At 41.3% G+C, this 71281-nt stretch overlaps 1 protein-coding gene and 1 long non-coding RNA gene across 6 annotated transcripts; one reads left to right on the plus strand and one right to left on the minus strand.

Moving 5' to 3' along the window:
* Positions 1-4037: 4037 nt before the first annotated feature.
* csnk1a1 (casein kinase 1, alpha 1) lies at positions 4038-38966 on the plus strand. Of its 4 annotated transcripts, none has more exons than XM_038700126.1 (11): positions 4038-4800; positions 5116-5222; positions 13863-13989; positions 14475-14573; positions 23642-23725; positions 28977-29116; positions 29396-29474; positions 30353-30427; positions 30514-30620; positions 33458-33606; positions 38191-38966. In XM_038700126.1, exons 1-11 carry the CDS (start codon positions 4678-4680, stop codon positions 38196-38198), a joined length of 1098 nt encoding a protein of 365 aa, XP_038556054.1. In that variant the 5' UTR covers positions 4038-4677; the 3' UTR covers positions 38199-38966. The 4 variants fall into 4 exon arrangements, with proteins under 4 accessions (XP_038556054.1, XP_038556056.1, XP_038556055.1 ...); XM_038700128.1 differs by having other exon boundaries at positions 33458-33570; XM_038700127.1 differs by lacking the exon at positions 38191-38966 and having other exon boundaries at positions 33458-33611.
* Positions 38967-55969: 17003 nt separating this feature from the next.
* LOC119889096 lies at positions 55970-66070 on the minus strand. 2 transcript variants are annotated; one of them, XR_005442000.1, is made up of 3 exons: positions 65831-66070; positions 64374-64477; positions 55970-58938 (listed from the first exon to the last, which is right to left on the minus strand). It is a non-coding gene; the product is annotated as an uncharacterized LOC119889096 (long non-coding RNA). The 2 variants fall into 2 exon arrangements; XR_005442001.1 differs by having other exon boundaries at positions 55970-62749.
* Positions 66071-71281: the final 5211 nt, after the last annotated feature.

A 71281-nucleotide genomic window follows, 5' to 3' on the forward strand; every position in this document is an offset into this window, starting at 1 on the left:
AAACAATATTAAGCTGGCTGCTAGGAATTTTGGATTTCCGTTTAATTCTAACCTCTGTTTTGATGATAAAGACAAAAATGTTGTTTGGTCATGTTTGCGCCAGCTCAGGATAATCTCTAAAATTAGAACATTTTTATCAATTGCTGATTCGAGTATCAGCCAGGGCTCCCTTAACCATCTCCAGCTGGTACAAAACGCAGATTGTGCTCCTTCTATGTTGAGAATTCAGCACTGTTCCTTTCTTTGGAATATCTACCTTGTGGATTTATTTGAGTATGCCTTCCTGGGTTTGTTTATGCTTTGTTTTGGACTGCCTGCCTCACTTTTATTGTAAGTTCAATATTTTTTGTTTTTAAAGGTTGCAAACTGAATCTGCTGTACCTGATGTTCTGCATCTGGGGCCGCTGTGGCTCAGGAGGTAGAGCGGGTTGGCTGGTTCAATCCCGGCTCCTCCAGGTGGCTGTTCCACCAGTGTGTGAATGTTAGTTTCTGAATGTTAGGCTCAGTGTGTGAATGTGTGTGAATGTTAGTTTCTGAATGTTAGGCTCAGTGTGTGAATGCAGATGTAGTGTAAAAAGAGCTTTGAGTGGTTGAGAAGACTAGAAAGGTGCTATACAAGTACGGAGCATTTACATCTGGGTCCAGATTTTCTATTTTCCTGTGTCAGTACTTGAGCTTAATGTAACACAATGAACTTGCCATAAAGTTCAAGACCTGTTTGCTGTTTTCCTGGCACAACTTTGGACTAACATGGGATCTCTACTTCCTCAGGAATCTTTTGCCTTTCTGGAATCAGGACCCAGAATTTGCAAAAACGATGACATGTTCCCGGTGGCAAGGTTTCAGTAACTCTCCAACCCGTCCTGTTCCTCCTGAGCCAGTCACCAGCCTCCTTTGCAGCCAAACCTTAGCTGTGTTGTTGTGTCTCTGCACTGCCCATCTCCTCGTCCACTGCCCAGCTACTTATCCTCACTGCTGTCCAGCTCCGCTGAGTCATCACTATCCAACTCCTCGTCCACTGCCCAGCTCTTCATCCTAGCTGATGCACAGCTCTTCATCCCGCCGTCCAGTGCTGCAGAGGTCTCGCTGCCCTAAATATTCCAGATCAGAACAACAGTGCTGGTGAATCACTGTCACCACTCATAATTTTGCCCATGTAACAATCCACTCTGAAGAGTTGGAAGCCCCTTAAAGCTGCAATGCAGAGTCTGGTTTCGATCCATACAGCCACGTCTCTGTGAAGCATAAAACAGAAGATGAATAAAAGTCTCTATTTTCCCCCACCAGTAGCTGAAGTTCATCCAGTTTGATGCACAGTGAGCTCACGTTGGAGAGAAACAGAGGCAGCCATCCCTGGCGCCATCTTGTTTAAGAGATGGTAATCTTTTAACCAGTAAGACTACTCCTGCTATCTCGAAATCACCTTGAGAAGATAAGTTCCTTTTGTCACTATTTGTCCGTCTTATTCTTAGTACTCATTGGCTGGTTAAACATAATCCCCACATTGATTAGATTCCTCCAAGATTATTAGTTGGAGTCCTGCCTGTCATTTTTTCTTTAGTTATGTGTGTATTTGGTGACCTGCGTGGCAAGCTGCTGCTTACAATTGCCCTTGCAGGGTTAAACAAAGTTGTACTGAATATAATGTACGATACAATTACTGAATCACTGTAGTTTGGTTTTTTTCATTCCTATTACATTTAGTATGTGTTGTGAGAAGTGGATCAGCAGTAGGTGGTGCCCGTGGACTGGCTAGTACCTTCCTGTTAAACAACTGCAGGAAGCAGCACATGGTGAGAACTGTGCAGTGTACTGTGTGTACAACTGTAGTATTGTGCAACTATAGTGCACATACTTACACTAAAGTACATCTGGAAAAGCAGGTGGACAATAAATAGCATATGGCTGATATAAGTCCTTAAACTAATCAGCTGTTATCAATACTGTAAGTGCACCTCTAAGATCAACATTATATTACCCATTGTATTTTAGGTAATGAGAATGAAAATCAAGTATGATTTTAGTGGAAATAAATCTGTGGTGAAGACCAGTGATGTCTTTTTAATGGTGTAAACACAGATGCCTCATGAAACAAAATGTAGTTAATGCTAATTTGTACCCTTGCTTTTGGAAAACTAACAAGAAAAGCAATTGTAGACTGTTTCAGCAGGAATTAGTGTCTGTTCATTAAGTTAATTAATGTTAATTTTGCTGAAACAACTAAATTTCTAACATTTGTTTAGAAAATCAATACCAAAACAAAGGACATTTCTTTTTACACTTTTGGTTACAATCTCACAAAATGTTATACTATAGATTCTAGCTGTGTGCTTTTGTGAAAAAAATTTTGTTTCTAACTGTTTTTTGGTTTATTAGTTTGTAAAGCAGTGCCATATTGTCAGTCTGACTGTGGCTTTATGCTTTAAAGCCTCCTCACTCATTCATGTGCAGGGCTGTAGCAACCAAGGAGGACTACTCTGTCCTTTATCTGTGAATTTGGGAGGTTTAGGAAACTGGGAGGAAGTTACATTCTACAAAAAACATCTAATAGTCTATTTGGAGTGAATGTGTTATATGTTGTGTGTATAATATCTACTACTTTTAGGCCTATACAAAAATAATTAAAAGTTGTATTTCACTCCCAGCAGTGTGGAGAAGGCCTTGAAACAGCATTGTTTAGACTTTTTAATATTCTCAAATGTATGTTCTCTTTCTAAAATCCTGCCGGTTTTTGCCCTGCACCCTCTTTGGCATGGTGTTTGGTGTCTGATAAACCTTCAAACTTCTGGATCTATTGCTCAAACTGGACTTTCTCAATTGTGTTAGATTTTTCACCTGTACCTGAAGCAACATGCCCAAACCATTGTAGTCCCCACCCTTAAGCTGGTCCCACCCATGCTGCATTCATGAAACATCTGTAAAATGGAAAGAACAGGAAAATCCTCCTCTATTATTTCAAAATGGTTACTGTCACCCTTAGTCAGCTTATAAATTCGATTTTGTTGAAAACACGCGCAACCAAACACAAAACAGCGTAGGCCTATACCTCAGATTAAATCAGCTGAATTAAGCACATCAGTGTCAACATTGGATTTTGTTTAGACTGCCAGAAATGGTGGCCTTGCAGCCATTTTGCCACAGATTTGCTGAAACCTCGGTAGTTTATATGGATACAGTATTATCCCACTTTTCCCTGCCTTAAGGACTACCCAGTTTGCAGTGGTGGGATCCCAAAATGAATATCAGATGTCTTATCTGGCTAAAGACGCATGTGTCCAAATGTAAATGAAAGAGTTTAAATTGTGATTTTCATATAAGATACATGAAATGTCTAAATTGGCCATTATATTATTATGTTATGATTATATGTTTGGGGTTTTATTTAAAGAGAAACGTAACCTATAATAACGTTTGAGAGAGAGAGAGAGAGAGAGAGAGAGAGAGAGAGAGAGAGGTTGATTGTTCTTATGTAGTTTGTATGATGCTTTTGCAATATTGTTGTTACACATTCATGCCAATAAAGCTATTTTGAATTGAATTGAGAGAGAGAGAAAGGAAAACCAATAAAAGACAAAGAAACACTAACTAAACAGCTCCTGAAAATTGTTAAAATGGGCTGCTTCTGAAACACGACAGCCTATTCTAACGTCAGTAGTAAATACCACCTGTGGTTACATTCAAGTGCTCTGGGGTCGAACTTGACAAAAACGCGGACCGTGTAAGAATGCTTCATTTATATTTGACATAATAAACCTGACACAAAAGATGCAGTTGTGCACAAAAGTACAAGAACAAATATAAGCATGGTTTAGCATCAATGTACATCCTTTTAACCAAACATAGCATAATAAATCACTTTTTAACTTTGCAGTTGTTGACTGGTTACATTGTGGACATTATAGGGAATACCTATATATACCTACCTAAAGTCTGTATCACTTTGTTGCGGTGTTCATATATGTCATGAGCCCTATTTTTTCTGATAGTACCTGAAGGGGTCATGAGATATCTAACCTTAGCTAATCGCATCCAACGGAAACCAGCTGAGAGAAAGGGTAGAGAAGACAAGATGGCGGAGTGAGTGGGTTGCGCTTTGTACAGACGGTTGCGACCCTTGAAGTTTGCTGAAAACGCGCTTAAAGGACTCAAAACATTGAAAAAGCAACACCACCATCGGACGTGTAACTAAAAAGGCAGTTTCTGCCCCTCAGCACGGAGGAGGTCCGGACATTTTTTCCGTGGCGGTCCTTGCGACAGCGTTAGCTTGATGCTAACGTTAGCCATCGTCAGATTTCACTAACTTAGCTGCTACTTCGAGGTGGCTGGGTGGTTGAAGGCCGTAAGCCTTTTCGGATTTAGTTTTGGATGTATATACTGGCACGGTATTCCGTGAGGAGGTTTCATTTTAACAAAGATCCATTGTAGCCGGTAGCATATGAGTAAAGCGAATAACGCCAGGAGAAACCTATTTTCCAGCTGGCTTGTTACGTTAACGTTAACGTTAGTCGTCTATAATATTGTTTGGAGTAACGTTAACAGCTAACGTTAGTACATATTTATCCTCAGCAACACCAACTGGACATACAGGACTCTGTGTGGTCTGCTGACAACCGGGCTAGACTGCCACATAGAATTTCCTAAAGTGAATCGGGTGGAGATTGTCATTTGGTGGATATTATGGCGAGCAGCAGTGGCTCCAAAGCCGAATTCATAGTCGGTGGAAAATACAAGCTTGTCAGAAAAATTGGATCGGGATCTTTCGGTGACATATATCTGGCAATCAACATCACAAATGGAGAGGTATGTTAATTTAACGTTACTGCATCAACGTCTAACGTTAACTTACATTCGTCTATGTTGTTTTAGGAAAGTTGGTTTGTCCTACAAGAACACCGGTGGCTGAGTCAAACGTATTTGAGGCAGATTGCAACATCGTTAGCAAGTATATAACTAAGAAGCTGTTAAATTGATTTCACTAAAGCGGCTAACTGTTACACAATAACGTTACATTAATGGGTATTAAGCCTTTGTGAAGATATTAAACGTAGCTGTAAATGGCGAAGTGACAACAGTGATGTTAATATTAATTCTATCTTTCGTGTGTGCCGTTTTCAGGAGGTAGCTGTAAAATTGGAATCACAGAAAGCCAGACATCCACAGTTGTTATACGAAAGCAAGCTGTACAAAATCCTACAAGGTGGTGTTGGGATTCCACACATCAGGTAAGGGGTCACGTTATTCTTTTTACATCGTGCTGGCGTTACCGACAATAAAGTGACTTTTTTATTAGGCTTCATTGTCAGTATTAGTGTGGTAAAGTTTTCTTGTGGAAAACAGACATCTTATGTTAAAGTGGCAGCAACCTTGCTTGGCATTAGGCCTGCTAATCTGCCTAACGTTACTTTGCCTATTCCACTAACATAGCTTTTCCGCGAACCCTTCATATCCCGTCGTGTTTCCCCCAAACTCTAACCCAATCCTGCGTTGCTGTGTATCAGTTTTGTTTAGACCCCAAACGTTCCCTTTTAACGCGATTAACAGCTCTTGGTGGTGAGGAAAAGCAACTGTGGTTGGAAATGGCCGCTCCTCTTTTGTTTTGTTAGCTCCCAACATGTCCTCCTCTACCCTGTTAGAAAATGGCGGCGGAGCACAGAAGCGAAAACAACAATCCAAGCCCCACGGTAGAAGCGCGTTTACACCGCGTGATTTCAGCCCTTACGTGGCCTTGTCGTACTCTGTATAGGGGAACACTATGTTGTGTGTTCAAGTAACTGTTGGGTGGAACATTAGCCCAACAGAGCTAATGGTGACGTTTGAGAGACACAAGCGGTACCTCACTTCACTGTATACTACAGCTAACGTTAGAAAATACACTGTGTACTAACATTGATAATGTGCCGTTTTACCTGTATTTTAGTAACGTGACTATGAATTGTGTGAAAGGGATTACTCACTGCAGTGCAGTAGCTGACGCATTTGGACCCTGTGGCATTGCTTTATTTGTTTATTTATTGGATAAAATGAGAAGGTGTGTGTGCGGGCCGCCATTGGGAAAGTCAGTAATACTTCTCACCACTAGATGTAACAAAGTGGAAGTACAATAAATATATTGAGGCTTTATGGTTATGCACACGCTATACCGGAGAAATGGGCTACTACCATAAGTAATGAAGTAATTTACAACCAATGCGAGTTCATTTAGCAAAAAACAAATATGTTCATTTGTTAAGTCAGTTACAGACCAAAGTGGCGTAGAAATATTATGTATTTAAGTACTGTGTTTTGGTCCACCAGTCACACAGAAAAATCACTCATTCTTTAGTACTGTGGTTTTTTAATGTGTTTCATTCTCTTTTCTGCCACAAAACGTGACATTCATTAGTGTTAAATATTTTATGTTAAGGTGAAACAGAAGGCTAGAATTCCAACAGTAGAGCAGATTTTACTCTGCACTAGTCAGTATTATCAAAATTAAGTTTGTATGTGATTAATTTCCTCAGACTTATTTGACATTATGTAGACTCAAATTTATGTTTTTAATACAATTTTAGGGAAAGTCAGTGGTATGATACATGGGTCCGCCACACAGAAGACAGAACCGCAAGTCGATTCAGTTTCAGAACCGTTGCACCCATATTCACCTTATTTGCACTAAATGGCCCAATAAACAAACCGTGATTTACGGTGGTTTAGAATGTTTTAAAATTGACTAACAGAAGGGGAAAAAAGAGTGAAAAGTAGGCGTACACATTTTAAATGTTTCGTGATGAAGTGTCAGTCGTGTTTATGATTGTTAAGAATTTACTAAAGACAACATGTATGATCTTTCTAAATAAAGGCCTTTTAACCAATTGACTCATAGGCACCATGCGACTTGGTGAAGTTGGAGCAGTTTTGCAAATGAGAATATGGGGTGGGGTGAATTGATGTGACTTGAAGGAGGGGTAAATCTTCGATAGCCACCTTTTTATTAAGCTTAGCCTTCTTTTTTTAGGACAAAGAAGCTGCCTGTGTAGATGTAAAAATACCAGCATTTGGCTGGTGTAGATTTTCCTTCCCTGTTCTATATCTGGCTAACATGTGCGGCCATATTCAGTACACTACAGCTGGCATATAGCTGAGTAGAGACAATGACTGTGGAGCCACTAAGCATGATGACTTAGTTGAACTCTGAACACACACCTTTACAAACTACACCTGCTGTGTAAGGTTACCCCTGTCATGGATATTATCACATGGTGTGGACTGTGCATTTTGTGTGGGCATCATGGCCACTGTAGGATGCAGAGCAAGCAATGTAGAAGACTTTTTGTAGGCACCAGGAAGTGAGTTGTAAAACTAGCGTCAGTATGACTGATGGGGAGGCAGTGTTAATAATAGTAACTCATGGTTGTAGCCTGCTTGAAATTTGGTGAGCACATTGACCCACACAACATTTTGGATCTGACCTGTATTTAAACATTGCCATGTCTTGTGTACTACTGTTTTTTATTATGCTGGATAGAAAATGGTGACCGTTTATTCCTGACCCTTGAACCAAATTTTCTCATTGAACAATGAATACCTACTGATTGAGAAAGCTAGCAATGTTTGTGGTGGTTTCAGTCCCCTTTTTCTGCAGGTTTTGAAGCAAAGCTTTTCTACCTTCACTGTAATGCAGTCAGGGACTGTTCATTGAATCGTTGTACTGGGAATACTGGCTTCATGTTGTCACAAAGGCTTGTTGGAGCCTGTCCAACCTGCTGGTCCTGCTGCCCCTCCTCCACTCATACCTATAACCTGGATTACATTTTTATACCATCACCACTTTTCATAGTTTGTCTCTCCCCATTCTTGCTCTGTTTTTTCATACTGGCTCAACCCTTCTGGTGCAGTTTAAGGAAATGGGCAAAATGGTGAATTAGAATTTTATTAAGTTGAAAGAACGCTGGTCCTTTTCATGGTGTAGTACACCTTTTTCAGTGTTGGCTAATGGACGATTTATACTCCTGCGTAGGGTCTGTGTGCATAGCTACGCACGTAGCCGTGCATTTATACTTGTGCGTCGGTGTGTCCGTCATTCTGCAATTATACCCTCAAACGCTAGTAGGCAGTAGCGCTGCAGCGTCCACTGTGTTGACTTTTGCCGGCCGAGCAGGCTAACTTCCGGTTTAGCCCTCCGCTAACGCGAATGAGGGTAAAATTGTATACGTGTGGCTGGTGTAGCCTGTTCAAATGTTATCGACCGAATGGATCACATTTTGATAGTGAAACGAGTCATTTCGCTCGGGTTGTGACAGTCAAATATCGCAAATATTACTATCCTCGTTTAGCAGCTAGTAAAAGTTACTTCAAACATGGGGCACTTCCGGTCAGCTCAGAGGCAGTGCGAGACTACCCAACTGACCAATCACAGTGCTTATGGTCCGCGTTGCCTCGACGTGTAGTTACATTTTTGAGGAGGTGCACGTCAGGCTACTGCGTAGGTGACGGCGTAGGGTAGGGGGCTGCGCAGCGGCTACAAATTACACTTAAGTTTACGACTATGACTGAGCTTTCCTTTCACCAGACTTAAGTATTTTAGATTAAAAATATTTACCATGAGTAAGGAAATGCGTTGCCAAGCATATGTCCAGCTAATAAAAGCTTTTTTCTAATCTGAGAAACTGGACTGTCATCTCTAACCCTTTTCCTAATAATAAATCTTTACCTGTTGTGAAAACTATAATTATACTGCACATTGACCAACTGGCCAGTCACTGGTAATAGTTGGTCTCACTCTGAGTAAAAAAAATCTACCGGGAAATCTTTATTTTCGTCTTATTTTTGGTTCGACATACAAACATACACTTCGTCCTGCTCTGTATTTACAGTTTGTTACCGTGTTTTCTGGTCACTCTTCTTTATTACTGTCGCTCTCACGTGCTAAACGGTCCTGCTGCCAGATCGCAATTGTGCCTTACAGACCCGTTGTGTTAAATAAACAAACACTTGTTGTTGGAACCAAACTGTAGTGAAATAGTTCTTTATTGGCTTGTTAAGCACTGTAACCTTGGTTTGAAAGTGCTATGCAAATAAAGTAGTTATTAATGGAGCTGCACACCACAGTACATGGTTGCAGGCATTTGTTGCTGCTGCTCTGAGCTATGTTTTGCTTTGAGGCTTGCTGATCTGCTTTTTAGTTTGCCAGCCTCTAGCTTCCTCTACCAGCAAACTAGCCTACTGCTCCAGGGGTGGGAGTGTGTGAGTGTTTGTGAGCACCCACGTAGCTCATTGTCAACACACATCGGAAATATGGCAGCATATTTGATATGGATATGAATCAATAGAAATGACCACTAGTATTAAATTTTCTAGTATTTTTACTGAGCTCTCATCTGTCCTACTTTCTTTATCAATGCGTTACTTATCCTACCAGAGGACAGCAGTAGGACAATTGACTGTAGCGGTTCATGTTAAATTAAAATGTCTCCCATGCACTACCAGCTCTCTTCTGCTTCATGTGCATGCTGGTTGTCCAGGTATAAACGGTGAAGAGAGTTGTAGGGCTTATATGCGTTGTACAGTGCAGAAACACTAATGAAGGCAATGGCAAAGGTTTTCCAAATGTCAGACTGTGATGATCAGACTTTCATATCATCATCTGGTTGCTGCTGTTTACATTAACCCCAGATGCAAATTCAAAAAGTGTACTGTGGAATCTTTGGGGTGTTTACGTGTATGTGTCTATATATAAATGTATCGTTTTATTTTATGTTACCATATTTTAATGTAGGCCTACACTGAAATGGGTACTTTGCAATTCTTATCCAATACACTTTTTCTTAAACTCGGCAAATATTTCCTCATGGGTCGGTAGCTGTCTGTCTGTTTTTTGTAAATTGAGCACAAACAAAGCTGCTGGGAGCGAGCAGAAGGTGGCGGTGGCGCGCTCGAAGCAGTGGAAGAGAGAATGTAAACAAACGGCGGTAACGTTACTTTCGAACATGCTGGACTTCTTACAGGACTTTAGCTGTGAAGATGACAGAAACAGCCACAGAGGGAAAGGTGTGAGGAATTGTGAGATATGTTATGACCAGGCGAGGGGAAGATCTGTGTTAACATTTGTGAGGGGTTTCAGTGCTGGATAAATCTACGAGATTAGAAAGGAATGAAAACCGATGAGGTTGCTTTGTTTCTGCTGGACAGGTGAGTAGGCTAAAGTTAGCTTTGCTGTTCCACATAAACGACAGGTTCATTATTAATGTCTTGTCTGTCTGTTTTGTGATGATCCCAGCTGGTTGGTTTTGTTAGCTTAGCTTAGTGTGCAGTAGAGGAGGAATAGACAGAGTGTGTGTGAACGCATGTCCCGGTGAATAGCGAGAAACGGGTCAGCACCTTGTTCAGCAGTAAATGTACAGTAGAAGTTACAGAGGCCGGTGAAGACAGACTGCAGCTTCTCAGGACTAAAGAGGAGCTCCTGTGTGTTGCCGCGAATGCCGCGTCGTCATAATTGTCTTTTTCAACAAATATGATTTAGGTCATTCGTTTTTTCAGAGTTTTTTCAAAGTGCTGATTTGTTCGTGATTCAAATGAATTAAAGCAGCCCTAGCTACTCGTATAATTCACTGATTTACCAATGCACTAAAAGGGTCATTATGGAGTTTTCAGCGGTTTTAAAATTTCAACCACATGTGCTCGTACGCGTACTCACTTGAACTCATGAGCGAGTATAATCCAAAACACAACCGCTTTCATACAGAAATCCGGCAATAAATGTAGAAACCCCAGCATGCAGGCTGTGGCTTTTCCCTAGACATGTTCCCGGCTCAGGCAGATCAGGAACAGTACCTTTCTTACAGCGCAGCGAGACACCGGCATACTGGCACAGTACTTCTGGGGAAAAAAGACAGTGTAAAAGCTGCTTTAGACAGACAGGGATACAGCTTCACACAACATGCTGGAAACTCAGGTAAACTCTGACTGCAACGTTATAGCAATATTATCAGCTGCAGGTTGAACTAATCCTTGCTCGTTACATGATCACGGTACATTTACTGCATTTAGCCAACGTGCTACATCAGCGTTAGCTCGCCTGTCTGCTTTTCAGTAACTAGTATCTAATAATAATAATAATAATAATCTGTATTAGAGTTGGGGTGATGTCTACAATGAAACATTGGGATGGACAATGTCATTGGGTGCCGGGGGGGCAGCAGTCGTTATGTGCATGTGTTTTCGCACAGACTTCACTCGGTAAAAAATTGGTAGACTATTAACTTACGTTACAAGTCGCAGTGGATATTTTACGCACGGACCAGGTAAAGCAACGGTGAACACAGGGTGCAGATGTTGGTTTCAGTTGTTTGATAGGCTGCCTCATTAATAAGACACTAAGTAAAACCACAATAGCCACAAGCAAACAGCAGCAGGTCTGAGCTAATGTAGCGTTAGTTCTTGGCTGCATCGCTATAGGCAAGTGAATAAATTGCTCCACATTTGCTTTTTACCGTTGCTTCCTTTCTTGCAGGCTAAATCAACACTTTGACATGATACCGGTGGTACACAGGAAAGTAACATGGGTCGCATTAGCTGGTGAAGTAATGTGGAAAGCGATACAACTTTGCACTCAATGACGTTAGCAACTGCTCGGCATTTCCGGCGAGCTAACGTGACTGTGTGTTTCTCAAGCCTTCACTGTATTTTTACTCATCTGACACATCAGCTGATCATCTGATCATCACATAAACCTTTATTGTTGTTTTGTATCCTTACATAGAGTTTGTTTTGTGCTGGGAGCAGGTTGTTTTATGGTGTTAGTGGACTGCATGTCATTAGCTGCAGTGTTGTCGCTGTAGTCTGAGAGAGGCTCGGGAGCGCGCACAGACCCGACATCCTCACATTTGTAGCAGAATAGTGTGGCGTGTGCTTTATTTCTGAGTGAGTTTCTGGAAGCGATTCTGAACCCCGGAACTTCCTGTAGTGCATTGCGGTTATAAATGAATGAAAATTGCTATCTCCCCCCTTAAGAACATCTCTGGAACGACCTGTCAACACTGAAATTCCGCGTCTTTTTAAAAAAAAAAATCATTTATGGGCGTTGTTTCTGTTTGCTGTCTGTGCTGGTCTTCACCGAGGAGAGTCGTTGTGCTAGCACAAACTCACCACTTCAACAAACTCTCAAACTCAACTACATCTGCAGATACGAGAGCTCATTGAATACTTGGTGGCTGTGTTGGCAGATATTCTGTTACGCCCTCAAGCTTTGTAAACAAGGAGCGGTTGCCCTTGTGAGTAGCCTCTTTCAGCCCCACTTATTACTGTATTCTGCAGAAGATCAAGTACTGTGTTGCCATACTTTCACTGTGAACTGTCCACATAAATAATTGCACATACATTTGAATGATACATCAAATGTATTGATAGACTGCAAATGTTTAATATTTTCGTGTTGAAATTTCATTCATCTACCACATGATTCACAAGCTCTGATGAAAAAATGTGCTTGGAAATCTGGAAAAAGTTAAAAGGGATTTCAAAAGGCCTACCTATATTATAATGAACAGATTGGGGAATAAGCACCGTCCTCCATAGATTCCATGGTTTCTAATCCCAGACAGGGGCAGCGGCGATTCTCTTGTTCACTAGTCGTTATCCCACCACTCTTTATTCTCTTTATTAGGATCTCCATTAGCATTGTTTTTCTGTCTGGGGTCCATTCAACTATATGTTAATTCTAAAGCACTGACTATTAGCTTTCATGTTCTCCAAACTGTGGCAGGTTACAGGAGCTCCTCTCACTCGGACACATCTCAAAATAAAAAGTCCTCCAGGTTAGGCTGCTGGACCGAGCTTTCTGTACGAATAAAATCTATAAACTACAGTATGCTATAACACGGCTCAGTGTTTCCTACAGTGTAACTGTAGTGGTGGGATAGATATTAATATATATTTTTAGTTAGTGTGTGTATCCAGACCTCAGTGTGTCAGACTGAACAAGAATCGTTTTTACTGAATGAGATGCTTTTGCCACCTGTTAAACAGCTGATTGTAGGCATAGCCATCTTCAGAATGTATCAAAATGTTGAAGCTGCTTATAGTGTTGTCAAAAATATCGATCTTTTGATACATATCAAATCTGAATATTTCAAACTGTTTTAATGATTCTCCACAGCATTTGTCCTGGAAATGCGCTTCTCTTCCTCCCCTGACAGTGAGCTGAATGACACACCACTACAGTGCCCCTCCTTCTGTCACTCACAACGCTTTCTTCTCGTCTCATGCCGTCTGGTTAAATCGCTTTTTTTTTCTTCCCATGCCATTTCCGAAGTCCTGCCCTACAGTGCTGTGATTGGCTAGTAGGGCTGCAGCTAAAGATGATTTTAGTAATCGAGGCTTCTATAGACTTTTTAATCGATACATTACTAAAGTAATAAACAAGATGGCTCAGTAAACTCTTGTTATTGAGAATTCAGAGCTGTCAGACCTGAGGAATCTCAGACAGTTTCAATTGATAGGAAATACTTTGACCTATTGACCTGGTGATTCCTATTGATCTAAAATTGAACATGTTGAATATGCTAAGACGGGCACAGTCCAGGTTGTTGTTTTTTTTGTTTAGTTTTTTCTAAAGGAAATGAAAGTCCTTGATAGAACTTACTGACAGTTTTATGATTGTTGAATTTTGTGATAACATTCACGCAAATAATAGGGACAGGATAAAGAAGTAAAGCAAAGGCTAGTTTAAGTAATTTGTTTGACTCCTGATTAATTAGAGATGGGTTTGGAGGATAGAACAAGGAGTTCAGACCAGACTTTAGTCTCAAGGTCTTTCCCAATGTGACGATGTGCTATGTTTGACTGACCACAGGTCCACCCTCATAATATCACTATTGTGTCCCCAGGTGGTATGGCCAAGAGAAGGACTACAATGTCCTAGTCATGGATCTGCTTGGACCCAGTCTGGAGGACCTGTTCAACTTCTGCTCTCGCCGTTTCACCATGAAGACGGTCCTTATGCTGGCAGACCAGGTAGCTAACACTTACAAACTCACCTGTATGCAATCTTCTGAAACCGGGAAAATATACAAGTAGTCGGACGGTGCTGCCTCTCAGCAGGTAGGTCAGAGTTCCAGTCTGCTAACCTGACTGTCTGGAGTATGCATGATCTCTGCAGGTCTGGTGAAAAGGCTTTTTCACAGCACACATTTTGACTCGCAGGAAAGCACAAGTGTAACAGAAATTAATATTGGCCATGTTGACCATGATGATGTGCATGCTGCTTTGTTGTCTTGACTGATAATTCAATTAATGCTAATTAAATTTGTTTTTCTTGCCATATCACATCGTGTCCTCTGTGAATATCAGTTTGAACGGATGTGTCTGATGTAGCCCCCTACGTCTGTGGACAGGATAAGCTGTGTGTTGGGTTGAATTGATGGGACAACTTTCATTACAGGAAAAGCATTTTAGTATGTCGTGTACAAATTTAACCATGTCCTTCTTTTCATCTTTAGATGATCAGCAGAATTGAATATGTACACACAAAGAACTTCATCCACAGAGATATCAAACCAGACAACTTTCTTATGGGCATCGGCCGTCACTGTAACAAGGTAAGACCTGTCCAGGCCCTATACATACTGTAAGTATGGATTATTGATGGTCTGTGTGCTGTAGAGCTGTTGGCAGACATCATGTTCAGTTCTGATTCCTAGCTGATCTACAAATTTAAAGCCCCCCTCCAGTGTATTTTGACATTTCTATGATATTTCATATTTTTCTGAGTCATTTCCTTACAATGTTGATTACCCACATAGTTCGCCAAATATTTTTGACAAATGGCTTAATTTTGTGCTCAAAGTTGCAAAAGTTGTTTAGTTGTTAAAACAGGGTGGTGACATGATTATAGCAATTCCATAAGTCATACGTCATTCTCCAAGCTCGCGCAGGCGCACTGTCATGTCTCGTTAAGAAAAACGCCACCACGCCTCGTTAAGTCAGAACATCAAACCGATAAACATAGTTGTGAGCTAGCTAACCAATTTATCATGTCATTTACCTAGAACTTACAGTAGGTATGTTGGTTTGTCTTTCTAGTTTAGTTTGCTAAGTTAACTAAGTTGTAGTTAGCCAGGTGTAGTTAGCTAGCATAGTTATTGCAGAAAGTTAGCTAACAGAGGGTCTTCATTTTATTTTTTAGTTTCCTCCTCTTGGTTTAGTGTGCTGTTCATTTTCATTATTCACCTGCCACCGTCTTGTGTTCAGTCTGCAACGTGCATTTTACTGACGGCCGTTTTACCAATGCATCGGCGGAGGCACCACCCGCACCCCCGCGGTAAAGTAAGCATGCCATAAAACGTAGTGGAGTGGATCATGTGCAGTGCGTGACAGGACCATCGACTGTATGATTGAACAGCTGATACTCGCACATTAGTTTCTATCATGGGTAAGTAATAGCTACTCCTGACAGACAAAGATACAGTGTAGTGATGTTAACACAGCATATCGTTAGCGAACACTCCAGCCAGTCAGGTTTTGGTTGTCATGGTAATGTATTACGTCTGACTATTAACCACACCCCCATTCTCTGTTTGAGAATGTTCACCAAAAACAGCAGTTAAAACTGGCTGGAGGGGGGCTTTAACTTTAGAAATGGTGATCTCTCCATTGTGATGTCATATCTATACTCACTACTTCTAAAATAACCTTTTCATGGCTGTGACTTGACCCACTGTCACTGCTGTTTCAGAAAAACCTTGTAATTGGCACTTGGTCCGTGGTTTGTTTTGTAAACCTGCAAACAGAATCAAATGTTGTATTTTATCACATTGACTGACAGCAACATTGCCTGGTCTCAATCACCCTATATAAAAATAATAATATAATAATAAAGGAGAGAGGATATGACTAAATGGATAAGTTCTGACCATTCATTTTGTGTAGTTTGCACAGTCGAATAATAGTACAAATATTCATTTATCTTGTCAGTCAAGGTAGGTTTTATTTAAACATCAGCTTTATCAATATCTGTATCATTAAGTATCAATTTGGAAACATCTAGTCATTTCCTTTATTAGTTTCCATAGTTCTTTCTAGCAAGTAGAATGACCTTATCAGTTTCACAATGTCTTAGCTCGATCACATCACGCTCCTGCGTGTAAATCTTACAGAACAGACGTTCATGACAATTACAAGAACCCAGGTTAGCCAGTAATAGGTACAGTATGTGACCTTGGAATTATAAGGTTCTTTGTGCTTTTGCAGTGGTTTGGAGATATTGAGCTTCAGATGTTTCACATCCTAGATAGCAATACACCGCCATCTATCAAGACTAAATGGGTCGCAAGTCTATGAATACAATAGACAAAGAACTCAATAAAAATACCACGCCAAACTTTTTAGCACTTAGACGCAGGTTTTTTTTAAAATGCGGATATACCCTTTTTCAAACGTCTCTCATTTAACAGTAAAACTACGCAGGTAAGCAGGGTTAGTAAACAGCAGAAAGCAGCATGGAGGCCAGTAACAATGTTGCGGGGTGTAGCCATGGTGCTTGTAGTTAACAGCACTGTGCTGAACAGGTGACAGGTGTGTTAAGTGATTGTGTGCTCTGAAAGATGCCACAGAGCAGTTGTAAAGTCGCAGTTGACAGACTGTAAGCCTAGCATGCTAATACTGCATAAACATATAGATAAGGTGTACTGAACAGGGGGTGAAAATTAGCACATCCGCCCAGGTGTCATGTTTCCACCACTGCCGATCAGAGCTGGAGTCGATAAATTCCCGTGAGTACTGCAGTCAGTCACCCCAGGAGTAAAAATTAGATTGTACCCTTTCACACTGAAAACAAAAGCCAGGTTTTAGCTGATGGTAGTGGGCTTTTTGTTCATTGTAGAAGTAATGAAATGTATGAAGAAAACACTTGACTTAAGGCACATCCCTAGCACCTGCACTAGTGATAACTGCAGGCCTGAGGACACCGGTCCAAGATAAGCTGGGTGCATAACGTTAAGCAAGTTTTAAAGTTCTATTGTTAAAATGATTCACAACAACATTACTGCGCACAATGCCACCTGATGTAAGTGAAACATAAATAACAAACTTTGTTGGAATCAGTTTAACGTCTTGGCAATGAGCTGATGTAACGTTGGTCTTCTGTCTTAAAGTGTCACAGCCTCCCCTCTTAAGAGATCTGCGATACACATGCGGTCGTTTCGGCGTAAGACTCCACTCTCTGATGTTTATGTGACTAGGTGATGAGCAACCAATCATAATTGTCGTCATAATTAATCATGACTTTGATTAATAAGCCTCATCCTGAAATAAATCCACCAATATTAGATTTTATCACTTTTGTTTCATTGTCAGTTTAGTTTTTGCATATCGTAATCTAATAATCATTTTGCAATTATTTTGACTGACACCCCGGTATAGTCATGATTTCAGTTGGAATGGTGTTTGTTGCTTTGAATTTTCACTGAAAAACTAATCTAAAAATGATGATGCTGTATTTTTGCTGAGATCTGTCCAAACAAGCATGTTTCCTAACGTCTGGGGGGAAAAATGATTTGTAGGCCGGGGTGTCTCTGTAGCAGCACAATGCTTCATTTATAATGGAATGTTGTGACACACTTTACCTTCAACAGTGCCTTCTGGCATTTGGATATTGCACATGGCCATTTTGCGATTTCCATCATATTTCGATTTATTGTTCAGCCCTAGTTGTCCGTTTTATCAATATAATTATGACCCATTTAGTCTTAAGTATACAATATCAAAATCCTATCACATTTTTAAATGGGGTTTATAGAGCAGGAGTTCTGCAGATTTCTAATAACTGACGGATCAGTATTCACTTGGAATTACAAGGACTTTCCACGTATAAAGATGTTTTAATACACCAGTACGTTACTGAAAAGTTATAAGATAAAAAATTCAGTGACTAGCTTTTATTATAGACACTAAAACTTTTTGTTTGCTGCTGTTCGTCTGTCCAGTGAACTTCTGTCTTTCTGCTCCCAAGTTTGCCTTCACTTTTTTGCTTTTCACAAGCTAGTGTTTTTTGCTTTTCACTCAATCCCAGTTAGGAGCATGGTAGAGTTTGCATAAGTTAAGTTAGCAAATGTTTAGCAACTAGCAGCAAGAAAACAGGATTGATCTCAGATTTTTACTTATTAAAACTCTGGCCATGGTTGCTGTGATCTGTTCACAGGAACTTTGAGTCACTAATAACATTAACGTGAGCTGTGTAGTTAACATTACAGAGCTGTCTTACCTGGACGATGGCTTATATTAAAAATCAGCAAGATAAAAGATGACTAACTTAGTTGGTAACTGTAACGTGTCATTTTACAATGTATCTAATAAAATTGTGAGGTTTCAAAACGACAAAGGTTTTGTCAAAGACCATTTTAATGTAAATAACTCGTTTCACAAATGTAAGATTTAGAATGTAAGAACCTTTATAATTTTAAGGTCACTATGTAGTTCCTTAATGGGCCACAGTATATTAACAAAGGTGACACATGATCTAAATTCAACAGCTGCTTCATTATGAAATGGTGCAAGATGACACAGGAGGCAGTAAAATAATGCACATCCCAGTTACCGGACTGGGAATCGCGGTGTAACTCATGTTTATTAGAACAATATGACAGGACAGGCAGTTCAGTGATAGGCAAGGTATCACACAGCATTACTCTGTGTTTTGAATAATAGAATTTGGAAAACAAGAAACGACCAGATCCTTTATTTATTCACAGAATATTGAAGGACTGAGGGGGAAAAAAACATTTGAGACTGTGTCCTCTTTTTAACATGCAGCTGTCAAAGGGTTAAGATGTCTGTAATGAAGGAAGGTCACCACTATTGTCTCATTGCATCTTAAATATATCTGTTCAAATGCAATGGCTTTAAAAACAGCCCAACACGGACAGCCACATCTCCAGTATAGGCTGACCTGCAGCTGTTGTGGTATTAGCTGTTTTTTTTCCCCCACAACTTAAGGATAATGATGAAAAGAAGTAGATATGCATGGTCAGTGTTATCTGTACGCACAAATGGACTTTGAAATCCAAAGCAGGCTCGGGTGTATAATTTAGAAGATAGACAGCAGTTCTCTAGCATCAATTATTGTTCATTCTGCACCTCTTCGTGTTAAGTAGGGAAAGTGAAAGGGGCATTTTAAGTAGTATTTGAATGTGTATTTTTGAGCAAACTGACCTTTTAAACACTGTCCACAGTTATGCCGATAAATGCAAGAAGTTTCAAACACAACACTGTTTTCAAATTGTTCTCCAAATACCACCATCAAATAACACAGCAGATACCAAATCATCATGTTAGGTTCTCTGTATAGCACAGGCGTTGTCCCTGAGAGACCTTTTGTGGGAACGGCCAAAATGATAAAATTTAGACCCTAGTGATGGAAACTTTTAAACCCCCCCTTCATTCTAAAGACAAATGTTGGTGTAACTTTAAGGTTGAAGGGTGGTGTAAGCCCAGTTTCTGTGTACGAAATACTTGCCAAAGAATTGATTTTGCATGCTGGACACTGATACTGGTTTTCTAGCTACCCACACAACAAAAATATACAAGCAATTTTGTCTCTTTGTGCTGTCATTCTGGTCAGAGGTGTATAATCAAGTTGCCTGAAATGGAATGTTTGTGCCCTTATTTTAAGCCCTTGCAGACAGGCAACGTTTGGTTAAGTTAAAGCTTGGGATGTATATTACCAACCTCCAAAGGAACGTGTGCTCTGCCGCACAACAGGTGTGCAACCACAGCCCAACCTCCATTGATATTTTCCTGCTTATAGATGTAGGATGTGACTGCCTTGCTGCAGCCAGCCTTTTCCTGACACTGCAGTCTGTTTCAAACGTTTGTTTGACAGGAAGGGTTCAGTCTAATATAGATTATTAGATAAAATAGATTATTTCAAATATGTTGGGATTGTTTTAACAGGATAATTCCATTCCAAAATCAATTGGAAACATCTTGACAGATGGGTCACTTTACAGCTGTACAGCAGAATATATAGTCATTTACTTGTCAGTGTTTTTACATACTCTACAGCTACATACCAGATGCAAAAGTATTGTCCACCTTAAAGCAAATCAAAGCCTACTGTATGCAACTTAAAGTTGTAACAGAAAACGCAAAGCTTGGTCTTAGAATACTAAGCAGCTATCTCCTCCTACTCACACAGAGTGGACAAGTGTGCCGGCCATCAGTTAGCTGGGGTCTTTGCGGTGTGTTCAAGAGAAACTGTTAACATTGTTATTCATCTATTGTTGGCAGCAGTTTTGTATGTCTGTATATTCGCTGTGTACCATAGAACAGACACAGGACACACAAGATGAGTACTTACTGACATCCTATGCCAGAGATATCGGACATACCATAATGTTAGTGTATTTAACCTCTCAGCAAGAACTGTTTCAGCTTGACTAGGCATGAATGATGACCATCTTTCACTGTAGTATTAGACATGGATTGCAATTTCTTGAAACAAGGAATAAATGGTTATACTGAAACCAGTTCAACTGCAGAAGCAGTTTCCCACAATGTTTCAGTTGAAGTAGTTGCAGGCCATGGTGTGTTGGATGGCATTGGATCTGTCTATGCATATTGTAGGAGTGTCTTCTGTTGCAACATTCTGCCAGTACTAAATGCAGAGCAGAACTGTATGAGGTATGTTATAGTTGTATGTGAAGCAAATGGAGATGATGGTTCTTTGTTAAAGAAACTAAATATGACTGTACGACTCTGAAGCATGTTATTCAGTGTGCTGAGCAGAGACGAGCACTGAGAATTGGTGCCTTTTACTAGCACTACAGTCAGCTCATGGTTTGCTTTGATCAGCAATACAGGGCTCACTGATTCATGGACTGATGATACTTTTAGCAAAGTTAGAAATAAACTAAGACTGTAGCGCATGTTTCATTCTTCTTGCAGGCGGTGCAAAATGCGGACTCTTATATGAAGTTTTGTTGTAGAGCAGTTCAGCTGGAATGTCATCATGAAGATGGACTAACATTCTCCAACTCGGCTTAGCAAATTTGTTTTCAACTCATTATTAAGCACCAATAATTGCATCAGTGCCGTTTGTTTTGTGGAAAAAACAATGTTGTGTATATATTTATTTTATATATATTTTTACAAGATATTTAGCATCCGGGTGTTAATTGTTAACTTTACCAACCCGCACTGAAAAAAATAGGCTAGCAAGAAGCAGAATCTACCCATCCTCTGCATCTGCATCTCTCTCTCTTTCTCTGCCAAATATATGTTGGCGACTGTTAATAAGTCTGTTAAGAACTGCCACACAGCTGGCCACCTTAGCATGTCTGACGGGGAGCAACTCTCCACCTGCGAACTCTCTTGAACTCACTGGTACGGTGGCCCAGAGGTATCGGGCCAAATACAAAAGGCCACAACAAAAATGGACGCAACGGAAGTTGACAACGAAAGACGTTTAGAAATAATACTGGTTGGCCACAGTACCTCTGTACTACTGTGTAGACACATGCCATTTGCAGTAATCTGCTATTACTAAACGTCTCTTTCGTTGTCCACTTCTGTTGTGGTCCACCTCCATTGTGGCATTTTGTGTTGTAGCTTTTGTATTTGGCCTGACACCTATGGGTCGTCGTATGCTGGGTCTCCACTGCGCTCCTCATGTGAACAGATACGCAGACAAGCGCTGTATGGGCAGTAACCATGGGAATGTCTACGGTGCGCTGCTAAATCTCTGCCAGTACAACTGTATTTTCTTTATAGGCTAGAAAACATTAAATACATCTTCTATAAATTATTGATATATGGATGTTTATTTTTGTGCTGTGTGCTTTCTGCACAACAGTGAGTGAACACTGTAAACAATAGTTGTTTATCATAGGCTAAAGGAGTTCTTTTAGACTTTTGTAGGCCTACTTGCTTTCATTGTTGTAGCTTATGTACGTGTGTGTGTGTGTGTGTGTGTTGATTGATGCTTGAATATAAAGATAAACATAAGCAAACTCAGTATATCTCATTCTCTTTTTAAAAAGTGTAGGCTAATTGTTTTTGTGTCTAGCCTTGTATGATTGGTGTAGGCTATTTCTCTGGACTTTGAGGTGCACTTATAGCCACCTTGACAAGTCTTCAGATTTTGTAATGTGGATAGCTTTCTACCCAGATGAACATTGTGACTAAATCTATACCTTGTTTGGAACCGTTACATCAACTAATAGTTTGTCTTTAAAATGAGCAGTCTGGTGGTTTGTGTGAACTGGCTGGCCTAGGATGAAGTCAAATTCCCAACCTGAATTATTGTGCCAGTCCGCCCGTGGCTGAGGGAGTTTACATGGCTTAGATTTAGCGAAAACACCAACACCATGACCTGTATCTGCTGCACTAGGTGTGGTCCACAATATGTGTGGAAAACCAAGTTTGCTGAGGTAACTGGCACCGTACAGTTTAAACATGACATGTTAATGAAGCACAACAGCAGCTTAAGACATAAAATATGAAGAGACAGATACAGAAATGAAATGGCATGGCCACTTACAGTATGTGCATTTATTAAGCACCAATCAATTAAGATGTGACTGTGTAGTAAAATAAAACGGCACATTGGAGTTTCTGTATTAATTACCAAAGCATTTATCAGTAAAATGGGGAAAATTGCGTCACAAGTTGTTTTAAAGTGTGCGCTCCTTAATTTTCTGCCTGTGCTCTTAAAATATTCAGTTAGTGGCTTCAGTGCTCCTAGTAAAAAAAAAGTTAGTCTGGGGCCGATGAGCAGAATCAAGAATGAAATTGGTATCAATACAATCTTAACAGTTCCCTACTATTGAGCTCTGCAACAGAACAGCACATTATTTTCCAGTTAACCGTGTGTGTGGAGCTTTTGTCCATCACAGTTTGAGTAAGGTAAGGCTACAGAACGTCAGAGGACATCTTAACGTGACACACACTGTTGCTAGTGTGAGAGGTACAGCTGGTTTATTAGCCACTTTTGTCCAATACTAACCCAACTCCAGTACATTTAACCCATTATCTGTCTATGAAGTTGTGTATAAGTTTTCATGTAAGCAAGAGACAGGAACTCTCCCTGTTAGTGCTGGCACGCGTACTACCTGGTTAATAATTTCTACTTAAGGCAATCACTCTTAGAGGCCTCTTAAAGCCTCCTTTGTTATTAGCTATTTCTATGCATTCTTTGTTCTGAAGGATGGACAACCATGGGCTCTTTACCATCTGCTGCCCAAGTCCCCCTCCCTCCCCCCCAGGTCTTTTCTGAGCCATGGTGTTGCCTGTCTGCACTGGCCTTTATTGTCACTGACAGACATGATATTGAAGTTTCATCTCCACGTCTCCAGAGACACCTTTGGCTTCTTGTTGTACAGGATTGATCTTTCCATGGCTGTCCTGACAGAAGAAAATCACAAGTCATGTGGTTTCTTCTAGACTGATGGCCCGAATGATCATATCTGTACCACATTTTTAGCCTGTGTAGGTCCAGCCTTGGATGTACAGAAGGTGCCTATCCTAGCTGTACAGGACACTATTAGTCGTATCAAAGGGAGCAAACCATGTGGGTGCAACCCGAAGTGCCTGTTGTACTCATGCTAACTGTGACTGAAGGTGGATAGAGGCTGTGTGATTTTGACCCCTACCCCTCTACTGTCTGCCCTAGTGTTTAGACTCGTCAGTGGGGAAGAGGAAAAGAAGCTTGGCTGTTAGCTCTTCTCAGGACCCATCTTTCTCAGGATTAAACCAGGTGTGACCTTTACCACAACACCAGCTGCCTCACAACAGCAGTTGTCGCTTTGCAATCATACCTAACTACACTGGTTTAAAGTGAATCAGACCACCAGCACCCATCTTGCACTCATAATTCCCAATGTTATGTACTCCTCCATCCAGTGTGCACTTCATGAACAGTGGGAGAGGAAAGCAAACTTTCCATCAGCGTTGCTAGGGATTAGCTATTCTCCCTACTTGTTGTTACAAGGGGTCCTAGTCCCTTTAATCATGGATTCTTAGCTACTATAAAAGCCAGTTCCTGTCTCTCTTAATGTGATGTTTGGTCTGAGTAGTGACATGCAAAAATTAATTCTATAGTCATTCACATTAAACTAAAATAAAACCCGATCTCAGAGCTAAGACAGTATTGAACTTCATTTAATCTGATCCATATGTCATTAGATAGCAGGCAAGCTGACAAAGAATGTTATTATACAACGTATAGACGAGTAATGATGTAATCCTAACATACTGCCATGTAGACGGTACATCAAAATGTATAGATTTGTTTGCATGACTCTTGCCATTCCAGCTGAGATGAAGCTTAATATTGGATCAGAAACAAATCTGCAATTAATAAAATGTTTAGTACAAAACAAACACTAAAAAAAAATCATGTCTTAAAGGTACTTTGTGACATGTCACTTTTTTATTCATGTGAGAAACTTCTAAAAAAAAAAGAGAAAAAAGCATAATCTTTGTGGATGTAATTTCAAGTGGTACAAGCAACTCGATGGAAACGAGCAATCATAACATTCAAACTAACTTAAACCCAGTTCTTTATGTAAAGTGTTTGCCCAGCTTGTATGTAGGTGAACCACAGCCAAGCTACCACTTAGATGAAAGTGATCAAAGATACAAAGAGAAGCTTCACTACTGTGAAGCTGATTCAAAAAGTCGGAGTAAAATGTCACTTTCCCTTCATGCAGTCCATTGCCAAACAGCCTAAACTAAGGCACCATTTATAGGGTGACCGCGAGGTCTTAAAAACTCTTAAAAAGGTAATCAATTTTGCGAAAATTAAGGCCATTAAAAAGTATGTCTTAATCTCCATTTAACAAGGTATTAAATTTTGTAGATATTTTTGTCAATGTGAAAATCCTTTTTGCCCAAAGAGTTTGTATGCTAAAAGTGTGGGTGAAGGTATTTATTTATATTACATAGCCAAAAACACTTGATGGTCAGGACGCAACTTTAGCGGCTGTGTGATTCTGCTGTGTAAAATTAGGCGCAGGGATCTCCCGTGTGAGTGTTTTCCCTCTCATACGCCCCTAAAAGTAGATCCGTGCAAACCACAAAACTGATTGACGAGCACAACCGACTGTAATCTTCCACCAGGCCGGACCCCCAATGCTAATCGTTCAAAACATATTCTGACTGAGCTCTGTGGCCGCTTCAACAGCCCTGTTACTCAAAAACATGATGCGCGCCGTCAGCAGGTGAAGCGGTAAGACTGAAGACAACAGGGAAATATAAGCAGCGTATGGGATTGGCTAACATTAGCTGGCTATTAAGCTACATCAGTGCCTGTTAGTGAAACACGTTCAACTGTTCATAAAGCCGATGTGCTTGTGAATGTCACTTTTTGTGAGCAGATCAATCACAGCCTGAATGGAGCGGGACATTTAATAAAAAAAAAAAAAAAAAAAAAGTCATCGTCCTGCATAAATGGTTATGATTGACGCATTAGTAGGCTTCTTAAAATTAAATTTGGAAACTAACTACTACCAGATAATGAATAAAAAATGAGACAAAATGAAACAGCTGTAACTGTAACTAATATTATAGTAGTGGTAAGCTAATCACAGTACTATGAAATTATAATGAATATAGTAACTTCATATAGATAACATTAATATCAAACTGTTATGTACTATTATATTAACAATATACTTTTATGCTAATACACTCATAATGCTAATACACATTTATACTAGTTCCTCCTCCAGGTTGTGGATGGATCGTCTGCAGCAGACAAATGTAGATTTAGCCAGAGTCAGGATGCCATTGTGCTAATACGTGCTGCTTTTAGCCGCCTCTTCCTGAGACCAACATGTTCATCTTGTTCTATATAGATGTTATATGTTTTACTAAAGTTACTGTTATAGAAATTTACACAACCCCCTTTTTAAAGGTGTTTCTGACTTAACCGGTTACAGCTCAAAGTGGCGCGGCAGTTTTAAAATATGTTAAAAGGTTTTAACAAGTATTGAATTTTACTTAAGGATTCCCGAATATACCCTGATTTAACTGTGAAAATGCTAACACAAATTGATTAAATATATTCTGCCAGAATCTTTAAGGACCATGTTCTTTTTCACTAACAAATTTTCCCATTGGTGTCATAAGAACATGTCACTCACATTCATTTAGCATTAGCCTCACAGGGTTTTTATCATTAAGCTACAAACTTTTAGACTAATAAGGTGATTCTCAGGCCAATGTAAATATCAAAGCTTTACCAGGTATTGGCCTCTCATATTTGCTGCTGCTGCTTGTGCTTCTGCTGTCCATACTTGGTTCAATCTGTAAAGCATTAACTGGATTTTCCGTTGTTGAAATAGTTTTTATTTCAATTTTATTTATGGTGCCCAATGAGTTGTTGAAATTGTGTCAATGAAAGTACCCATTGGCAGCCCTGTCAATACATCTTAGCCAGCCTAAATTACACAAACTAGACAGCTTAGCTCCATTCAGAGCTTAAAACGAAATGCAAGTACATTTAAAATGCCCATAAGTAACAGCTTGCACAATATGAGTGAGTAATTTGACAATTGTTTGACACTACTGGCCGGTATAGCGATGTACTTCAGGTGTACCGGGGAGGAAGTACACCTAAACTCTCAGATGGTCACATTTGGTCCTCGCATGTTCCATATACTGTGCAAAGTGGGAGTCAAAAGTTGCGGTCTCCATGTTGTGCTAGCTTCAGTTACGGCTGGGTAATGCGGCTTATAAATCTGTCTGTATTTTTTGGCTGTGCTGCAATATAAACTATAAATCTTGAGCTACACGTTGTCTACACAGTGCAAACAGGATGTAGAATATGATGCATTGCTGCAGATTACACCACCCAACAGTATAAAACATAGTTATGAGCTCAACCTTAAACATCTACAGCAGTAAAATGCAACACACATTTTCAAAGTGAGGTTGATATTAGCACTTAGTGGTTAATCGATCAGAATACTTAACCTCTGGTTAGCACACCCCCACTCTAACGACACCTGTGTGTTATCTGCCTTCTCCTTTAAGGAAGGTGCCCTAGTGGGTAACCTGTGTGTGACGGAGTCTGGCAGGTTTGTTGATAGTGAGTCTTTCCCAGTGTGTTTTTTTTTGGGGGGGGGGTTACCTTACTCTAGACAGCCATAAAGTGTGTAGATAAGCTCAGGCTGCAGTATAATACTTAGTGAAAGGCTGTGTGTTGTTTGCTGCCCCAGAAGAGTCCCTGGTAATGTAATGTTACTACAGCGTCGTGTGCTTCTCACTGCAGAGAGTAGAGCAAACCAAGTGGTCAGATGACGATAAGCATTGAAAAACAAAAATTGGTGGCTCTAGCTGCTAACTAGCTAGCTGTTCCGAATCTTCTGTGAAGAGTAGAAGACACTGTAGTAATGTTACATAAACAGGGATTTTTATCTGTTTGTTTGTTTTTTGTTGTTTTGTGGCAGCACAGCCTTTCACTAACTGAATTATGCAACCTGAGCTCATCTACACACCTTACAGCTGACTAGAGTAATGTAACAGTTAACTATTCCTCAGCAGAGACCAGCGGAAACACTGAAAACTCAGAAATAACGATATGGACTTCTGCTATATTGCACATGAATTGATATTTGAATATGTCAAATATATTTGACTTATGGTCCAGCCCCAGCTTTTTCAGTGGGTTTTCTCCATAATGCATTATTTGGTTGTTTAACTTAATAGCAACAGATGATTAATGTATGAAAAAACATTAATGTAAAACATGTTTACATTCACAAACAGATGGCACATACCATGAAAGTTATTAGGATGACAGATATTAATACAAGGTGGCACTTTCGGGAGCTCTTACTTCAGGTTGAAGATGATGAAATGATCACTAAATGTACCTGTTCTAGAGATCTACAGACTGATCTAGATTGACCAAGAACAGCTGATTTGGTTTTAAAAGCAGCGTAAAACCTGGAAGGTGGAGTGTGACATTAATCTTGTACTGGCCGAACTGCAGAGGTGTGTTCTCCGGACTTTACACCAGTAACACATTGCTTTTCACAGTGACTGTTTTGGCAAACATTGACTAGCTGTGGGTGATGGGCCAAAAGGGCTTGTCTTTATGTTGAGGTAGTGTGCAGGTGAATAAGAGGACGACATGAAGGCAGAGCCGTCAGCCTGTCATTTTGTGCCCTGCTGAAACACAAAGGCATGGTGAGGTTGGCGTGGTTTGAATGTGTCTTTTTGGCCTGCTTGTTCGGGAAATGCTCAACTTCTGCATTGTCACTGAGCATACCATTGGAAAAAAGAATCAGACACTGCACATGATTACCCACATAACACAACCTCTCAGAATTAGAGTTTAACTAAGTGGCATAATTGTTGGAGGGTCCAACAAAAAGCAGCAGCTGCTTAACTGGACAAGCTACCATTTACAATCTTTTTCGAAATTGAAACTGAGCAGCTTGAGCCTCACAGTCGATCATTTAGTGGATTAGCAGATTGCTAACAGTAATCAACTGCTGAATCTGCGGAAATCGTGTTAATAACATAGCCTCAAACTAAAACTAAACAGTTTTGACTGGGTGTGGTCTCACAGCCTATAAACATTGTGTTGTAATGGATTCATAACTTCAGTTTGTACTACATTTGGATCTTAAAGGTTCTGTACTGGTTAACAGAAAACATTGTGCTCATACTTTACAATAATGAAGTGAAGGTAAACTTACATGATGCAGCTTTCACAGAATAAATCTGGATGTTGGCTAGTTTTACTATGGTGCACAGACTTCATTTTTCAGGGACACTTCCCTTTGTACTTGTTAATGTCTACACAAGGATCTTGCCAATCAATGCAATAATGTTTTTGACATTCGTGTTTTACAGCAGGACTCAGCTAATTTCTGTCTTAAATGAAGAAAATCATTTTGTGCATCTTCACTTCTGGTGAACTTCTGGATTGTTATCACTGCTCTGTGGGGTGTCACTGGCCGATAACCACAATGTGTTCTCTCCCTCTCTGTCAGTTGTTCCTTATTGACTTTGGTTTGGCGAAGAAGTACAGAGACAACCGAACACGACAGCACATCCCCTACAGAGAAGACAAGAACCTGACTGGCACAGCACGCTATGCCTCCATCAATGCACACCTGGGCATTGAACAGAGGTCTGTGCACATTAAATGTTTGATTATCAAAGAAAATAATTAAACTTTTGTTTTCCTGTGAGAGAAAGAAATCAAGCCAGTAATTGAAATGTGTTTGGACTTGGTTTTTGAAAACATGGGAAGTGGTTGCGCAGTTGAGCAAAGCACACTGGTGCAGCCAGCCTTCCACTGAGAGTTTGAAATTCCATCCCTGCAATCAAAGCAACATCTACTGTACATTATTTTTAGGGCAGTGGCCCTGCTTGTTTACTGAACAACTAACATTATTGCCGTCTGCAGTCGCCGTGATGACATGGAGTCACTAGGCTACGTGCTGATGTACTTCAACAGAACCAGTCTGCCATGGCAGGGATTAAAGGTATGAACATATAACTCTGGATGTGACTGACCCCTATTCTCAAACTGTTTTTCCTTCTCGTCTTTTTTTGTCAGATTTTTAAAGTGTGTTGTATTTTATTTGACACATTGGTGTTTTACTGTATATGGTCTATACTAGAGATGCACCGATTGTAATTTTTCTGGCCAGTTTTCCAGTTTAAAAGTCTGACCTGCTGATTCCAATTGCTCTAAGAATGATAATTGACAACATACACAAACATTTTTTTTAAACTTTTCTTTTAATGAAAAAATATTTTCTTTATTATATCCCAGTTAGACTATTAAATAACTTATCTGTCTGCTCTGTTAACTTTATTTGTCAGCAGTTTTATAAAGTCACCCAAAAAGCGCACATCGTCCTGTTTTAACAGCAGAAAGTGAGCTGTGTGGAGGAGGCTTATTGTAAGTGGTGTAGCCTATCAGAATGATGAAGACCACCATGGTACTCAATGCCATCAGCACCAACAGGTGTGTTCACAGTTGCTTTACCTGGCCTGTGCTGGAAAATATCCACCATGTCCAAGTCTTCCAACATAGTACCAGAGAATGTCTGTTTCTCTGCAAAGCGCTAAAAGGGGTCACCAAATATAGTCTGCTGCAATAGTTGGTTACGGTCTGTGCTGTTGTGCAGGTGACAGGAACCACGGTAAATCTGGCCGGCACAGGATTACATGTGATTTAGATCAGTACCAATCATGGCTGATCAAGCTGAAAATCAATGGGTGCATCTCTACTTGTTATGGGACAGAAATGGTAATGCAGATACTGCACAGTCATGGTGTTGGCGTCAGAGGGTATAAAGAGACATTTCAGTCATGGTATGTTGCTAGTAGCATTTCATGTTTTTGTGTTTGGCAGGCTGCCACAAAGAAGCAGAAGTATGAGAAGATCTCAGAGAAGAAAATGTCCACCCCTGTGGAGGTCCTCTGTAAGGTAAGAACATAATAAACAGGCGCAGTGGTGAAAGTTGGCTAGCTTCACATCCACACAACTTACTTGTTATGAATGCATGTTCCCAGGGTTTCCCAGCAGAGTTTGCCATGTATCTGAACTACTGCCGTGGCTTGCGCTTTGAGGAGGCTCCAGACTACATGTACCTGCGCCAACTGTTCCGCATCCTCTTCAGGTAAACACACATACTTAAGGAAGAAGGCAATTTTTGTATGGCCAGTTTTGATACCAGCGCTGATGCAGGTCTGTCCTCTGTACTACTTACTGTAGAAGTTTCTGCTGACGCACCACCAAGCAGCTTTTTCCCCCCAAGCTATCAGACTTTTAAGCTCAAATTCATCATAAGCACTGCTCCACTGAATAGTTTATTTCTGTTTATCATTTTTATATTTGCTTTTATATTCATGTATATTGTCTGCTACGTAGCAGAAGGGAGTTACAATCTCACTTTCACTTTACAAACTGCTGTAATGTGACAAATAAATCTTCAATCTACAAAATGATCTTACTTGTAAGAACAAGTTTGCAAAGTAGGAGAGTTTTTATAGGTTACTCCCATCTGTAACTTGTGCTGGCTAAAATGACTGTTGCCATCACAGCAGTACAGTTAAATGGAAGACTTGCACCTAATGTGGCTCTCCAGTCAGTGTGGATGGTAAACTTAGTCCACTGAAGCGATTAATTCCTCAGAGCAGATTAGTCCAACATTGCCCCAGCCTGCTAGCCTTTAACTGTTGGCCACAACATCTCTCACAGTGGTTATCTGCCCTCTCAAGCCTGCTGGTCGCGGTTGTCGTTTCCAGTTTATCTTCGGGATCCTGAAGAAGGTCTCCAGCACACCTCTGTCCAAGAGAGGAGTAAAACTATCATGCATAGTAACGCACACTCTGGCTTTCACAGGCTTGGTGACTGCCCATGCTGAAATTCTTTGTAACTGAATGATTCCGAGAGCTTTTTGAGCAAAGGTACTACCAGTCCTGTTTGATCTTGGCACTCAGGTTCTGGAGGGTCCCGGCCCGCCATATCTTCTTGCACAGCTAATGGTGCTTTCAGACCAAAAGCGAAGCGAGCGTTCGGGCCAGTGAGTTTACATACAAAGTCAATGCAAAGACGCCTAGAGCCGCGATTTCCTGTTGGGCGGCGCAAAACGACGTGAAGGGGATGGGGCCAGCGACGTAAAGGCAATGTGAAGGAATTCGCGTGAGTTGAATATTTTTAAGTCAAGCGAAGAAGTCGCATGACGCTGAGTCGTGATAGCCTATCAGTGATTGTCCGTACGTCACCGAGGCTTTAGAGCGTTGTGTGAAGAGGACCAGGCAGAGCGGGGGATTGAAAATCTGCTGGCTGGCTGAGAGCTGTTAAATTTGGGGAAGAGGAGCAGGGAGCAGGCGCTCCAACCATTAGACAAATAAACACGCATAATGGGTTGGATTCTGCTCTGACAACTACGCCGTTTACTCGCGGGAGGAGCTCGGAAATAACTTATTTTATTAAATTAGCTTTTTACTTTAGTTTTTGGGATTTCAACATTGATTTATCTTCACTGGAGCTTCTCAGCAGCTAGCTTCCGTGCACATCCGGTTCCAGTGTTGTTGTTGCCGTCATTAACTCTGACGCTAACAACACGTGTGCACATACGGAATGTGTGTGTTATGTGCACACAGCTGATATATTAACTTCATATTCATATGATACACTGTTTGAAAGCTAAGATCCCCATGATTCGACCAATGCAAACAATTTCAAGATACAATCACCACAGCGGGTACAATCAGCACCTCTGTCAAACCAATCAGTACAAGCACATCTGCATCTAGAGCGCGTCCCCTGCTACCCAGAGGAGGAAGCTAGAAATCCAAGCTGAAGTAGCCCACAGTTTTTCAATACCACCAACTCTGTTATGGCGTTGGATGCAGAGAGAACTACTTGGTGGACTCAGTTTTCTCTGTCAATACAGCACACACTGAGAAATGTATTGCTTTAATGGACGACATTTACCATCCACACAGACTGGACATCCAATTTTCCCTTTAATGGTAAATCCACAAGTTTGACAAACTACAGCAGCAACGTTTCTATTTTTTGAGCTTGAGTTTATGCTGCTTAAAAGCCGCTATCCACATCTGCAACAGCAACATATATTCATATAGGTTCTGACATCTGTTGCTGATTTCATCACTTTTGTTCACGAGTTAAGTAAAACGGCATCTGAATGCTCCACTTTCCCTTTTTTGTCACTCCTCCACTGTTTTTCTTTTTGTTCATTGTTATATCTGGAAATTCAATACATGGACAAAGCAGCCGCATTAACCTCTTAACATTCCAACGGCCCGCCCACTGGCCGCCAGGTCCTGGTTATGTTATGTTGTCAAAGGTCCAGACGATCCAATCCAGTAAAAACATTTAGGCCAAAACACATTATTCCATCAATAAATTCCCAGGGATGGCTGCCGCATCGTTTCATATTTGCCGGCAGACATGGCTTGTTTGTCATTATAACCGTAATAACGCCGATTTGAATGTAAACAACTACGATACGCTTGCATGCAAATTAGCCGCTGAACTCTAACCTTTCGAGTGACACAAAATCCGACCCAATAGGAGTTCACATGTCTCTTTCACAGCCTTCAATGTTTTCCAGCTATAGTTGTCTGCAAGCATTTTAAACTTTGCATTATCATTCCAGTAGCACTTACAGTCATTCTGACTTTTGGGTTAGACACTCCAGAGTGTTCTCTTTCAGAGAAGCCCAAAACCAGGCAGATACTCCAAATGTTCAAGAACTACATTCAATTTACTTTGGATATGGCTTGAATTTTACAGGAATGTTAAGAGGTTAAGTATAACTGAAGACATTTATTTAAGTTCTTCCCTCCTCTTCTCTCATCTCTGACTTTTCCCTCCATCTCTCGCTTCTTTTACTCTGCTGCTGTTGTCCCTGTTGTCTTTTCATGTCTCAAACAGCTGATAGTTTGGAATATTGTGTTGATAATGTGTTTCTGTGTGTTTTAGAACTCTGAACCACCAGTATGACTACACATTTGACTGGACCATGCTGAAACAGAAAGCTGCCCAGCAGGGGGCCTCCTCTGGGGGCCAGGGCCAGCAGGCACAAACCCCCACAGGCAAGCAAACTGACAAACCCAAGCCTAACATGAAAGGTTAGTAGCAAACAGCCAAGCGACGTTTTTTACAGACACCAATTGCTCATATATTCAGTCAGTATTGTATTTAGAACTATTAAATATTGTTTTATTCCCTAACCCACACCCCAGTGCCCCCTTTTAAAAGAGTTAAACACCAAATTGGAAATCAAAAGCAAATAAAGCTTATTATTCCTGTTGGAATGATGAAGCCTGACAGCATTATAAGTTTGAGGAGGCACCCTAAAAGAACAGAAAATCTAAAACAAAAGAATTTGATACAATTGGTCTGTCTTGCAGAAGCAAAGACGTCCTTGGGGAATTTGACTACTAACTTTGCTGCCGTGCTATTCTGTTCCTTTGTTGGGGCTGGACAATGGGCTCTCTCCGTTGTGACACTGCTTTAATGCTGACCAACTCACTCTGATCAAACCTATGACTCTTCTGCAGTCTCTCTATTAACATTCGCTTTCCTAACTGGATAATGTTGAAAATATCTTGATTGTTTCCCCCTCCTTACTTAACACCTTCCTTGCTATTGACCGTGACCACACACATGATCCACACCTGGTGTAAGGCAGATGGAGACTAGGTATGGCTCATTAGGAACAACAACCTGAGGAATATTGGTCCCTCAGTACCTGAATAAAGGCTATACCCATGATGTCACTGTATGCAGACGTTGCTACGGTCACACTCCTGAGCAGCAAACTTGAAGTCAGGTCTGGCGCACAAACAAAGATGGAAACGCTGCTGAAATGGTGAAGCACTGTTGTATAATTGATTTCACAATCTGTTTTTGGGGGGGGGGGGTTCACATAATTTTTAAATTGTTACCTTCATTGATTCTAAGTCAAATAACATTTTTTATGTTGATGGAATGAAAAAAAAAAGAGGAGCTTAGTCCAAGAACTTAGCAGCATTTTGGATTTAATAACTTAATTATTCACTTTGCGTGATGGAAGTGAAGTATTTTGTCTCTCTCAATGTATCTCTCTCAGTATATCTGAAGTTAGCCTAATAGAATAAAAAAAATGCTGTAAAGTAAGAATGCTTTCAAAAAAAGAATGTTCATAGATTATATCTATCAATTAACAAAATGCAAAGTGAGCGAACAGAAGAAAAATCTAAATCAAATCAATATTTGTCCTGTCCAGTCGGGTGTTATGCCCAAGAAATTATATTTAGAAGGCAAGTATGGAATTGCTGACACCTGTTGTTAATTTAGCTTATTAATAGCTCTTTTAATGGTTGGAGAATATGTCCTTTTTACTGCATCTGCGATCAAGAAGCTAAATGGTCAGTAAGTCTGTAGCAGCTAAAGTTCCATGCACACTGCAGACTTTTTGTTCATTTCTCCTTTTTAACAATCAGTTATTAATTAATAAAACATCAGTGCTATTACCTAGTATTGTCTTTAGTAGAGTTCATAAAAGCTGGTGGTCCAGTCCTGGTTGTGAGGAGGGCAGCAAAGCCAGCTCTACAGTCAGGTTGTTCTGTATGTTTGAAAAGGCTATTTGTAACCATAGGATCTAATTTCAATATGCCTTAATTAGAGCATTACAGATAAAGCAGCCACCTGACGACAATCTGTTGTAACGGCCTTGCAACCAGTGAATTAAGAATCTCATCAGGATTTGGTTAATGTTAAACAAAGGGTATTTGTATGTATGTTTTTATTGTGATAACATTTTTGGCCATAGCGCCCAGCCCTAGGTGCAAAACACGTCAACAATAGACAAAACACTGTAGAAAACGAATGATTGAGATTTGGAGATTGGTCAAGTCATGAGTTTAAGTTGCACTTCACAAGTTGGCCAGGTGGTCGTTCCACTGGCGCTTGCGGCTGAGTTTAGGTTTTCACAGGTCCAGTGTGGACAGTCAGGAGTGTTGACACGCTGCTGCTTTCCTTGTTCAGACAAAAGCTATCACAGGCACTTTGAACATAACAGTGGAAAGCTGGCTAATGAGTCAGTCTGTTATACAGTTTAAACCGGTGTACTGACTCATATTGTCAATTGTCTTCTAATAGCTTTCACTTTAATTTAAAAAATAGATGGACAGCAGAGAGTAACGGTTGGTGAGTTTAAAGTCTGTCTGAACTGCAGTTAGCACAGCCACTCGTCACTTACCCAGTTCAACTCCTAAACTGCTCTTTGTCAGATGTTAAAAATGAGACCCTACTCAAACCAAATGAAAATCACTGTAGCTGTGTACTTCCTGCATCTTCTGTCATTGTAGCAGGAAGTATTTTGCTTTGGTGCACCTATAGAAAGTAATGAGTTAGCCCCAACAGTGTGCTAGCAGAAAGACATTTTGAAGTCATTTTAAAAGAAAATACCACAGGTCCAGAAACTAAACAATGAAATAAGTTGTGCATAGTGGTGTAAATGATTAGAGAAAGTACATTTCGGGGCTTATTGTTTAACATGTATGTCCTGTTGGTCCTGCTGCTCGTGCATTATTGCACAACCACACCTTCACTACAAGACTGCCTGTTTGCTGTCAGCATGAGCAGCAGTACCTGACAAGGAAACTTCTCCTGAGGCCAGAGGCTCTTAAAAGATCCTCCCTCCTCCCAACACGCACATGAATTTACCAACACAAAACCTACTGTTTATGTGAAGCAGGCAATAATACGTACTGTGAATCCACATGTAGAAGCCTTTTAGTACTCTTAACAGTGGCATGGTGGAGAGAGAGAACCGCTGACTCCACTGGACAGTCTTTCTTTATAGGTTTCGAAGTGAGTCCCAGCTCTTCAGCATGGTTAAGTCATCAGGTTGTAGCTATAGCAGGCACTGTTACGCTTCCACCCAGACTGTTCCAGCACTGCTGTAGTGGCAGATGTGTGGCATTCGTCCTCTCAATTTAGACTATTCAACAAATCTTAATTTAAAAGAGAAAACATTTTTGGATTGTCATGAACCTGACTGTAGCATCCATAGTGCCTGTGCTGTTTACCTTGGTGAGGATTTCCTGGTTAGATCAAGGTGATAGAAATGCTTTTGATACTGAAATCTGATGTGTTTAATCAATCCTTATATACACAGACAGTGCAGAACCCTTTTCATAAAGGTGCACCTGCTGTTTTGTGACTCGTGAATGCAAATGCTGAATGTTGGTGTGGAGAGAGAGCAGCTCGTGCAGCAGCGCTGACAGCTGTACTTCTTCCTCCTCATAACTGAGGGCAGACTGGACACTACAGAGACTCGCTACTATGTGGTATAACACAGGATGGGAAAAGGGCTAGCTGGTTAGCATGCTAACTTCAGTAAATATCTCTGCATCACAATACACAGACGTTTTTGGCATGAGGTCAGAGCTGTTGAGTTTTCTACAGATCATGTTCATTTTTTGGAATGTTTTAAACTAAACATTCTGGAAAAATCATACACACTGTAGTTAACCTGCACCAGTGTTCTTTTTTGGTTGTGCACATTAATTATATTCTGTATAGATTTATCAAATTGTCATCACAATGTTGCAGAAAAAAATCCTCCTTAGCCAGATATTTCTGATGTCCTGACCTGAAGGCAGACAGTCACCTCTGCCATGTGCCTGTAGGGTTACTGTTGTGTGCAGATGCAGGCCTTACAAACAGCACTGAGCTGCTGTGATCAGAAATGCCATTCACACTCTGCTTTCTGCCTATATATAGGACATGCGGTCATCCAACCTCTCCACCTGAATATCTTTGTTTGATTGCACTGACCTGGATCAGTTGTTCTCAATACAGTGTCCAGTGTGCTTAATTTATCTCTGAGATCGACCAGTTTTGTAGGATATTGATAAACGCTAAAATGCTGGAAACATCAAAAATGTAGAATAGTTAACAGCTAACAGCTGAGCCATCAGCTCCCACAGAGTGCAGTGAAAACACTCCAGTAACATGGGTCAGCACCTGGGATGTCTCTTTCATCTGCCTTTATGCCATCCACAATTTGTGTAAGTGCTGACGCACCTCTCCTACTGAAGTCCATGTTCTGTCAGGTAGTAACCATCTGTCACAGTAAGGGAGTCTCTCAGTTTAAGAACCAGCGATTAATGAACGAGCACAAACAAGGAAAAGTGTTGTGATATAACAGATGGCCTGACCAGACAAAGAAGTGTGCAGGATTTCCCTCTCACCAAAAGTATAGACACCGGAGTGTTCTTCCTGATTGTCTTTGCAGAAACATGGAGCTTGTTGAGAACAGGAAACATTTTTTTCATGTATCTGGCTTTATGCTTTGGGACCTTTGCTCATTCTGTGTTCAGGCACGTGGTTTGAGTAAAGTTTTGCAACTTGATGTCTTGAAAAACTCAAGTGAACTGAAGAAAATATTTGTCACTGGATAGTGGGATATAAGTTCCTGATGTGTTCAAATCACCTGAGCCAGTTCTGGAGTATGTGTTTCAAACAAAGTTAAAGAACTGTACTCGGCTTTGTCCTGTGTGGTGATTTCCTCCTGCGCCTGTTCAGGAGGCAGTTGCTCGTCTTCCATGTACCGCTGATCTGACCTGCTGCCTGGCTGTTGTGCTGAGCCGGCGTCTCTGACAGCAGTCTGTGGGCTTCTGAACGCTGTGGTATTGATGCTGCCTGTGTTTCTGTGTCTGTAGGTTTCTGAGTGGCCTCTGCCCAGAGCAGAGCTGCAGAAGCGTTGGTGACCAGGACCAACAAGTCTCTCTTCCTGGACAAGCGACAAACAGAAAGTCTGTGTCTCTCCTTCCATAATAACTATCTATGTAATGGAAATGTATAGATTTACACACGCCTTTGTCAGCTGTGTTATCTATATATTCATATGTATATATAATAAAACTCTGCACTCCGAAAGAAAAGAAGAATGAAAAAGCAGGTTTTTTTGGATGTGGAGGCTGTAGCCCCCTGCCCCCGCCCCAGACACATACCCCCCTCCACCCCGTCTGTCCTCCTTTCAGTGTTGACTTTTTGTAAGGTTTCCTTGGAAGCCGAAGTTAAGAAGATAGTCAGCTGACCTTCTGTTTTTCTCTCCCAGTGGAAACATCTCAAAGCATCTCTTCCCCCTTTCACTCCTTCATTATTTCACTCCCTCCTTTTACCAAGCAAATGTTAAAACATGTAACCTGAAAACTGTTCTCCCTCTTTTGTTTCTGAAATAATTGAATGATGCAACCCTGGATGTTATTTACTAAAAAATCAAAACTGTTGGATTTTTTTCTTGTTTTTTCTTTTTGTTTTCCTATGGTGATTAGGAGTTTGCCTGTTGACAATATAAGAAGCTGATGGCAACAGTCGATGGTAGAATGATACTCTGGCTCTCTCCCTCTCTCTAGAGCTCTGAATTATTATTAAATCTGTTGTAAAACCTATGGTCTTCTCCAAAAATACCAATAAAAACATGACATAACTCAGAGCTCCAAGCACAAGTCATTATCAACCGTCTGCACAAGAGAAGAAAACGTCATGTCATATCTGTTTTATGTGTGAACACAACCAACAACAAATCTAAAGAAGTGTCTCGCCGCCATGAGCACCGTCATGATACACATACTGTTTAAATAATGCTGCTGTGTTTTGTCCCTGTTAACCTGCTGCCGCCATGCAGTACTGAATGTTGTACAGTCAAACCCACACATTGGTTTTCTTAAATCTAGTTTAAGAATTTCATGTTAAATGTGTTTGATGCAAAGTAGGTAAGTTATTCTGGCAAACACTGGAAACACCACATTGCTGCTGCACAGCACAGTGAATGCTCTTTTGCTTTATGCTGTATTAAAGAGTCAGATTGTGCTGGATCATGACACTAATCCTCTAAAGTTAAAAGATTCAATAAAAGAAATCTGAGTCACTGTCAACATTTGATAAAATGAGCACAAGCTGGGGCAGGCAGTTTATTTCAGAAGCAGTTTGTTCTGTGTTGAAATTCTCTTTACATTCCAACAGCAATGAATAAATCAAATGCTCGGACGCAAACAGTATCTGTGGCTGTCGCAGGACTGTCATACACTGAACATAATTATAAATGCAACACTTTTGTTTTTGCCCCAATTGGTGATAGGTGAACTCAAACTATGAAAATCTAGCTGTCACTTGCTGGTTCTCAAGCACTACCTACCCCAGCTTTAAAGCACTTGCAGATATCAGTAACTTGTATTGTTCTATTATCAAAACTATATATGATTTTTCTTTTTTGTTCAAACAATTAAATGGATAAGTCGAGACAGGCAAGTCCAAATCAAGTCTGAAGTCCTAAATGAGTCATAATGTGCTCTTCAACAAATTTAGGATAGTTAAGAATAAATACTTTAAATAAAGCATTAACCTGTATGGAGAAAAGGGCAGAGTTTTCACAGTTTATGTTTGGGCTTCCATGAGGGTGTTAAGTCAGTTTGAGTCAAAAGTCCAGGTGAAGTGAGGAGTCATTTGTGTTAAAGTCAAATTGCAAATCTCTTGATTTTGTGAAGTCAAGTCTAGTGTCATCTTATTTGTGACTCGAGTCCACACCTCTGTTATTAAGTCAAGTAAATATTTGAATCCTAATATAAATGACTAATGAATAAACGGTGCAGCTTTGAGGCTTTTCTGGAGGACATGCATGAGATAAACCATTTTAAATTTATTTAACCATGGGGTACAAGACGAGATTAAAAATGGTTTTTCAGAGCATCTTGGCCAAGACGGGCGGCAGCACAGATAACACTGTTTCTGACCAAAGACGAACATAAAACAATGTCAAATGAAAACAAATTAAACAAATACAGAATTATAAGATATCAAAACGTTTACAGCCAGATGTACCTGCGATGTAGGTGAGGGATGGGGGTTGAGTGGCTTTGATTTTGCACTTGAAAACACGAGTGTAGCTGCCAAAGAGCCTTGTTTAGTGCAGGTGCAGAGCAGCATATTACAGAATCACTGGCGTGCAGGTGGAAATTTGCATTTAAAACATTCAGATCTGCACTGTTGATATTTACAATGAATAGCAGCGGTCCCAGGACTGATCCCCGGGGCACGCCCTGAGGGAGCTGGAAGTGATGCCTTCTGCCTGCTCGCGCTGCCTGCTTCAGTATAACATGATCCACAGTATCAGAGCCTGAGATGAGTCGATGAAAGGCTGCACACTGTAGCTAGATTCCTAACGATTCAATAAAATCATTTACTACCTTTAGGGCTGCTGTAGTTGTGCTGTGTTTTTCTAAAACCTGATTCAGAACAGTAAATAACTTGCCAACTCTATAACAAGAGACAGGTGCGTTGGAGGGGGTAGCAAATAAAACTCTCCCACACTGTCTAACTTGCAAAAAATATATATTGGCACAATGTTTTGGTACTAGACCTTCATCAGGTAATTAATGTTAGACAGTGTGCAGGAGTTTTTCTTTAAAACCTGATTGAAAATTGGATGTCAGCAGATAAGAATAGTTTAGTTGTCCACCCACAAACCAGAACCTTAACCAGGACCGTCCTTTTGGAGATGGGCCTGTAATTGTTTAGGAGAGGAGGCCTTATGTGTGTATGAGACTGGGTTAAAAGTAAAGGATTGACTTACCATATCATGACTATCATCATTAAAACAACCAAGCACTTCAACCTTATCAGAGAGTCCTTAACAGCGCTCCGTACTACTTTTATTTCAAGCTGAGGATTTAATAGACTTCCAAAATTACAAACAATTGTTAGATCGTTTGGACATTGTTGGAAGTTTTGGTTCAGCCTTGGCTTTTCCAGTTGCAACAGTGCATGCATCACATAGTTGCCTGACAAGCAGCTAGTCTGAGTCAAGATTCTTTCTCCTGACTTTTTCATGCCACATTTCACTCAGTGAGCTGGATAAATCTGAAGTGAACCATGTCGGCCTTTACCCTGTACTTTCTGAGGGCAGTATACTTGTTGACAATTTCAGTTAAGTCATCGTGAAAGAATTCCCAGGTATTTCTAACATCAGTAATCAGATTTTCTCCCAGTCAAAGAGAAACCGGTCGTGTAAACGTCTCGTCTCGTGTCAAGCTTTAGAATGATGCGAGGCTTGGTTTTGGGAATTGTTCTATTTCTATCTGTGGCAACAGCACAGTTGTCTCTAATGTTTTTTGTGAATACAGAAGCAGCTGTGTATTTATGATGTACATGTGTGAGGGCTAGATCAACATGCAGAACACATGTTTGTACTCCAACTCAAGTTCTGATTTAAGAATCCAAGCATTTCCAGGAGGCCTGAGCTGAGTCGTAGATATTTGGGTGGTGAGTTTTGAGAGGCGTAGTAAAGGTGGCAGCAGGTAGAAGAAGAGGTGCGTTTAGGTGAACTGAAACGTGTCATAAAGGTAAGAAATGCCTCTAAGAGATGTTGCTGTCTTAGGAAAAGCATGTAACATGGGCTCCGATCGCTGCTGAAAATACTGCTGGAACTCAAGTCTGAATGAAGTCACCCCCGTGTCGGTAGATTCATACTGATGAAATTGATTATTTGATAGATGAATAATTAACAACCCTAGTAGATCACGTTCATCCAACTTGTTATGGGACAGCAAAATCAGTAGTATAATTTACCAGGCATGGCTGTTATTTTGCAGAGTGTGCTAGATAGACCGTGATGAGGCTTCTACAGGAAAAAACATTCAGATGAACTGGTCTAAAGAACAATTCACAGTACGTGCAGTGATACACTGGTCTGCATTCACACTTCTGTGTGTGTGCTGATGACATGGGTCGGGTCTAAGGTTGACCTAATCCGCTGATAATCTGAACTCAAATTAGCAAAAAATGAATTTATAAATGGACATGGTGTGGATAAAACTAAACTGGTTTTCACACAGCGCCTAAATGGGTTCAAGCTCACTCGCGAGTAAGTACTTACATGGAATGGCGTTGTGTAATTTATTAATTTAATGTAATCTTACTGGAGGACAAAAAAAGTGTAATCAAATTAGTTACTTATGAAAATGTTAATGATTATATGGGGGTTACGTCTGAATATTTTCTGTGAAAAGCTCGGCTATATGTAGAATAATATTAATTTAGTTGCTTAGCAAGTTTTCATGTGCACAGTGTCTTCCTTTGCCATTTCCAGCCACAGCCGTTTAGTAAAGTTTGATGCTGTCCTGATGCTTCTCATTGGATCCCCTGTTTGAATTTGAAGCTCCACCCGTCTGCCAGTTAAACTGCCTGTCAAGCTGTCTGAGAGTTGCCAGTGTCTACAGCTAAAAACACATTCCAGTGCTGGAAATTAAAAAAACATTTCATACAGAAAGCAGAAAAGGTTTCAACCATAACAGTGCACTGCAAAAGATTTTTGCCAGCTGTTAAAAGGCTATCGATGTCGAAAATGTCCATGTCCAACCTGAGGAGACATCTGCAGGAATGCAGCATACAGTAACTGCAAGTAGTCATATTAAATGAGGTAGGGAAGACATGGCACACCTTGGTGCATATCCAGTTGTTTGAAGAAGTCTGACTTTGTGGTTGCTGTTCTTCAAAATAAAATTATTTTAGTCTTAACTCATGTGATAAAGGATTTTAAAAGGAATTTGACATTAGTCAGTGTTGAGTACTGCTGTAAGGTTAACTCTGCCAGGTTTGAAAATAGTTAACAATTGAAAACATTGATTAGAAATTTAGAAAAGTAATTAAATGCAATAAGTTACATTACCAAAGTAATTGAAATAATTACACTATTATTATATTTATTATTATATTATTATTATATTTTAAACTGGATACCTTAATAATCGACAACCTTCCCACCACTGTGTAGTAAAGGGTGGCAGCATGAAGACACAGGTATTTGTCTGCCGTGCTGCGAATGGCTTAGGCCCATACTACATCCAGGACTTGATCAAACCAGACACCCCAGCTTATCCGCTACACTCCTCTGCCGCTAAACAAATTCACGTCTATTTGCTGTCCTGGCCCCACAGTGGTGGACCGAGCTCCCACTGACATCAGGACAGCAGAACTCAACACACCTTCAGACTGAAGACTGTTCACACTGCACCTCTGTACTGAAATGTGGCACTAAAGCAGTTGAGCTTCAATTTGATGAAGTTATTGTATTTGCATGATTCTTGGAAATTGTGGGTTGTGTTTAACCGGTTGGGTTGCAATTATTATAAGTCACTTTGGATAAGTAAATGTAATGCAATTTAATAAAGCTAAATGCATTTGACCGCAGAGCATACTGTGCAGCAGAGCAACAGTCAGTCTGTGGTTTTATCAAAGACAGCTAGAGCAGTTCAAATAAAAGACTTTGACTGTATGTTTACTATTATTTCCAGACATGTTGGGTCACTCACCTACATTCTATTACTTTCACAATGCACAGGACAGATGCAGGCAGTCTTAGTGCAGGGTCTGGCTGTCTAGAAAGACGCATACCGGTGTGATGCGACACCGTTTGCCTCGACGCTCTGCTTATGGTTTGGTTCAGGGAAACATCCTAGTTTGGGTTACAATCACTATTTCATCAAGGTTAAGGCACCAAGTTGTCATGGTTAGAAACATAAACCCTTGGTTAAGGCTAGGGAGCCATGACTGTGGAAACAAACAGCAGTCTCCTCTGTTAAAGTCCGGCGTTTTGTTGTTCCCCTGTGGACTCTAGCTCTATGATAACGTCACCCTACTTCCTCCTTTACCCTGACGGACAACAGTCATTATTCCTGCGGCTGTGAAACAGAGCTGCCACTTAAATGCTAACCCGTCATTTTTATGGATTTGCTGTCATTTGAGCAATGCTTAGCTTTTCCTCCTCCTTCACTGTCGCATGAATAAAATGTTACAGAATGTCAGATGTTTGCTGTCTGAACAACAGATTGTTGTATATTGTTTCTCAGTGTGATTGCACAGAGATGCAGAGCAGGAAGTCCTGACAGCATGACCGCTGTTTGTGAGTGTGCTGCCTGAGCTGAGAAGCTTCAGGTGTGTATCTGCCACTTTAACAGGAAATGGTAAGCACCTGTAGAAACCAGTTGAACCTGTGAAGCCACACCGCTACAAGTACAGGTGCTGGTCATATAATTAGATTATCATCAAAAAGTTGATTTATTTCAGTAATTCCATTCAGAAAGTGAAACTTGGATGTTATATTCATTCATTACACACAGACTGATATATTTCAAATGTTTATTTCATTTAATTGTGATGATTAAAACTGACAACTAATGAAAAACCCAAATTCAGTATCTCCGAAAATATGAATATTACTTAAGACCAATACAAAAAAAGGATTTTTAGAAATGTTGGCCAACTGAAAAGTATGAACATGAAAAGTATGAGTACTTAGCTGGGGCTCCTTTTGCCTAAATTACTGCAGCAATGCGGCGTGGCATGGAGTCCATCAGTCTGTGGCACTGCTCAGGTGTTATGAGAGCCCAGGTTGCTCTGATAGTGGCCTTCAGCTCTTCTGCATTGTTGGGTCTGGCGTATCTCATCTTCCTCTTCACAATACCCCATAGATTTTCTATAGGGTTACGGTCAGGCGAGTTTGCTGGCCAATTAAGAACAGGGATACTATGGTCCTTAAACCAGGTACTGGTAGCTTTGGCACTGTGTGCAGGTGCCAAGTCCTGTTGGAAAATGAAATCTGCAAGAGTGGCTTGACACAAGGAATGCGACAGCTGAAACCCATGTCTTGCATATGTCTGTGCGTGGTGCTTCTTGAAGCACTGACTCCAGCTGCAGTCCACTCTTTGCAAATCTCCCCCCCATTTTTGAATGGGTTTTGTTTCACAATCCTCTCCAGGGTGCGGTTATCCCTATTGCTTGTACACTTTTTTCTACCACATCTTTTCCTTCCCTTTGCCTCTCTATTAATGTGCTTGGACACAGAGCTCTGTGAACAGCCAGCCTCTTTAGCAATGACCTTTTGTGTCTTGCCCTCCTTGTGCAAGGTGTCAATGGTCGTCTTTTGGACAGCTGTCAAGTCAGCGGTCTTCCCCATGATTGTGTAGCCTACAGAACTAGACTGAGAGACCATTTAAAGGCCTTTGCAGGTGTTTTGAGTTAATTAGCTGATTAGTGTGTGGCACCAGGTGTCTTCTTTTCACAATATTCTAATTTTCTCTAATTTTTCATTAGTTGTCAGTTATAATCATCAAAATTAAAAGGAATGAACACTTGAAATATATCAGTCTGTGTGGAATGAATGTTTACATTATATACAAGTTTCACTTTTTGAATGGAATTACTGAAATAAATCAACTTTTTGATGATATTCTAATTATATGACCAGCACCTGTATTTGACCATTGCAACCCGAGCGAAATGACTTGTTTCGCTATCAGAATGTGATCCATTCGGTTGGCAACATTTGAAAAGGCTACACCAGCCTGTACATGGCTTTACAGGACGGGTTACCACATAGCCTTTTTGGTCGGTGGTAGTGTGACTTCTTTCATGTCCCGGTCAGCAAAGACACTGAATGGTGAGAGAGAGACATTTCACTGAGACTCGACACATATCCAGGTGTAAAGTAACACAGTGGATCTGCTGTCTCCTCTTAGCTAACTCAGAGATGCCCACGAGTAGCTTTACACATCGTTGTGTATAAACTGGCCGAAGGACTGAATGATTCACAGACTGAACAACAGCACCCTCATTCTCACTGAGGGCAAATCAGCTACAAGTCAAACAACTATTTATAGGAAAGGAAATGTCATCTTTCATCACAAAATGAACTAGATGGGGACTGTAAAGGATATTTTGTACTAGTCTAAAGCTTTTAAAGCCGAGCTAAAGCTTAACTAATAGGCGTGCCTGCAGTCATGTTGTTATTGGATCAAACTAGAAGGTAAGTTACACCACAAGATATAAACAATAGAAGGACCTGCTCATCATACATTGCTCTACAGTACCAGCAGTGGGCAAAACTGTCACATTTCTGCTGACTGCACACATGCTGATGTATACTGACAGGTGGTGAGGTCAATCAACCAGTGCAGAGGAGAATGGAAACAATGCAAAACATGAAAACAAAGTTTGCAAAGGTTTTCTGAAGCAGAAATATATTCACACTATCAGAACTTTGAGCAGCCAGTCTGATCGTTTGCTGTGTGAGAAACCACAGAGGATTCTTTGTGTTCTGCCTTAGATATGGAGACATGCAAATGCAACATGTGAAAATCTACTGCAAAGGTTCAGGAAGAAACAATGAAAACTCAGACTGAGTCTGTCCAAAGAGACCAGAGGACACACCTCCCGCACCCTGTTAATGTCACTGGTCTTGAGCAGGAGGTGATCAATCAGCTGATCAGTTCTACAGCCCCCGTGTGTGTGTGGTGCTTTCTTTACCCTTTTAAAAACTGCTCACCCATGATGAAGTGTGATCTTTCTGAATATGCTGGACTGTTCAGAAAACGTGATTCCTAAAGAGATGCGACTGTAATTCGGAATCAAATAAACGTGTATAAAACGTGTGTTTTCAGTTGACGCAGCAGAGGGAGTTACAGGGAGCAGCTGACTGCTCTGCCTGGACTTTGAACTCCCTCATAGTGTCCTCCCTGTGTGTGTATGGGTTAGTCAGTATGGGCCTCAGTACATATTTAAACATGTACTGTAGAACCTGAATACTTTGTTTGGAGTAAATGACATGTACAGCATCATTCAGCAGCTGTAGAGGCTGCTTTCACTGCCGCAGTGAGGAGATGGTGAATCAAATGTTTGTCTGTCCTTGAATGTCTGGACTGCTTCTGAAATGGACATGATGATTTGGATTTCCTGTGAAGAGCAGTGATCTCTGAACTGACCACATCCTGCTGGACCTGAACCTCTAGTTTGTTTACTTATTGTGTTTATTGGTTTGTTTATACATCACATGTCTGCCTGCTCAGTCTTTTTGCTGGTGAGGTTGAAGAAGCCAAGTCACGTATGTCGAATGCATTGCATTGTGGGATTGTTAGCAGAAAGTAGTACATGACACTACTTTTTTGTTCCGTTTTAAGGTTTTTAGGGGAAAATGTCTGTTTTGGTGATGTTGTTTTTGACTTTGGCAGTTTGCTGCTTACTTTTATACCATTTAGGTTTTTTTGAACTGATTAGAGTTGCATACAAACTAGAAAAACGGGTGTTCTAAAACTTTTGACCAGTAGTATAAATCTGTCCATTACTGTTTGTTATCAGTCTGTAGTTGGGGTAGTGTCACGTGAACAATATTTTCCAAAACATACAAAATGGTTGTTTCAAAACAATTACATTTCTTAACTGGGTGGCTGTGGCTCAGGAGGTAGAGCGGGTTGGCTGTTAATCGGAAAGTCGGCGGTTCAATCCCTGGCTCCCTCTGGTTGCGTGTTGAAGTGTCCTTGGGCAAGATACTGAACCCCGAATTGCCCCGTGGGGCCCCGTCCACGCTGCTGCGTTTTCAAATTAAAACAGAGACCTGTTGCTACATTTGTTCCTCCCGTCCAGACTAAAACGGCAAAAGCGAAGTAGTTTGGAAACGCTGCCGACCCCGAAACTCCAGAGGGCGTTTTAGTGAAGAGAGGCCAAAACAGAGGACTTTAGAAACGATGATGCAGACGCTCACGCTCGGCTCTCTGTTTGGGTCTTGCAAAGCGGAAACACAATGCTACTGACAGTTTTTCACTTATTAAAATATTATGTACCGTGCAAATAACACTTAGGCCTATCTGCCTACACTTGTACTGTGCATGTCGCCGTTTACTTTGCAACGACTCCCAGTCTGTTTTCCGCCGCCACACTCCTGTGTTACATTCAGTAACAGCCCCAGCTTGTTATTGGTGCAAAAAAAATCTGGTCTGATTCTTCGTCTGCATTACTTTATACTTTCGCCAAATCTTCTGTAGGCTAACTACGGAATCGACCATCTGCTTCACGTGCTTTCCCAGTGTACCTGAACGGGTAGCTGTGCGTTTTCAGTCGTTTTAATGTAGACGGAGATCACCTCCAAAGCGCAGCTAAAACACTGGTGTGGACGGAGATCGTGTTTGTTTTAATTCTCCGTTTGTAAACTAAAACGGAGTAGTGTAGATGAGGCCGGAATCTATCAGTTCAATTTCACCTGTTTTACATGAGTCTCTGCATCAAGGAAGTAACTTCTCATGTGGCTTTCTGGAAGAAAAAGGTAGAGATTTCAGCCTTCAGGAGTAATTTGGGGTTCAGTATTTTGCCTGAGGACACAGTATGCAGACTGGAGGAGCCCGGGATCGAACTGCCATTCTTCTGATGAGTAGATGACCACAGCTGTCATTTGAAAATGAAATACTCATTACTGGCACTAATGTGTTTGGAAAGTGCCACCTCTCTTAGTTGCTCTCCCTGCTGATGGGAGGTTTTAAGTCATTGATTGAGTTTTGGAGGAGTGGAGTGAAGTCCTTCCAGCCAATCCTTCCTTTCACCAAACTCTTCTAACTCATCCACCCGCCCTGTTTGGCTTGTGACACTAACACTAAACAGCTTTCTTTCCAGCATGTCTTCTGGGACAAGAGGACGCCTTAGCACATGTAATACACTATATACAGTGTATGTCATTATGTTGCATTACATAGTTCACAGGATCCTTAACAGAATGTAGGTGTACAGTGTTTGAGTGTGTGTGTGTGTGTGTGTGGGGGGGGGGGGGGGGGGGGGGGGTCATGGCAGTGTAGTGAGTCAGTGACAGTTCAGGAGAGCCACACCCAGTAAGGTGTATTTCTGTTTGTTTAAATATGCACAGGGAGAAACTACAGATTTGTGTGTGTGTGTGTGTGTGTGTGTGTGTGTGTTGCTTGGCCACTCCTTTCTGACAAATCCTCACACTAAGTGTCAACAGCATATTGGCCTCAGGTGTGTGTGTGTGCTGTGGGACATGCTTTTACCTGTAGACACCTCCCTCACACACTCTGACACAGTTCCCTGTGTAAAGTTGTCCAACCAGCTTCATAGAGACATGTCAGTTAAACATCTGTTTGATCTGGTGGAACACCAACGTACAGTTTCTGTCTGTTTCTGATGCTACAAACTACAACATGTAGACTCCCTGCACAGGTCTTCATTGGTCAGGAGCTTTGGTCCAAAGTGACGTATTAGTGAGGTAGAACCCAAGCCGCAGGAGATGATGGAGAATAAGTGATGCAACAGTCTGTTTGCTCAGCATTAGTCAGCACGGACACAGTCAGTCTCTCCATGACTTCCCTCGACTATAATACATCATCAAAGTAACTACATGAGTGAAGGTGAGACAGAATCTGGTCTAAGACTAGATGACTGACCTCATGAGTAGCTAAGATTTTCACATAAAAGAGTCATCCTGTCTCTGTGTTCAAACACATAAGCTAGCTGAGCTTCCTGGCAGAATATGTAAAGTGAAACTTGAATGTATTCCAGACTGATTACACATGACGTGAGATGTTTCGGGCCTTTTTGTTTTAAACTTGATGATTACAGCTTGCAGAAATCAAAAATCCAGTATCTCTAAACTATTAGAATTTTAGAATTAACTGTTTATAGTACAGAAATATCAACCAGAGAAGAGCTCTAATCAGCTAATTAACTCAAAACACCTTCAGGCTGGTTCTGGTGCTAACAATGTCCTTTTCCCACGATATTATTTTGAGATGCTGCTGTATATGGGAATATATGAAGGTCCTGGTTCAATAATCCCTTTGAATCCTGATTTATGTTCATTAGCGGACATGTTATTTTAGCACCCAGAGTGATTTTGAAAGCTGCATCCTATGAGTCGATTACAAGGTAGCTTGACAATTTCTGTTCAGATTTCAGTCCTAGATTCCTGTCACTATGAGAGGTGTTACTGTTCACTTTTTATATCTTATCTATATTGTTTTATACTCTCACCATGTTTTTGTAATAATGCCTCTCCTGTGAGCCTGAAATGATGTTAAGATTCACTTTCTGTGCCATGTGCCAATCTTTTGAATGAAATCTATAAAAGCTTAAGTTGCCTTTAAAGAGGGGGTGTCATTTAATCATGGATGATCTGGACAATCAATAAATCAGCCATTGTTACCTGCATCAGATACATCATTTCATGTCTCTGTGTTAGCATCAACAAGAGCTTGTATGGAATGCAAACCAACCAGAGACACATGACCAGCTGGTGAAAGACTGATGGATGACGTGAGGCAGCAGGAGGCTCAGAGGGCTTTACCACCCGGTGCTGATGGCCTGTTGAGCATTTGACCAGATGCTGAAATAAAGTGTTGTAGCTGGTCAAGGTTCTAATTAATTAAAGTGAAGTAAGTAGTTTTACAGGAACTTAAAGTATAACACTGTTTTGTGCTCAAAATAGGTTTCCAATTAAGGTCCAAACCTAAAATGTCTCTTGACATTCATCTTTTGACACCAGAAGCTGTGGGATTGGTTAATAACCATGTTCCCACTCTGCTGTTTGCTTTTCATGTGATTCAAAAAACAAAAGTTCCAACCAAACTCCCTATTTCCCAGTATTTATAGATGTGTGTTACGCTACATACCTCAGTTTATTAAAACTCTTAAAATGTATTCCTTGGATGAATGTGCTCACATATTTTATCACAAGTTTAATATCTTCTTTTAACTTATATTAATACCATATATTCAGTGTTTCATGTGAAGAGGTTTAATATTGTGAAAATTACTCTGTTGTGAAGTTTGCTGATGACACCACCATCATCGACCAGATTTCAAACAACCATGAGGCTTCTCAAGGGAGGAAATTGATAAGAAGTCTTATAGTGTACCGAGCACCTGGCCCGTACTCTGAATTCTTATCTGAATTTGCGGAGTTTTTGTCAACTTTAGTCCTTAAAACGGACAAAGTTATTATTGTAGGGGATTTTAATATTCATGTGGACGTTGAGAATGACAGCTTCAGTACTGCGTTTATCTCTCTGTTAGATTCCATTGGCTTCTCTCAGAGTGTTCATGAACCGACTCACTGTTTTAACCACACCCTCGACCTTGTTTTGGTGTATGGTATTGAAATTGAACATTTAGTGGTGTTCCCACAGAATCCCTCTTTGTCCGACCACTGTTTGATAACTTTTGAGTTTGTATTGCTGAACTACTCGCCATTGGGCAAAAATTTCTATACAAGATGTCTGTCTGATAGTGCTGTAGCTAAATTTAAGGATGCGATTCCATCAGCTCTAAATTCATTATCAAGTCACAAAGTAACGGAGGACTCCTATGCTAGTTTCAGTCCCTCCCAAATCGATCATCTTGTTGATAGTGCTGCAGGCTCGCTGTGAATGACACTCGACTCTGTAGCCCCTCTAAAAAAGAAGAGAAGCTCTTGGTGTGCAGCTCTGTGAGCGTCTCCCTAGCTGTCAGCCTTGGCAGTGGCTGCAGTATTCCAGCAGGTTGTCACAGATCACCTCCAGTAGTATCAGCAACAACACAACAGCAGCAGCAGCCGTATCCATAGCAACCCCTCAACAGCAACTGTCCCCTGTAAGTTATGTGTTTTAAAGCTAGAGTTGGGTATTCCCTGTTTCCCTGCTGCCACACCACCAGACTGCAGAGCAGCTTTTTCCACCAAGCTATCAGACTCTTGAACTCTCATTCATCCTCAGCACTGCTGCACTGATGATAGTTTATTCCTGTTTACCATTTTTTATAAATATTGCCTGCTATGTAGCAGAAAGGAGTTACAAACTTAATTTCACTCTACAACCTGTTCTAATGTGACAAATAAATCTACCTTGTATATTGTTTCCCACCATCTACATGAATGTGGAAAGTAGTTTAAGTCTGGTTGTTTCTCCTTGTATACTTTGTAACACTTGACCTTACAGCCCATAGAGTAATTCTGCCCAGTTTACAGTGCAGTACGTACTGACACATGATATGACGGGAACGCCATTCTGGGAGTAAAACTTTGGAGGGAACGGCGTTCGTGCTCAGATGGAAAATGTATTCAGTGTTTATATGGGGGGAATCGCTTACAGCTGTTGTACACATCTTAAAAAGGTGTTTCATCCGGACGCTGATGGGCACTGGCACTTTGTCAAAGCGTCTGTATTTGACGCCCTGAGATGAGAAGGTCTGGCCTACAGTATGCTCCTGACAATACTCTTTTATCTGGACCATTGTTTGTTCCAAAGTAAAGAGACAAACGTATTCTGTAGTGAATCAGCCTAAAGGTCCAGTTTCCAGAAACTGTAAACAAAAGCCATGTGGTGGAAATGTTTTTCATTATTGGTCATAAAGTCTTTAGAGGGCCAGGCATATGAACTTCTTGTTGGACAGCAGATATTACAATTTTTCTCGACTGTTTAAACACATTTCTTGAAATTATGCCTCTTTTTCTCAAAACTCTAAACACAAATCCACAACTTCTCACCCAATTCCCTGAACATCTTATTTTCAGGTCAAAACAAAGCTCTCTACTTAAAACCATTCAGTCTTGCTGAAAAACCAAACTTTGCCCTCAGACATAACACACAACACACTGGTGAGATAAATTCAAAACAATCCTAAAAAAACTTGTTATAAGTAAAGTTGCTTGTGGTTCTTCCTCTCAAAAACCTTTTGACCACATTGTCAATGACCGGGTAGACATGAGAAATGAAGAGAATTGTGTGTAGAGTTTAGGGTGTGCTTTCAGAAATATGGAGTTGGAAAGATGGTTTTGAAATGAGTTCAAAAGCCTGTTTATAGTGTTTAAGCAACTGAGAAAAACTGTAAATCATTTTATAATGTAGGCATTTGGAGGAAGAAACTCTGCATAAGACGCTCTTACACCTCAACTTGTTCACATTTGTCATACAGAGTGGACCAGTGAAGTAAGAGGGCCACAACTGCAAACATGCATGGAGAGGGACGACAAAGCACAAAAGTTCAAGAGTAATATTTACTCAAGTAACAACTGTGATGTTCTCCTGCTTTGCCAGACTTGCTCCTTTATCTCCACCACATTTCATTCGCTGATGGTTGTGTTATGTTGCTTAATAAACAGCAGATAACCTCCCAGTATCACTCTTCTTTCTCTCTCTCTCCCCTTTGACCTCCTTATTTCTTGAAAGATTGTAAATCCCTACATGAGGGGGTGGAACAGCTCCCGTGGAGCTGCTCAGTAGCTGGCAGCTTCCGGTGTGGTCGGGGCCAAAGAGAGCCTGGCTGTCTGTGAATGAAAATGGACATACACTCTCTACTCTTCTTCAGACTGAGAACTTTTTTATGACACTTGAGTGCAGCAGGTTTTTGAGACACAGCAGTGTATATTTACAGAAACAGGGGGCAGGGGTGTAGAATTCCGTAGGGACATGCCCCTACCAAGATCCAGCGTCTACTGAATTCTTCCTGGCAATTACTTGGATGAAAATGTATGTTATCCATCAGCTTTTAGTCAGTGTGTTGGTTCACAAATGGTTAACAGCTCTCATTCACTACTATGAGTCCAAATCATTTTTAAGTTTTAAAAGATTGTGTCCTCTCACTCATATGCCTCAAAGAGGACTTTCTGCCCCCCCCCATGTGTCTGTGACTCTGAGTGGCACCTGTACTGCACATCCAGTACTGTTCCAGAGAAGTACATTTACTTTTACTCACGTGTGCTCTGCGTGTGTGACAGTGCAGATTCTACCTGTGTGTGGGAGGAGTCCTGCTGCCAGACTCCCATCAGCCTGCCTCACCCTGCCTCACCCTGTTTCTCGCCCTCTTATGTAACAAGCTCTTTCATTAGATTTGTACATTTCTCCTTTACTGTCCTTTAGTGTAAAGCGGACTGGGATTCAGATCTTTTGTGTGTTTCACCTGTTTCACATGTTTTTTTCCCTTTTCTTCACACTGGTTGGGAGGGTGGCATTATCATCACAGATGTTAGACAGAATATTATATATTACATGAGGAGAGAGCAACTTCTTTAAGTTCTGAAGATCAACATTTCAGCAGACTGACATATTAGTGTATAGGACAGGTGTTTTAAATCCAATCAACCTTAATATACATGTGTCCACAGAGAGGGCATTCAACATCTGTGTGTGTGTGTGTGTGTGTGTGTGAGCGTCAGCCACACGTGCTGGCATATATAGGAGAACAGGAAGGCCGGGAGTGTTTCTGTGGGACTCCATCGGACAGCAGCATGGGAGGAGTTCTGTGTCTCATTCTTCATGTCTGAATGTGGGAAGCTGACTTCCTGGAGGAGGGGGAAGGACTGTGTTTCCTGGAATTCCATTAATAGAGGCTGTGTGCCGCTGCACGTTACAACTGCGCCACCATGTGGTCACACATCATGATTCTGTGATTTAATGTTGGCAGGAGGAGCCCTGTTCCAGTTTATCGGTGCCCAGTTGCTCCTATTGTATTTCCATGGCTCTCTTGAGTCTAGATGAGTGTTTAACACTTACTAGCACTATTTAACACTGCTCCAGTAAGATGTCAGCACTCTACAGGCTATGTCACAATCATCACAGGTCATGAAGGGAGACGGGAACCCAGCCTGGCTGTGACTGCTGTGAGTTCTTGTTCCTTTTAAACAATAAAGGTCTTTGCTTAGAGCATGAACCCACCTTATAGAGTCACACATGTTTTAGTGGAGCTGGTGTACATGGTATGTGATATGAGCATGCAAGCATCAAATTCCTAAAAGCAGAAGCTGAAGGCTTGTCTGTGTGAATCTGACTATTGATCATATGTGCAGCTCATCAGCTGGAGGAGTGGTCTGCTGTTTTTAGTGTCAGAGAAATTCATTTTCAGATTTTTACATCAGATCTTTTCAACCAACCCAGTAGTCGATATGTGGATGCTGTTGATTTTTATTTTACCTTTATTATCATTCATTTCTGACTTTAATTCCTGCCACTTTGGTTATTCTTATGTTGCTCTCATGTTGAAGTGTCCTTTTGCAAGATACTGAACCCCAAATTTCCCCCGATGGCTGTACCATGTATGAGTGTGTGAGAATGCTAGTTTCTGTTCAGAGCACTGAGGCTCAGTGTGTGAATGGGTGAATGTGACATAATGTAAAAGAGCTCTGAGTGGTTGGAACACTAGAAAGGCGCTATACAAGTACAGAGCATTTACCATGAACGGTATGTATTTACTATAATACAGTATTTTCCATTAGCCTTCTCAACTCTCTTTCTCAAAATGATGAGAGCCATTACAGAAATACAGTTGAACAGGCTCTGATGATAAATGCAGTATTTATCCAAGTGTGCATCTTACTCAGATGCTGTATTTATGATTCTATTTATTTATTCTGTTTTATTTTCCACATCACTCATAACTACTAATAAAGGCCTGTACTGTTACTGTCAGAAAGAATCAGATACCAGTCACAGGAGATATTTTACTGCACAACCAGTACTTGTACTACATGATCCTGAAAATACTTCTGTCCTTGAACTTCAGTAGGATTTTAAATGCTTGACTTTTATTGTAGTGGAATATTTTACATTGTGGTTTCTTACTTTTACTTACATTTTTTACACCCTGCTCTAACCCCAGACTGCAGTGTCCATATACAGTAAATGACAATGTATGGCAATATTTCTTTGTTTTGAATGTTTATTCAACAATGAGCAATAACACAGACATTTCACATTGGAACCCCTCAGCGCTGAGGATGGGGGGGGGGGCATGACGGAAACATTAAGGCCTCGTTTTTCTCGTGTTCCTACACAATACATGTTTTCACACACACCACACATAATCCTCAAGACTTTACATGGAATTGTTGATAAGCCCCGCCCCCAAGAACAGTATTTCCAGGAATCCCCCTTTCTGATAGGTCAAGGGATTCCTGGGAAAACTGGACCCCAGGAGAGAGGAGAAGAAAACCAAGAGGTCATTGAGCACTTCCTCTTCTGATGGGATCCACCCACCACCATCATCATCATCAACCGTCATCACATCAACACCGCTGGGTCCCACTCCTCACACACCCAGCTGTGGTTTGCACACTTCCCATTTACAGATTGCACATTAGAAGCTTTGAAACTGTCACATCTTTTGCTTTCCTTCTGATGGTGCCATGTCTAAAACCCTGTCACACACTTTGGCAGACGGGGGTCATATTACTGATTTCATTTATCTGAAATTTGTAATGTTGAACATCATAGGAATAATTTTAAATGTGCCCTAATCCACATTTTGTGATAAATTCTACAACTTCAATTTTTGTGTCCTCTAAATACATAAAGGTAACAGAAACAGCTTTCCTATGAATGGATAAACTGATTGTGATCCACAAGGTGTCCTGTGGCCCTAACCTGAGCCTTGGAGACCTGCTGCAGATTGGGGATGCTGTTACCTGGCTCTGGATATGCTCAGACTCGAATTTCTGTCCTCCGTCCCGAGCTACAGTGCTTCATCTCAGACTACCAAATGACCAGAGATGCAGCACTGCACCGTGGGCCGCAGGGATGGTCCAGGAAGTCAACTGGAGAAAAACACAGGGACAGTTTAGAAACCATGTTCGTTACATCGGCTGCACACATTTTCTTTCTGACTCAACAACATGAGCACCACACAAACTGCAAGGTGCACACAAACGTCTTTGCAGTTGACAAAAAACCATCACACCAAAGTTATTGATTTTAGCTCGTGAACTCAGGTGAGTCAATCAGCTGACGTGACTCATAATGAAGTGAACTCACAGGTGAAGCTAAAGCTAACGTCAGAGCAATACAAGTGACATGATGTGAACACAGAATAAACACATCTCTCTAAGCATCATGAAGGACAGGTTATTCTAAAGACAGAGGAAACATCAGACCAATCTGACCAATCAGATCAGCCTCACATGATGGGAACGTCTTCATTTACACCTAAGACACAGTTGAGCTACATTTCTGGATCTTTCTAACACTCCAGAAACACTTGTAGCATTCAGAACAGCTTTACTGTCAGACCAATGTGTTCATCAGGGTCACCCATGGCCACCAGCTGAGACGTGTTAATCTCACAATCAAGCTGTTCTGAATACTACAAGCTTAGACCTCTTCAGACTTTTCCCTTCTCCATGCACCTTGCAGGGAGGGGACGTTGTGCTGGAAATACAGACTCTGCCTCTACAGTCTTTCGAACACATTGGAAATATCAGTCAAAGCAGTGGGAGATGAACAAGGACATGAAAAGGTGTGTGTGTTGTGTGTGAGACAGAGAGATAGAGGGTACAGCACAAGCATTCTTGTTGGGGAGGGGTAAACAGGAAATGACTTTAAAGCCCAGTAGACCTACATAATGCCAACTTCCTGTCCTGCTGCTGCTCCCTCTGCCTTTCCACACGCACTCACAAATGAAATGACTCTGCATGCGTGCGTGATACTCACCCCTCTACTACATGCTGCTCTCTGACATCTGAAACACAACACACATACTTTAAGAGACACTGCAGACACACACACATGCTGAGGAACAGATCACGCATGCCCTTCATAACCACTGGCTCTCTACTGCTTCCTTTCACCCGGGTGCATTTACTCAAATACTAAATACAGTCTCTGCTGCTTTACCTGGCTGTTTTTATGTTAGGAGATGCAGATGTAGCACCCAATAATGTAATAAAATGTCCTATATTGTAATAATAAGAAAATCCCCCCATCATAATCTGTGGGGGCGCAATTGTGAAAAGCAAAAAAGTTTCTACTTTCAAATGAAATGACCCACCTGAATGGTATTACATCATCTGTAAAAATGTTATTATAATCTTATGTAATGGAGGCAGAAATGTTAGTGGCAGATGTTTGGTATAAAGCATAGATCTCCAGAATGTCAAAGTTCCAGCTTCATGACAGAATTTCAAAAAGAAGACAACAAACTACAACTCAGACACTGACTGAGCACAGAACAAATTCAGGTTCTAATCCATCTGAAGATTCAGATGAGAGAACGCACAGGGACAGAGCTGTGAACACCTTCGTGTCACAATCTGAAGACTTGAGAATGTGAGTTGAGCCTGACTTACCAGGGCCTTCATGCAAACTCACATCTCAACTACAGATGGATTTGTATCATGCAGATCAGAATCTGGCGCTTCTGTGCAGTTTCACAAGAGCTCACTGAAAGGTTTGATAAGTATGGAAGTAATATGTTAAACAGCGCTCTCCACCACCATCCAAACACCTCCAGAGACTCGGCAAGTCACGAGCACTGGAGCTGTTCTGCAAGCTGGTGGTGGAACAACACCTTCCTAACACATCTGATGTTGGTACAGCTCCTGTATTTTTCTGTTGTTAATGTGGGACAATATCGCCCAGAGTTACTGTAGTATTACAGCTAAAGCTCTGAACTCAAACCCTGAGCAGAGGCCGTGGTGGATATGGCTTCCTGACTGTGACCTGAATAGATGAGAAGATAAAAAGCTTCTATGGGAGTGTTTCTGGATATGTTTATAATGTACAGATATTGTTGTTAAAGTGCCAACCGCTCTGTAGAGTCTTGAAGTTGTTGTCTCTTACCGCTTGTGCAGACTGCTGGATCTCCAGCTGTGATCTCCATTATCTCAACAGCAACACCTGATGAAAGAGCACAGGGAACAAAGCTTACTTTACTGTCTGATTACACTCTTCTCATGGGCTTTAAATGTCCCCTGAGCAGCAGCCCTGACACTCAAACGGAGTTCCTGATTTATCAGAGAGAGAGGAGACAGAGAGAGCGACATATAAAGACAGAGGGAAAGAAAGAAGCCGGGTGTTTTCCAGGAATGCTCTGACTCTGCTGGGCTGGAAACTTCCAGTCTGCCCATATAAGGCCCGAGCCAGCCTTTTACTTTGGGGATCATGGAAAATGGGATTGCTGCTTTGGATAAACATTCCCTCTTCCAGTCTGCGATCGCTCCCACTGATAGTCTGTCACCCCCTCCCCCCTCCCTTCCCCCCTCCTGCCTACATACATTCCCTTTTCTAGTCACAGTGGGGAGAGACTCACTTAAAAGGCAGCAGAGGGAGAGGAGGCCTTTATCTCACTCCGGCCTTCTCCCTCTGCTCTGGGCTCAACAAGTCCATATTAAGAAGGAAGACTTGCTCTCTCTCTCTTTCTCACGCACACGCACACTCAGAGAAAGTCCCACAGTAGGTTCATGTCTCGAGGTCTGTCTGTCAGGAAGTGTCGCCCTCACTAAACTAAACCAACAAACAAACCTGCCCTCTCCCAGCCTGACTGTGCGCGCCTGCGTGTGTGTGTGTGTGTGTGTGTCTGTGTGTGTGTGTGTGTGGTACATGACATCAAGCTTCAAGCCTGCATCCTGTTCCCCGAGTTTCACACCACAGGCATCACCACCCTTGATTCAAATGCACTTGGTTGTGTGTGACTTGTTAATATGTATTCTGGCCAGCTGCATCAGATTAAACTCAAAGCGTCTTCATCCACGAAGACACCTCCAAGACCAAGCAGGATGAAGATTTAACCAGCAGCTGGTCTATATTCTATGTAGTTCAACATTTTGGAAATCTGCTCATTCTTTCTTTGTGGAAAGAGAAATGTGAGGAGCAGAAATGATTGGGATTCAAACAGACATCTATAACACCACAAAGCCCACTTACTAACGCGAGTTAGGTTCTGGAACTACTGATGAACTGTTTATCCAGCACTTCTGAATTGCTTTTCTTTCATCTCTCTCTCAGAAAGAAAGCAAAAAAGCACATCTGCCAAAATGTTGACCTATTTCTTTAAATCATTATTTAAGAGGGAGCTCTGTTATTAGTTCTTTTGCCATAGAACAATTTGTCATTTGTAAATCAGTTCAGATTTCCAGATTTCTCATAGGGGGAAACTTTCACATTAAACCCCTTTCTGCTAGTAACCAGAGACCAAAGCCCGCATTCACTCAGGGTCTCCAGAGCTGGCCCTTGAACAAACCAGGTTTATCATGTCAGAGCAGCTGCTGAGCTGCTGTGAGGGGCCTGAAATATCTAGCAGCTGCTGGGGAAATGCAGCTTTCCTTTCTGCAGTGGGGATAATGAAAAAGTACAGTGCTACCACAGAAGATAAAGTCAGCTTAGGTTTAACAGAATTGTTAAATTCCCATTCTTTGGAAGCAGGTCCTGATACAATTTCATTTTATGTCCAGAAATGACTCATTTTACTCTTAAGTGGATTTTGTAATGTGGAAAAAGAATATGGGATGATCCTAAGGTATGACTGAATACTAATTGTCTTTTGAATGTCATTACCAAAATCTGCAGAATAATGATATTAAAGTCAAATATGAGGAACATTTAAACATACATTAACTGTAATATGAAATCATCTGACCTTTGTGCTATAGGCTTACTGATTTTTCATGTTCCACCCTCATATAAATCTACATAATATTCTTTGTATCTGCCAAAGCAATACAGAATCTGTACTGTGTGTGGTACAGTGTGCAGATGGGAAGTCAAACGTGGGGAAGCCATGGCAACCTATCACTATGACACAGCAAACCTCTCACATACCCCAAAACACACACACTCCTTCAAGCTAAAAATTATGTCATAGATTTTTCATGATGTTGCTTCCCATTGTCTGTCGTAGCCATAGTGATATTTTGTAGTCTGATAGCATTCCTAAGCAGCTGATGACTGTTGGTTGTGTATTTGATCCACTTTGACATTAAAAATAAGTATCAAAATGTTGAAGCTCCTATGTGTTACTGACTTTGGCAACTCCTAGTGGAAGCATCAAAAAAAGACACTGCGTCCACAACAGTGTACAGCTGCAGAAAGGTGTCCCCCCCACTGGACAAAATATCAGAGACAAAATAGACAAAAAGGTTTGGATGAACCAAAAATGAAATTCCCTTCATTCATCCCTATTGTACATGATTCTATACCAATCAAACTTAGACCCCAGGGGGTCAGGTGAGTAGGGATACTGAACTGAATTCTGTTGTTAAACAGTGAACTGCAATCTACAGTTTTCCTTCGGTCCAGTTCCAGCTCACCCTCAGTCTGCCTTCAGTTTGCGTTAAAGGACAAGTTCACAACAAACCTGTATCCAGACTAAATCTACACACATCACAGTCGCTATTACAATTCTCTTTTTAAAAATGTATTCCATAAAGTAAAAAGCCAAACATTTTAGCACTTTGTATTTCATGTTGTGCCAGAAAACCTATTTAAATCAGAGCATGAACTCTCAGTGATGGAAGGATGTGACATAGTCTGACTGCAGGCTGCCAGCCCTGTGTGTGTGTGTGTGTGTGTGTGTGTGTGTGTGTGTGTGTGTGTGAGCATGCATGTGTGTGTGTTTGGACAGACTGTGATAACAGTCAGAGCCATCTCTCCTGTTGAGCCAAACATTGCCTAATATGGTCTTCTTTCTCTTTCCCCTTGGCTCTGTAAATCACACACAGGAAGCCCTCTCTCCATTTTCCTCCGTCTGTCTGTCACACACACACACACACACACACGCACACACAGTAATGTGAAAAGTTTAAGTGAAAATGAGGATAACCTTACATTTATGCAGAGTCACCAAACAAATTAAATACAGTCCGATTTACTGGTCCAGCGACTGAAGATGTGAACACAGATGTGTCAGAGAATAGAACATGATCTAAACACAAAGGGACGTAAAAGTCACTGTTAAAGTGGCGTTTAACATTAATAACCAAACATGGTCATGCTGAACTGAGAGGAACACTGGAGCCTGATCAGTTAAAGCAGGAGTGTGTCGATGGTGGGAAGAACATGAGGCTGTTATGAGGGTGGTAGGGGGTACTGAAAAGAATTCAGTGCTGTAAGGAACTTGGTGAGGCTTCCCGTGGGAGAAAAACGGACCCAGATGGAGAGTTGTAATCGACCTAGGGAAGTGGTTCCCAACATAGAGGTTGGGGCCCCAGGAGGGCTCTTACAGTTAGAAGAACCTGAGGAGTCACCAGATGATCAAAATAATAAGAAGGAAAATAAAATATTCTGTTACTGAGAAGGAAAAAACTATGGAGGAAAAGGAAAAAAAACACTCTTTGGTTTACGCTGACTGGTGACCTGTAATGCAGGGTCACCAGTAGACACAGCTTCATTTTAAGGGATCATAAGCCATAAGGAGCTGAGGGGACTGACAGGGGCCTACAGGGTGTCACTAAGACTTTGTCTTAGACATGACAATAAAAAAAATGTGCAAGACAATATATACTGTATACATTTATTAAAACAGCTGCTGCAGATGACTTTTGGTTGGCTAAACCAAAATGACACTTTGACACTCATCTCGTCAAGTCACTTTTGTCTTTGAGTGTAGAAATCCAGTCCAGAGGAAGTCAAGGACGGAAGCCCTTTCATCAGTGTTGGAGGGATTGTCAGCAGGAAGAAGGACATACTGCTCATACCGCAGCTCCTACATTAGCTGACAGATCAAAAAGGTCAGAAAGGTTGTTTACCTTCACATTATGTGACTGACAGCAGGAAGTTTCTATAGCAGACCGTTACACTGCTACAGTGAATGGAGGTTCCACTTGTTTTCAGAGAAGTAACTAGAAAACACTACAATGAAGAGAATTTAAGATGAACATTGCAGGAACAAACACCATACACCATATGAACAGCTTTAAATGTCTTAAAATGCTACATGTGAAATATTGTGTGGGAGTTGCACTTTACGCTGAAGCACTAAAATGGTGTCAGCTGAAGTATATTATGCAGTGAGAGGAGCAAGGGGTTAAAGCATTTTTGCTGAAAGCATTTAAAATGTAAGCTCTGTAGGCTGTTGAGTGTCATTCTGTACATAAGTGCTGAAAACAGCTGGACTGAAATGCGTCACACACACGTCACACACACGTCACACACACGTCACACATACGTCACACAGAGTCATGTGGTAAAATGAGGACCTGTGCAGACTGGCCGTCAGAGCACTTCATCTTTCTCTCTATCTCTTCCTCCCACTTCTCTTACCTTCCATAGGCCTTTCCTCCCACCCTACCCCCCCTACCCCCCCTTCTCCCATGTGAAATTGAGCCTGGGAATGGTGGTCTCTTGGTCCCAGAGGGGGCCTGGTGTGAGTGTGTGTGTGCAGGGGGTTATGTGAAAGTCCTCCTAACCTTGTGCCCTTAAGACTTTTGACTGCTCAGTAAATAAATACAGCATTTCCTCCTCTCCTCCCTACATACACTTTCTCATGTCCGTCTCAGTCCTCAGCAGCTCCTTGCTGCTGGGCGACAACAGTACATATTTTATTAGCTGGACTTTGGGAACATGGACCTCAGTATGAAGCTTTGTTACATTCGTTAGCATTAACCTCCTCAACCCTGTCAGACTCACCAGCCAGCCTGTCAGTATAAGCAGCCTAGAGCTAACTTTAGCGGTACTTAAGAGGAAATATAAGAGGAAATGAGGATTCAAGAGCATAACAAGTGACAGCCACACTGTTCCACGAGCCACTAACAGAACAAGCACTCCTACCCAAACAGCGGTTTGTCTCAGCTGGTTTAAAGCCACCATTTACAGAGCACTCAAATGTTTCCACAAGAAGTCAGAGATGCACTGTTGCATTAACCCTGCTGTCCAGTCCTGTTCAAACGAACATGTGTGGGCTTACATTGCTGTCTTTTTAGTACCAATTGAAATTTTAAAGCATCGTAGTGAGGACATTTAATAATAATTTTTTGCTTTCAAGCTTCAGGTTAGAATTATGTTGAGGTTAGGTTTAAAACAATGCGCTCTACAGCCCGAGGCTGTAGCATGAGGTGCAGGCACAGGTGAAATGAATTCAAACACTTCACTAATGATCACAATCAAAGTTGCTTTTTAAAAAAATATGCTGGTTAGTCTTTAGTGGTGGGAGACATTCATTACAGTAAGGTTTGGGTTTAGGCAGCTCATTGTGATGGTATTGACCAGGGTTATGGGCTCAGGAATGCATTGATGAGGACATCAGTATAGAAAGACAGATGTGTGCGTGTGCGTGTGCGTGTGCGTGTGCGTGTGCCTGTGCGTGTGCGTGTGCGTGTGCGTGTGCGTGGCTGTCCTACCTGGTCTGTTATTTCCACACCTCCTGATTCTCCTCTTGGTTGAACTGCCACTGCTTACTGTACACACTGTGGCTGGTACAGATCTGGTGTCAGTCATTGCCAGCCTGCTGTGTGAGATGAGACGCTGTGTGAGATTGCTGTCAGCCATACTGCACACTGTTGCTCTGTTTTTACCATTTAAGGACAGCACCCCACCCTGCCCCATGTTGCAAGCATAGATTTGATTTTTTTTTTACATAACTGGCTGAAACTGTGGGTCAGTGGCCAACCTCTGACACCTTAAAACAAAGTAGTGTCAACTGCGAATCCTCGTCAGAGGATGCATGTGTCTACTGTTACTGATAGTAGTAGTGTAGTGAAAGTTTTCCATTTTTCCTTCTCAAACTGTTTTTAAACAGTTTTAGGGCATTTACATTATGCACAAGCAAATATGCAAAGCTTAGAACACATTTCAAAGTCCTCATCCTGTCCATCTTCTCAAGAGCCGTAGATTTATCTGTCAAAGCTCTTGTTGAGTCCTAACCTAAAAGGTTAGTGTGTGAGCTACTGCTCTAAATAAGCACTCACTATGAGTGACAGTGACTTTGTGGCCATGTAAATGGATGAGTGAAGACAATAAACTGATGTCATTACCATGTAAGAAATAAAACTCCAGACTGGTTCTAAAGGCACAAATGATGTGGTCCAGAAGGCGGTCCTGTTACACTCTCAGTAAACACTGCAGCAGTGACTTTCACTCACTGACACACCTTCAGCCAGACTGGAGGAACAGAGCAGTGAGTGGGCCTTAAACATTTCTGAAGCAGACTTACTTGACTTTACCCTGTCTGCTGAGCATTTATCAAAGCATACCATGTTGGACTTCTCAATACACTGTTCTGACCCTCCATGTCTTTTGGTTTGCATTTAGTTTGCTACAGTCTAAAAATTTGCACTGATTTAAAACTTAGGTAAGGTCATCCATGTCAAGCCCCCCACACACTGTGTGCCAGCAACAGTCCTACTGGTCCACTGCATGTCACTGGGCTCACTTTGTCCTAATTTTCTGACACTGTTCAAATCTGTAATTTAGCGTTAGAGTGGACACGCCTAACAGATTTCACAGTTTTGCTCACAATTGTTAACATTCGTCTAGGACCAGCCAGAATCACACAGAGTGAACAGCCTTCAATGGACATCAGTACATGATTTCTTGGCGTTGTAATGCTGTGCAGACATTTCTAATGAAATTTTCAAAACCCATACTTTGACAACATCTACTGTAAGCATGATGAGCATTATGTTTATTGTGAAGGATGACCTGACTCACTCAAGTTTCAAGTTTCTGGGTTGATAGCCTGGACGATAGAAAAACTCATTTAAAATGGAATAAAACGCGGTGTGCTTTGATCTCATGTAGCCTATAGGACACAGTAAAGGATTCAAAAACACCAATAAAGGCATCTCTGTGATCATACCTGACTGAGTCCACTGCTGGGAGCTGTCATCTGCAGCTTCACTGCTGGACTGACGAGGTCTCCGCTGCTTGTCATCTCTGGCTCTGGTTTTACCGGGTCAAATGAACTGTCTGTCTGCTGCAAGGCAGCTTCTGCAGTAGTGTTGAGCTGAGGAGCAGGTCCTGAAGCTCTCTAAAGCATTCTTTCAAAGCTTAAGTATTTTCACAGTCAGACTAGAGGACTGCTCACCAGTGTGGACACCCTCTGCACTCTGTGTGTCTCTTATGAAGCAGATGGACTGCCAAGCCATGCATTCCACTGTTACCTTGTATGGTCACTGGGGGGTGGGCCTTACACTAGGGAACGCCCCCTCTAAACATGACTGATTGGCTGATGTCTAAGGAACCAAGAAGCCTCAACTAGTGACCTGAAGAGTCTGTCTGGGAATGATGGAGGGACATGAGAGACAGAAAGATAAACAGAGAAGAGGGGGGAATGGGAGGGTTAGGAGTGGAGAAGGAGAAGTAAAAGGAGACAGAAGCTGAGAAAGAAAGGGGATGTGACGAGAGAAGGGGAGGGTGCGGAGAAAGAGAGGAGGGAAGAAAGAATGAAGAGAGAAGGGGGCATTTTCACCAGTGAATGAAAAAAATGTTCATATTTCTTCTAAATTTGGGCTTTTTCGGCATTGAGCAGCTGGACTGAACAGCACGCTGAAATACCATGTGGAACCCATTACACTGCTGAGACACAGGCAGATGGGAGGGGGGGAGACAAACAGAAAGAGAGAGAGAAGGAGGGAGGGGGGAGAGAGAGAGAGAGAAGGAGAGAGGGATAGAGGGAGAGACAAACAGAGAGAGCAAGAGAGAAAGAGAAAAGGAGGAAGACAGATAGAGAGAGGAGGGAGGGAGTATTGATGAAGCTTTGGCAATATTGTTCATGCCAATAAATCACATTGAAACACAGTCAGAGAGATGAAGACAGATGGACAGACATCCTGGGTCATTGTTTGGAGGTCTGTCCTCATTTAGCTGATGCTTTTATCCAAACAACTTACAACTGCTATACATGTCAGAGGTCGCATGCCTCTGTGTCTTGCTCAGGGACACATTGGTGGATGTCTCACAGGGGGAATCGAACCCAGGTCTCCCACACCAAAGACAAGCATCTTTTTTTGTCGCCCCTCTCTCTGACGGCAGGCTTTCAGAAACTGTGTCTCCAGGAAGTCCTGCTTTTGTCTGGATGATGCAGAGCAGCACAAATCTGCAGCCAGAGGCAGATAGTGTTTGGTGATCGTATTAATCTGACACTATTTTAGTTTTAATCCTGCCATATCTCACATTGCAAATTGTCACATGATATACTGAAATGTGACACAGCAATGTAAAGATGCAGCACTGATGTAATCCTGCATAAACAGGCACACTACAGAGTTGTAATGGAGCAGTCTGATGTGTGTAGAGGTGTGTTGGCCTGTTCTGCAGCAGCCTGACTGATCACAGTAAACACAGTGGACAGTGTCTGCACTGTCGTTGCACGGCTCTTCTACAATCAGAGGTTGCAGAGTTGTCAACATGTGTCCCGCTGCCTTCAGATACTGCAGGGATTTCATGAACTGAAGTAGAAGCTGTTCATACAGTATGAAGCAGATACTGTAGAATCACTCACTCATTTAGAGGCAAATGCAGACTGGTTCACTAAAGTGATATGTAAATGTAAATGCTCCGTATTAGTATAGCACCTTACAAGATTTGCAATCACTAAAACGCTTTTATAATACATCGCATTCACCATTCACTCACAGCTATACACAGGTGGAACAGCCGCCAGGGGCAATTCGGGGTTCAGTATCTTGCCCGAGGACACTTTGACATGCAGCCTGGAGGAGCTGACCTTCCGATTAACGGGCAACCCGCTCTACCTCCTGAGCCACAGAAGCCCCTAGTGTCCCTGGAAACTGTGCCAATGAGGGAAAATGAAACAGGCTACACTGGAACTATTGTCAAGATCTGGGCCAATCATTATTTTACTCTGAAACATGCTAAGTCCAAGTCTATCCTTCCCATAAGCAAAAGTAGCGTGGGGGCATGGAGGCGGCTGACCTTGGGCCCCAGCTGGGTGGGAGGGCCCCCAACGTGAGCTGCGAATCTTATGTCAAGTGTTTGTAGACACGGCTGGACTTCACTTCCAAAACAAAAAAAAAATCTGTTCTTATCAAATGAAACAGTCCCTTCACTCCTGGTCTCAATGGTAAACCACCACAAGAATGATAATTACCAACAAAAAACCACTATGTTCTAAGCAGACACGTTTAAAAAAAATATAAATCATGAAGTAACATTTGTATTTCAAACAAATGAGAAACTTATTAGCGTGCTTCTACCATGATTAAGTAGGCTACGTAATTAAATCTTTTTTGTCTGTTTTAACAGTGTTTATTGTTGATATACAATCGGGAAGCTGCACATTTAAAAAATTGACCTGATTGGCTGTTTAGTTCCGGCAGCCACAACACAGATGGACTCAGGGGACTTTCAGAGTGAGTCCTGGGCCGGGGTCATTTAAACTTGGTATAAATTACTTGGTAGCAGGTGGACCCCATGATGAAGTCCCACCCCCACTGCGTCTAGCTCCGCCCCCGGCAATTTCAAAAGTACTGTGGGACACAAGGAGCACAAGGAGCCCCACTGAGTCAAGAGTAGCTCACTGCAAATTCTCCTGAAAATGCAGTGCTGCCATGACCTTTGACCTACAGTAAATTGGAGCTCACTTTTGTTGTGTTATTGTAATGTGCTTGCTATCAGTTTGAATGGTGTATCCTTGGCTTCTATTCAAGCCCAAATATGAGCTGTCTGAACTACAATATTTCTTTTAACACTGTAACTAGGACTACCACAGACAGCAGCAAAAGGTGGAATACTGACCAGACCACTCCCCCTAGGCATATTTAAAGATGCATATTATCACATGATGAGGGCTGATTTGGTGCCGTCAGTTAGAATTGTAGTCAATGTGGTAAAATGTTTCTGAATTGTCAGACGTCCATATTGGCCAGAACAGACACTACTACCACCTGGTTGGTCCATGTCCGTCTCACTTGCATGTCTGCAGAAGCCTTTCAGAAGCAGAGAGTCTGTTCATTTAGAAGTGGTACCAGATGCTTTGTGGCTGTACCTGACCGTGTTTGTACCAGCTCTGCCATCTTGTATCTGGATTACCTGAAGAGTAGAGATTATCAACAGGAAAACCTTCTTTCTGTTTTTAATTCTTCCCCTCTCTCTCAATTCAATTAAAATTTGCCTTTTTGGCATGAATGTTAATAGAACCGTATTGCCGAAGCTTCTCTCTCTCTCTCTCTCCCTCTCTCTCTCTCTCTCAGTTCAGTTCAGTTCAATGAGCTTTATTGCCATGAATGTTGAAGTTAAACACTGTTGCCAAAATCATTTGCAGCAAAATCACAAAATTTCCATTTGAATATAACATAGCTAGAATTAATGCACTCATGACGATTCAGTTTATTCAGTTTCTCTCTTTCTTGCTACTTACTGACAAAAGAGAAATCTAGTTTTGTGGCATATGTGTTATGGCAAAGTCAGTGAGAAATGAAATACATTGTTTGAAAGGGTTCATGTGGCTGAGAAACACACTACAGTCTCAGCCGTTTGACTTGGTAGATTCGGGCTCTTCACTAAGCATGAAGTCTTTGAGCCAAACTAAGTGATCTTCTGCTAAAGGAAGCTTGTATGACAGCTCATCAGCGTGTGTGTCCTCTCTGTTCCTGAGGCGCATACTAAAGATAGAACTATTTTATTTGGTTGGAATACTTGGATATTTAATAATTGGTTAGATATCTTGTGCTCATCAGTGCTCTCTCATTTATATTTTATTTGTTTTTAAAGATTTTTAATCAGGTATATTTATTTTATTGCATTTATGATCATCTTCATATTTTCTCAAATTCATATTAAGTCTATCCTATGTTTTTAAACTTTATGTGCTTCTGCTGTCTGCCCCGGACCCTTTTTTTTTTCTCTTCTGGTTAAATAAACTTTATGGACGGGTCACGTCACAGGGGTTTAAAATCTAGCACTAACATTAATCTGCAGCAATATTAAAGACCAACACGTTAGAGTAGTTCTCAGCAGTCAAACAACATTTCTGAATGTTTGCTTTATTAATATGGTATCTCCTGTTAAAGCAGATGTGAAAGAGAGAGAAGGGGGGCAGGTAGGAACCAGCTTCAGACTCCTCTCTGGCTGTTCTGTCTCTTGTGTCTTAATAAGGTAATGTTTGGAGATGGTTCACTGTTTACAGCAGCTGACAAGACTGGGCTATTAGTGATGGCAACCAAGCATGGACACACACACACACACACACACACACACACACGCTACCCTTTACTAAATGTACAATGAGTCCACATCAGGGCTGAACCTTATATAAATCTCCCCGAGTGTGTTTGCAGTCTTTTCCCTCATATGGAGAGGAGTCCTCCCCACTACACTGTGTAAACTAAGTCAACATCTACTCATCTGCTCCATGCAAAGTGAAAAACTACCACTTTTGAACAACTTCTTAAATGTGTGAGGGATGGGGAAAGCAAACAGCTAGGTATTATTTTCAGAAAAACAAACAGACTGAGGAGGAGGACTTTTTGGCCCTGAACTGAGCCTTCCAGGCAGAGCTTCCTTGGCTCTGTGGTTATAGGCAGGTTAATTTAGATTATGGGACAAAACCTGGTCTCGACTGGACAAAAACATTCCAGGAGTTGGTTTGATGCAAGTACACTTGGTAAGATACATTCAGAGCACAATGCTCTTCCCTAACTCACTCAAGAAAGCTCCACCAAAGCTGCACACTCCTCTAAAGACATTTTCAAATATGAAGAAGAATCAATTTTATTTTCACATACAATTATCCACAGTACAACACACACACAAATTTGTTCTCTGCATTTAACATATGCTAATTAGGAGCAGTGGGCAGCCACTGTGCAGCGCCCAGGGAGCAGTCAGGAGTTTAGGGCCTGGCCTTCACCAGTGGTCCGTTCTGGCGTCGAACCTGAAGATGACCCTCCAGTTGCCAAGCCAAGTCCCCACGGACTGAGCTAACGCCAGCAGACTTGCCCTTTCACACATGCAGCACACAACGGGAGATTGTCCGTATCAGACGCATTCTCACCTAGAAATACTGGTAATAAAATGGTTTAGATGTGAATTCTCCAGCCAACATTTCACGCTCTCTTCACACAGGGGCTCAATGGGACATGCTGCAATCCATTGAAAGTCGATGTTCCCAGTTGGAAGGACTACTCCCGACTTCTGATTTATGAGCCCCGGTGCATCTACTCAGGAACACATGGATGTCTGCAGCAAAATGATGTTTAAATGGTCATAGTTACTGAGGATCTATATAAATTCTCCCAGCACCGTTAGCGAAGAGAAACGGAGTATAGAGTCAGTCAACTGTCCTGCT

This window comes from Micropterus salmoides, unplaced genomic scaffold, assembly GCF_014851395.1.
Source record: "Micropterus salmoides isolate LMB-PRFRI ecotype aquatic unplaced genomic scaffold, ASM1485139v1 Ms_hic_scaffold_5, whole genome shotgun sequence".
Lineage (NCBI taxonomy): Eukaryota > Metazoa > Chordata > Actinopteri > Centrarchiformes > Centrarchidae > Micropterus > Micropterus salmoides.

Coding starts and splice junctions, on each gene's coding strand:
- csnk1a1 (XM_038700126.1), top strand. CDS start 4,678: ATGGCGAGCAGCAGTGGCTCCAAAGCCGAATTCATAGTCGGTGGAAAA. Junction 4,801..5,115: donor TCAACATCACAAATGGAGAG/GTATGTTAATTT, acceptor TGCCGTTTTCAG/GAGGTAGCTGTAAAATTGGA. Junction 13,990..14,474: donor TCCTTATGCTGGCAGACCAG/GTAGCTAACACT, acceptor TTTCATCTTTAG/ATGATCAGCAGAATTGAATA.